Here is a 72,089-nt window from a genome sequence, read left to right on the forward strand (position 1 = left end):
TTTGTTCATTGTAGAATGTAGCAACAAAAGCAAGTTAAAGGAATACTGTCTAGGAAAACATGCATCAGTTAATTGAGCTTCTCCAGCAGAATTCTGCATTGAAATCCTTTTTTCAAAAACGCAAACAGATTAAAAACTGATAATAAAGCAGAGTACCGCCCACATAGGGACTTGTGCAAAAAACAAAAAAGTATTTATTGAAAGAGATCCGACGTTTCGAGCACCAACTGTGCTCTTCCTCAGGGACAAACCTGAGGAAGAGCACAGTTGGTGCTCGAAACGTCGGATCTCTTTCAATAAATACTTTTTTGTTTTTTGCACAAGTCCCTATGTGGGCGGTACTCTGCTTAATATTTATATATATATATATATATATAGATATAGATATAGATATAGATATAGAGAGAGAGAGAGAGAGAGAGAGAGAGAGAGAGAGAGAGAGAGAGACACAGAGAGAGAGACACACACAGAGAGAGACAAAAGTTTTATTGAAAGATATCCAACGTTTTGAGCACAAACAGTGCTCTTCTTCAGGGACAAACCAGAGACCCCTAAAGAAGAGCACTTTTTGTGCTCGAAATGTTGGATTTCTTTCAATAAAACTTTTGTTTTTTAAACAAAGTCCCAGTGAGTGTGGTACTCTCTCTCTATACATGTTTTTTTTACCTGAACCCAGGAAAAGACAGAACTTTGTCCATTAATTGGCTGATGTGACCTAACATGTATGTGTGCCCTTGGTTTGTTCATGTTTACCGTATCATCCCAGGAGTCGGCCTTTAGTACTTAAAATGGCAGTTTTATATTAAGGAGTACCCAATAGCACATACTACTAAAAAAAAGTATATTTTTATGAAAATGGTTTATTCAGATGAAGCAGGGTTTTACATATGAGCTTGTTTATGCAATATATTTTTATAGAGACCACATTGTTCGGGGGTATAGTTTTTCTTTAATGACTGACAACTGCTCTTGTTTTGCTTTCTTTATCACCATTATTATTCTCTGGCCAGGAAATACAAATGAATAATGTGCCACAGCCTGCTTAAATCTGAACTGGTCAACATAAAAAGGCAGATAGGCAGGTAGTAGGCCAATGAAACATTCTAATAAAAAAAGGTTTAAAAAAAAATCCATATCCCTTCTATCAGCATCAGTTTTATCTTTGGCATAAAAACCGATGCTGATAGGGGTTGATATAATTGCACTAAAAATAGGCATTTATATCATTAGAACTGAAAAGAGCATCAAACAGGGAAGTAGGAGGAAATGGCGAGCATCTGTTCTTATAGCAGGCATTTTATTTTCATTCCACTTTGAATGTCTATATATAAACTTACCCTGTGTGTTTAACTGGCAGGAATCTGTCCGATCAAAATACAGTTGTTCTTAGAAGTGGATTCTAAATTTGTACATTATTGTTATTATTAAAGTTTGTTTATAAAACACCGATGGCAATGAAGAACTGGGGAGAGTACAAATATCATGAAAGAAACAAAGTAGTTACAAACCATGGAAAAAACATGAGCCCTTGGCAGCTTACAAATCAGGGATTGGACACATAAAGTAGATGTTTGTTTCCTATATAGCTGTTTGTATTATATTTCAGCTTCCTGGTTGTAAAACTTAACCCCTGTAGTCTTTTTATTGGCATATAAGTTTAAGCCGTTTCGGTTATATTATTCCCACTAGGAGGCTCGTACGCAGGTCCACCTGCTTCCACACCCCCGCTCTGTAAACATGAAACAGGTGAAATGAGAAGGACAGTTAACTGAGATCAAAAGGCATTTTCAAAAGAACGGGTTAATCCATCTGGAATCCCTTAGAGCTGTCAATCACAGATACAAGACCCCTTGGAATTTTAAGTGGAATTTTTGTTTCCCTTCTTTTCATGTTGGAGGAAGTTCACATGAACACTTGGCTACCAGTTGGCACTTTTTTTGTTTTTAAAAGAGGGAACTTATCATTCAGATGGACTTGCTGTACTACAAGTGTTTAACTCATTTCAGATTCCTCTGGCACACTGAGGGTTATGGGTACTCCATGAAAATGTTTATGTTTTGAGTTTTATTTAGAGAAAGCAAATAGAATTTGTTGCTTGTTTTCCTTTATTGCTTCCTGCGACACATAACCACTACACCTTGTTCTTATAAAGCAAAAAATTCCCCTAAGGAAATTGATCTTGATTTCTAAAATATGCAACTATGCCTCCCGTGATTAGGATAAGGCACAGAACACTGCTGCTAAAGCCACAATCCTCTTTCATATTGTTGGACAGAACACTATTATTTTATTAGTCTATTATATCCTGGGTTGCCACCTCACCCCTACCATATATTGAATCCATATCCTGCATGGTTAATTACCAATTATTTGAGCTGCATGCTGCAGACTGAACTGATTTGAACTGCAGCCATGCATTAAATATGTGGCTGGTATTAAAGAGGTGAGGTGGCTGCCCTAATTGTATCTATTATCTATCACTCTCTCTTCTACATTGTACTAGGTATCTAAATCATAGGGCCAATGAGTATTGACTTCACAGAACTCCCCAATGAATCCCTAATTTTACAGAGGCTAATAATCAAAGAAGAGACATATAATGATGCAATCAAGTGATATGGGATATAAACAGGGCCATATTTCCTAAATTGGTACCCAAAGGCAGCAGCTTAAGAAGAAAAGTCCACAACAGACACTTGTGATAAATATGGCAGCAGGGCTAACAGGGAAAAGGAGGGTACCCCTGTCCTTATTGATCGGTGCATGTACAGACTGTACTGTACATGTGCTTCTGTATGTAAGCATGGGCGTCCACAGAAGGGGGCAAGAGGGGGCACTTGCCCCCCCCTGGAAAAGTAGCAAAAAAACCAAAAACCTTACTCCGTTTCTGCACTTTCCCCTCAAGCCCGTTTTTGCTGTGCTCCGATTGGATCTTTCTTCTTGTGGATTCACCAATCAGAGCACAGCTTCCTTGACAGACAGTAAAATTGACCAATCAGAGCACAGATGCACACAGGGATCGGGAGATTTTGCAAACTGGAAACAGAAATAAAGACTGAAAAGATGAATCTGCAGCTGTAACTTTACCTGAGAACCAACTCTCAACTTTTGCTGCAGTTTTCATCCCACAGGTACTATACAGTTCTAAAGAATCACTAGCTGACATTAAATTGTTTAATTTATAATCTATCCCCTACCCTAACACATGGAGGGTAAGTTAACTCTTTCCCTCTGAAAAAGCTCATTGTGTGTTTATATATGTGTTGTTGTTTTTTGCACTTACTATTTTTTTTTTTTTTTTTGTCATTGTTTTGTTCATTTATAGTAAGTTACAGTGGGGCCAATGTTGTGTATCAGTGCCAGTGTTATAGTGCCAGGGCCTGAATATCTGCCATCAGTACCCACTGCTCCTCATGGCATATAATGTGCTGGGTTTGTAAATACGGACTGCATCTCACTGTATATAATGGGGAGTCAGTACCCACTGCCTTTCTTGCTATAAAACTAACATAAACACATCTAAAGGGGTGGTTCACTTCCTTTAGTATGTTATAAAATGGCCTATTCCTAGCAACTTTGCAATTGGTCTTCCTAATTAATTTTTTTGAATAATTTGCCTTTCTCTTCTGCCTCTATACAGATTTCAAATGGGGGCCAAAAAATATTGCTCTGCGAGGCTACAATTTTATTATTATTATAATTTTGTATTACTTATTTTTCCAAGTAGGCCCCTTAACTATTCATATTCCCATCTCTTGTTTAAATCACTACCTGGTTGCTAGGGTAAATAAGACCCTAGCAACCAGATAGCTGCTGAAATACCAAATGGAGAGCTGCTGAACAAAAAGCTAAATAACTGAAAAACCATTAAAAATAAAAGTGAATTCGAATGCGAACTACCCCTTTAAGCTAACTGATCCCAAACACAAATGTTTGCAGATCCCCTAACAGAAGTGCGCGTATGAATACTTTTACTACTAATACTAAACATTTTAGGGTAAAAAAAAAAAGCACCCCCACCCGCACTTTTGTACAGTATCCCTGGGAGTCAGTGGGAACAGCAAGAGGTAGTTGGGAGGTTAACTTTTTACGTCAGCAGTGAATCCACTAAGTGTCACATTAGCTGTAGGTCAGTCTGTGTATGGGCCATATTTAGCCTCCCCTAGTATCATCCTGCAAAAAAAAAAAAAATATATATATATTTATCTGTTGCAGGATGATGCTAGCTTACTTGCCCCCCCTTGGAAAATTTTCTGCGGACGCCCATGTATGTAAGTACCTGTTTTTAAATCTCACATGTTTCTTTACTTTCATGTAGTTATTGATACTATAATGCCATTTTAGCAGCCATTGTTATTTTGTTATTTATTTCATTTTTGTTCCCATGGCTAACACAAATTCTAAACCCTGATTTTGCTTTAGCAATATATACTTTGTATTTAGCAACATAAATAACATACAATCAAACAGTGCATATTACTGTATGCATAAATAATCATCAAATATATTGAATATTGCAAAATGCAGTAACTATAATTGATCAAGCTTGGAGCAAATTGTAAAAAAAAAATTGGGTCCCCTTTTTTTATGTACCTTACATGTTGCCTTGCTGGTTGTACTTTGTAGTTCCTTTTCATGAATGGAGTGAAAAGTGCTGTACCTTGATACAAATACAGAACAGCATTCAGAGAGAGTGAGTGGCACTGGCACACCAACTGGCTTGCCATAATGTTGTGCCCAATTCATTCCTCTTTACACAACATTGGGATCAATATGGCCCCTGTAATGGGCCTGTTTTATTTTGTAGCTGCATTACTTTCCTGGAATCAAATAGATTTGTGTTTATATATACTGTAAACCAAATCTAACATTATATAATTGTAGGGATCTCCAAAAATTGGGCTCCCTAGGATGGTTCCCCTAGTACAGGCTCCCAAGGGTGGTTTGGGAGGTAATTAGTTAACAGGGAGTAGCCCTGCAGTTTGGGTTACAGCCACTGGGTGGTGCAAAAAGATATAAAAAGGGAAGGTTTCAGCAGGTTTTCTGCTTGGGACCTCCCTCGGTATAGGGGGAATAACAGGCCTGTGTTTAGACAGCAGTGTGGTAAGTGTGATATCACTCTAGGAGTGGTAGATAGGTTATTTAGTAAGGGCAGTCATCGCCCTGACAGGAGTCAGTGGGATTAAGATCCCCCAGAACTACATCGCTGGAGTCAGGGGGTATAGTGGTCAGTATTAGGAGATTCCTAATCCAGTGGGTGCTCGGGCGTGAGTACCGGGGTGAGGTCTGAAGGGGGTGTCCGCTTGGTGGGAGTACCGGGGAGAGCCCTAGAGAGAGTCTTCTGGTGTGAGTACCGGAGGGAACCCCAAAGGAGGATCACTTGGCGGGAATACTGCGAGTAGCCCCAGGGAGAGAGGTTCTCCAAAGAGAAGTGTGTACCCTGACTGCAAGTGTGCTTCTGGAATACCCTGCCTGTCTGTTCTGTCTACAATAAATAAGTTCTACTGGTTAAGAATCATACTAGTGTCCTGGTCTCTTCATACAAGGAGGATCATCACTACCTGGTAAGTGGCTACCCCAAAGGGAAGGGGCAAGGTACCGGGAGTGCAGGGAGTCCCTGACCAAGGATTTCAGTACAGTATCAAGTTCCCAGGGAGGGGAGTTATAGTTTTACCTATACCTACCCTGGGTGGAGGCACGCCATTCAGCAAAGTATACCTGTTCCCCCATAGTAAGCGGGGGCTCAGGGCTCCTGTTAGCGCAAAAGTAGCAGCAGTAGCAGCACTGTCAAAAAAGAGGGCTACATAATTATTATAGTTATTGTTTATATTTTATGGGTATTTGATAAGATAACAGAGCTCTGATACAATGATCTGAAGCCTAATTTGAACGAGGAGCAAGTAGAGATGAAGAAGTTCCTTGAATTATATCACCTTCCACAGGACATATTTGGGTCTCATGTCTTTTCCACCTGTTCAGTTTAAGAGACTGAAGTATTATTATAGGAAGTATTAAGATATATGGAAAAGTTCTGTAATAATTAGGTAATTAATAATGGAATAAGAAAAAGCCATAAAGCTTGATGACAGGAATAGGAGGCTCCTAATTTTTGTGAAGGCTTGCCAGCAATCTTAAATTGCTCACATTCCAGTAAAACATCAATGGGAAACTGCACTAGAAAAGAACTAGCTCATTTCAGGTGCACCTTACTTCAATGAGGAGCACATCATGGGCCCAGATGTGCCCCTGCTGGATGTAATCATAGGAGATGAGATTACATTCAAGGAACATTTCAGCCACTGTATAAAAATAACTCCACATCACTGACATAGTTTATGTATTACATTGGGGGGTTGCTTTTTGTAACCTGCCCTTCTTTAGCTGAGGAGTGATAGCAGGGCTCTCTGCTTCAGGTTAAAATGTGTGTTCAGAGCTAACAGCATAAACAGTTCTATCATAAATTTGTTTCTAAAATGAAATGGGCTATGGCTAGGCAAAACATATATTAACATGCATTAACATACAAACCTTAATACTAAAGTTTTACTCCTCAAAACATAAGCCAAAAAATATTTGTTTCGATGTACTGATTATTAGATAATATACATGCTACTTTTACAAATTACCTTGAAATTTGCACTCAGCACCAAGTCTGGAAATAATACTCTATATAACAAAAAAATTAAAGAAAACACTAAATTATATAAAGTATTACTTAAATACAATACATGGACATCTGACAAGTGATCTTATAGGCCAGTGCTGTCCAACTTATTACATGTAGTGGGACAATTATGGGTCATACAGCATGCTGGAGGTCTGGACTGAATTATGATGATGCCATCTATGGAGCCTCTAAACAGACTGGGGGCCATAAAAATCCTTTGGAGGGCTACATATGGCCCACGGGCCTCCAGCTGGATAGAACTGTTATAGGGCATTGTGCATTCCATGATACACATATGAGTAGCGAGTGCCATACTCAAGCCCATAAAATGATCATACTTAGAGAGCCTACAAGATGCCTACTGTTATCTGTCCATCCAAGACAGAAGGGCAGAAAGTAACCGTCGAACAGCTACAGTTTAACTTACCAGAAATTTGCCTCTTTTGGGGCAGACAGTGCAATTGCATTCTTATTTACATTGTTTATCTTACCATAGGTCTTCTACCTCAGGTGGACAGAAGCCTTCCTGTTGGCCACTGTTTCCCAATTTTTGTACAATTAAGATTTTTTTCTGTACTAGGTATGTCTACAAAGTGATCTTTCCATAGTTTCTAGCTTTAAATGAAGAAAAAAACACAGAAAACACATTTAACCATTTGCCTGCCATAGATTATAAATTCTACAGACCAGAATGTTTTCTGGTCATTCTTTGATCTATGCCACACGGCATGTTGTCAGGTAGGATAAAAGAGCCCTGCAAGGCAAGGGGTTAAACACTGAAAAAAGTAGCACAACTGTATTAATGCACATTAATGCATGTATTACTGCACAGTTGACATCCGTTACAAGGCATTATGTTATCATTACAGAGAAGAAGCCTAGAATAAAGAAGTGTTTATTAAAGCAATACACTGTGGATGACAGCCAGGGCTGGAACTAGGGGTAGGCAGAAGAGGCACCTGCCTAGGGCGCAACAGTGGGGGGTACATCTTCTTTCACCTGCTACTGGTTCTGGACCCTTTCCCCCCACTGTGGCCCGGTTCCCCTTTAAGAGAAGATGCATAGCAGTTTTTGTGTGCTGGAAACACATATTGCTTATAAACTGCTGACAGATATGTGACTGTGCTCTAGAATAGACCAACCTGTCTCCTTTCACTCACTACTGGTTTATAAGTGTCTTGCAGATTCGCTGCCCTTTCATATTTCCATATATTTTTTAGAATCCATCCTATGCTGTCACTAAGTAAGGTCCTAAAAAAATTAGACATTTCATTATATTGTAACCCTTTGTTGGCACACTCACTTCTGTGGGGCTGTTTATTTGTTTTAGCAGGAGAATTTGTTCTCTTTGAATTATAAAGATACTGGGAACTGGGATTTAGCACAGTGCCTCCACCTAGTGGACACTGAGGAACACACCTCAAGGGACTTTCCACTAGGAATAATCATACACAGTTGCAGCAATATCAAACTTTATATAACAACTTTAGGGATAACTGAATTTCCTGCCCTGAGGAACTTGTGTAGTCTATCCACTCCTGGCACAGTCTCTGTAGGTGCCCAGTCCCAATTTGTATCCAGATAGACCACAACCCTTTAATCAGTTCAGTCCCTTCTCCAAGAGCTCTTATGTCCCCCCAGGTAGCGCTACTTGCCCCAGAGTACCTTCCCCTATGGAAAGGTGGCTGCTCCCATGTAGCAGGCAAATAAGCAATACCTGTTCTCACCAGGGGACACACACTGAGATTCCACAGAGGACTTTGTAATCCCTGGCAGCCCTGCAGACTCTTTTCCTTTCAGTCTGAACTTACAGCATGTGGTACTGGCTGCTCACTCTGTATCTCTCTTCCAACACTGGCAAACAACAGCAGGGGCTGCCTTTATCAACTGCTGGGCCCGCCCCTTGATTTTTTGGCTCCAAACTTCAAGCACACTTCCTCCCAGAGGTACACTGCTGCATCCAGCCAATCGGGTCCCTCCCCAGTCTGTAGCTAGGCTGGATGATGTCACAGACTGAGAAACAGGGGACAGAGTTCTCTGATCCCCTACAACATCTTAATAAAATAGATCAAATTACCAAAGATTTGGGGCCCCAAATTGAATTTGCTGTGTGGCACAGTAACTGATCAATAGTCTGTGAGAGACAAGCCTTAAAACTTACCAGCCACTGTATAAAGTGGAGATGGTAAAGGCAGCCATATACAAAGATTTGTTGGTTGGGCAATAAGGCCAGTTATAACCTCACTGCCATACAGGTACCTTAGAATGTATACATACACACAAAAACACACAAATGCACACAAACACTTTTGGAGACACACCAAACAACATCCAGCTATTTTTTTGACCTTTTAGTAAATAAAGCCTCAGATGGCATATCACATTCTGGCTGAGCCACAATTGTACAGCAGATGGGGTATAATCATTCACACCAAGCCATTCCCAGACATTCCAGTTCAGAGGAACACAGGTGGAAATTATCTATGCAGAGAATAATCCCAGACCTCAAACTGAAAACAATACATGCAATTCTTATGGATCAAAGCAACTGATTATCTGAATGTCAACATTTATACAAAAGGTTATATGTTTCCAAGCATAGAAAGGTACTTCAAAGGCGCAGTCATTTCAAGAAATGCCCAGATTCCCAAAACAATTTTAATAAGGAGGAGCAGATGGGAAATATTTTCATTGAGCAAAGTTAAAAGTAGTTTAAGATCATTTGAAGCAATACTAATAGTGGCCTGGCAAAACTCAAATTGAAATCATTTTCAAAACTTTTAAAATTTTGCTTACACGGTCTTATATATGACCGTGAAATATGAACATTCATTAAAGCTTGGTGAAATCGCTGTTAAAATGACACTACAGTGACCTCTGGTGTTCAAAACTTGAAAGACAGTTTAGCAACAAAATAAAGAAACACAATTTTGTTTTTTAGGTGGCCAGAAAAAAAATAGAAAAAAACCTGGGAAAATGTAAAATCGGGAAAATTCATTATGCTTTATATATTGGTGGGACCTCATAAAAGTGTAAAATGCGGGCAAATGTAAAATCATGTAAACTTTAGGTTTCACTGTACATAAGTTGTAAGGAAACAAAATCATTCTTTCAGCAATGACCAACCACAGGGTGCCATAAAGAAATTGGCTCAGGTCACACCAATATCATTATACACTGATGTATAGTTTAAAAACCTGGATGCTCTAGCACAAGAGAGTATATAAAATGATAATTTGTATATCTGTAGTGATCAGATTGCTATTTTGAAGTCAGGAAGTAAGATTTTTCCTATATGAATCTGAATGATCAGCTGCTATGCTGGGGGGTTTTTGGTCATGTGTTGATTAATGACAGGAGGCCACCAGTGGGGTTAGATATATCGTGCCACGTGAATAAATAATTTCTAAATGGGTCATCAGCTGTTTCTAGAGAAATAGACAAAATAGAATATTAATGACATCAGAACTTTTAAGGAGCTTGTGCTCAAAATTTTATATAGGCTGGGTTGTAGAAATGGTACGTGTGAAGCGAAAATAGCAGTCTCTGTATCCCTTAGTTTATCTATCCATGTCACAAGGGATATCTTGAAATTGTGGTGCTGACCACCAGACATTGGGAGAGATTTTTTTATATAAACACACAAAGAAAGAAAGGAGCTAACTCTCTTCTTAAGGGTAGATGCCATGGCTGTACCTCCAAAATAGTCTGGCCTAAAACCCAAAGCCTTCTGGGCTAGTGGTCACAATGGCAGTAATATTGAGTGGCTTTTGTTTTTTTATTACCATGCATATCATAAAAATTGTTATAGTCATGGCATCAACTGCTGTGGCTTTCTGGTCTTTGTATCAGGTGGAGTAGGAGCGACTTAATGGTTAAGGCCATTAGATCTATTTAGGGGCCATACTCATCTGCTGGTAATCTGCAAAAATACTTAGCAATTCATTTTTAACTCTCCAGAGTCCAGTGTTTGGCAACCAAAGATCTGCCTCCTAATTAACTTGGCCTGGGATATACATGGTTGTAAGTTAGGGACAATCTGTTTGGCTCATAAAAGGATTTTGATGACTTCAGTTCAAGCTCCTTATGTGTGCCACCTTGGTGACTAATGTATGGAACACATACATAGGGAAACATATAAAGCATCTTTGCCAGAATACAGTGGCTTGCAAAAGTATTCGGCCCCCTTGAACTTTTCCACATTTTGTCACATTACAGCCACAAACATGAATCAATTTTATTGGAATTCCACGTGAAAGACCAATACAAAGTGGTGTACACGTGAGAAGTGGAACGAAAATCATACATGATTCCAAACATTTTTTACAAATAAATAACTGCAAAGTGGGGTGTGCGGAAATTATTCAGCCCCCTTTGGTCTGAGTGCAGTCAGTTGCCCATAGACATTGCCTGATGAGTGCTAATGACTAAATAGAGTGCACCTGTGTGTAATCTAATGTCAGTACAAATACAGCTGCTCTGTGACGGCCTCAGAGGTTGTCTAAGAGAATATTGGGAGCAACAACACCATGAAGTCCAAAGAACACACCAGACAGGTCAGGGATAAAGTTATTGAGAAATTTAAAGCAGGCTTAGGCTACAAAAAGATTTCCAAAGCCTTGAACATCCCACGGAGCACTGTTCAAGCGATCATTCAGAAATGGAAGGAGTATGGCACAACTGTAAACCTACCAAGACAAGGCCGTCCACCTAAACTCACAGGCCGAACAAGGAGAGCGCTGATCAGAAATGCAGCCAAGAGGCCCATGGTGACTCTGGGGGAGCTGCAGAGATCTACAGCTCAGGTGGGGGAATCTGTCCATAGGACAACTATTAGTCGTGCACTGCACAAAGTTGGCCTTTATGGAAGAGTGGCAAGAAGAAAGCCATTGTTAACAGAAAACCATAAGAAGTCCCGTTTGCAGTTTGCCACAAGCCATGTGGGGGACACAGCAAACATGTGGAAGAAGATGCTCTGGTCAGATGAGACCAAAGTGGAACTTTTTGGCCAAAATGCAAAACGCTATGTGTGGCGGAAAACTAACACTGCACATCACCCTGAACACACCATCCCCACTGTAAAATATGGTGGTGGCAGCATCATGCTCTGGGGGTGCTTCTCTTCAGCAGGGACAGGGAAGCTGGTCAGAGTTGATGGGAAGATGGATGGAGCCAAATACAGGGCAATCTTGGAAGAAAACCTCTTGGAGTCTGCAAAAGAGTTGAGACTGGGGCGGAGGTTCACCTTCCAGCAGGACAACGACCCTAAACATAACAATGGAATGGTTTGGAATGGTTTAAAACAAAACACATCCATGTGTTAGAATGGCCCAGTCAAAGTCCAGATCTAAATCCAATGGAGAATCTGTGGCAAGATCTGAAAACTGCTGTTCACAAACGCTGTCCATCTAATCTGACTGAGCTGGAGCTGTTTTGCAAAGAAGAATGGGCAAGGATTTCAGTCTCTAGATGTGCAAAGCTGGTAGAGACATACCCTAAAAGACTGGCAGCTGTAATTGCAGCAAAAGGTGGTTCTACAAAGTATTGACTCAGGGGGCTGAATAATTACGCACACCCCACTTTGCAGTTATTTATTTGTAAAAAAATGTTTGGAATCATGTATGATTTTCGTTCCACTTCTCATGTGTACACCACTTTGTATTGGTCTTTCACGTGGAATTCCAATAAAATTGATTCATGTTTGTGGCTGTAATGTGACAAAATGTGGAAAAGTTCAAGGGGGCCGAATACTTTTGCAAGCCACTGTATATGTTGAATTCTCTGTTGTAAGCAGCAGCACATGGCTTCTGAAGACTGAAAGAGCTGGATCCACATGCTGAGGCAATGACTTGTTTCAAGGCTGTAGTAAATGAAGCAAATATGTTCTAGAGGAGATGGTGCATTTTGAATCCATGGGGTCCCGAAAGGAACTACTTTATCCAATGGAATGCTAATCTGCATGAGAAAATGAAAAGGGCCCTAAAGTCTCATTTTATTCAAGTTGACGTGACTGAAGGTATTACTATCACAGGGGGCCCCATCAATAAAATCTCCCCCTTTGGTTTTATGTATTTGCGGAGTCTGTCTGACAGAGGGGTCTCAATGTACTAAGGCCCCCTCCACCCATTGAGCCTTGTGACAAGAGGCCCCCGGGGCGTGTTGGCCAACTGGGAACCTCTGCCTGTTCTTCTTTTAGAGATAAGAGAGCTAACAACTGATAAGAGTGTTTCAGAGCATTCTATATTATGAACATGAATTGTGACAATAGTCAGAGTATCATTTTGGAGACAGCTATGTCAGGCCTGTCTGTATACTCTTAGTACAAATAAATGTATCTAAAATCAAACTGGCCCGTCAAACAGCTTCACTATAACAGGAGGCACTGGTTGGTGACCAGGTCTAGACTGGGATTCAAAACAGGCCCAAGTACAGAGATCCAAATAGCCCCTGACCAGTCCAAAAATAGTGACTGTCTATGGCAGGGGTGGGCAAACTACGGCCCGCGGGCCACATCCGGCCCCTTGGCCTTTTTAATCCGGCCCGCCGACGACGCCAAGTCTCATCACGCGAGACTTGGTGTCATTGGCGGGCCGGAATTAAAGAGACTAAGGGGGTGTATCGCTGGCCTGGCCCTGCCCGCCCTGGTCCGGCCCGGCCCGGGGGTAAGTAAATGTGGCCCGTGAGCCAAAAAGTTTGCCCACCCCTGGTCTATGGCATCTTACAGCAGCCCCTTGGGCATTTGCCAGAATCCACAGCTTGTCAGTCTGGGCTTGGGGTGCCAGTTTAGAAATGGTTGCTTTAACAACTAGTTTGAGGCATTTTCTCAGTTGCTGATATTCTCTAGAGCACAGTGGATGCCTAAGTGTCCCATGGCAGTACTTTTTAGAAAACCAAACACCCATGTTAATAGTTCTATTTGCAGGCAAGTGTTATGAATTGAAACATGCCAAGAACAACCTGAGTTCCTTGGAACATGAATGAGGAACTAGTGCTGGTTTACTTCACCAATGCATTCCAGGCATATGGGGTTTAACAACGCTCATGCCTTCCCAGTGCCGACTTTATAACTGGTTCCTAAAAGTAGTAGTGATCTGGGCATGACTTACTTCCCTGTTCTACACCCATTGCCAGTCTATGGGGTGTTTTGTCATCTTTTAGAAACTTCATACTATATAGTGTGTTCTGTGGCTCTCTGTAGTAGTAGTGCAAGAGTTTCATGTATTTAAAATAACAGTTTTTGGAGTCTGTATTTATTCCCATAAGGAACTACAAAAGTCAATTGTTTAATCTATAGTTATCGTATCATGTTAATTTAATGCGGAGGGAAGGAAGGAGAGTTTTGATTTTGTGTGTAACATACTGTACATTAACCAGCTGTACAAGTTTAATCAGTTTTTTTTTCTTGTACTTTTCAGCTGGCATGACATTACTATTCTGAACATGCTTGCTAGGTTACAAGAGGATTAAACAGAACACCTGAAACAAAGATGCTTAGGTACTTTATTATCAATTAGTGCCTGCTTGATCAGGCCAGACAGACAAAAACATAAGCTGTACACAGATCACCATGTTTCCATCCTGTCATTTTAATGCTTTACAAAAACCATGCATTTTGGCACTGTGATGAGAGGATAAAGAAACGCTGTGGTAAAGACAGGTGATATTTTCCAGGGAATACAATTCCATCTACAAAAACGTTTGTAAGTGGGCACAGCCTCAAGATTACTAAGAACATCTTATCTGCGTTCTAGAAAAGCCTCTTTCCAATAATATGTCTGAACACAGAAGCACAAGATGCAAAATAATGCATGCATAACTGAGGCAATCATTCCCATACCTTCTGCTCCAGCAAAAAATAATTGCACCATCCCATCTCAGCAAGATTACAGACACATGATAATGCTCATGATGTCCCAGTGAACACATCTCAATATAAACTTCCAAGACTCATCAGTAGAAAATCCAAGGACATGTACATCCTAATTCAGTATCTGTATCACTGAAAATTAAATAGCATGTAATATAATAACGATAGGAATATTTTAATATATTCAATAAAGGTGCAATATTGTAATATTTTGTTACCTCTTCACTTGGGAAAATCCTCCAAAATACATGTTTGTAAAAATGTTCATTACATTCTATTTCTGTAATGGGCCCATAGTAGCACAGATACAGAAAATGAGATATGGCATATATGTATGTATATGTGTGTACAGTCCTACTAAATTGCTTGTTGACTGGTACCTTTATGTATGTCTCTGTGTTTTTAATAACTGAAAGGAGCACAAAACCAAACATATGCAGCAAGTTTGTGACAATGAGCATGATTTTCAGATATAACTGGTCAATTTCCCTTGTTTTAAAAGTAGAAAAGCCTTGCAGTGTTGCACATGCTGGGAGAATAAATAGCTTTCTGTTCGGTGAGGGTGTGTATAACAAAGCTGGATATGAATGACTGGACTAGTACTGATATTGTACTGACCAGAGGGGGGTGAAATTTTCAGGCCTCCAATGCCATACATTTTTGTGCTCTAACATGCGGTCTGATACAATAGCAAGCAGCAGCAGCAGTGTACCTATAGCATATGCACATAAATCTGAATGTGCTATTTGCAATGTTTTGTCCCATGTTAGAAAAAGCTATATAAAGTCTATTTCGAGGATAAACGTTGAAATGTGCTGTAAATAGTAGATGGGACTACCAAGAAAAATGCAATGTTCAACCCATAAATATGAATGGTACACAAAATTATTTTTCAAAAAAAATATCTTTAAAGTGATCCATGTTTCAACAATTATCGCAATATTTCCTTTAGAGATTTTCAGAGATGCAACCTATATTAAATATCACCCACGTCACATAGCCCATAGGTCGATTACAAAGAACCACAACTTTGCACCACTGCAAAAACACCAAACGTAGCCACGTTGCTGTGAAGTGGATGAAAGAACAAAGGCTTCAGGCCTAGGAAGAAAAAGAACAGTGTCTCTGATAAGCATAGAAAAGTAGCACCACGTTACCGCTTCTTGCTACCAGTGGTACCATTTGCAGCTTTGTTGAAGGTTTTGCTCATATGTGGGAAATTTACACTTGGCGTTCTACTGTTTGGCCCATACAAACCCAAATTTCTGGCTGTGGCAGATTTTTTAAGTGGTTTGACACTTGGGAAAGGGCTAAATACTTGCACTTTGGGAGATTTTTTGAAAGATTCACTTTCACTAGAGGAGCTATGGGAATCTGATTGTGACTCCTGGAATGTCTGACTCATTTCTAAGCTGACTTCTGTTTCAGCATCTGGGCTCAACTCCAGTGCCTCCAGCTTGCTCTGAACAACAGTTACATTTGCATTTTCATCCTGGTAAACAGGCTCTGGAGATCGGCCATCAACCTTCATAACAGTTCTGTCCAAGCTAGTTTCTTCCCCTGCCGAGGAGCATGGAGGCTGTGCAGTTTCCTCAGTTTCCTTTGAGGTATCGGGTTGATCTTTAGGTACCTCATTCTGCTCATCTATAAGTCCTATGGTATCCCCATGGCCAAGCTCTCCTTTAGCCCTTGCAATGTTTTTTCTATGAACTCTTATATGGGTACGCCAGGGAGAGTTTTGCTTAGCTTTGGTTTCTTCGTTGGCCAGAAGGGATGATTTGGATGCTGGCAAATGGAGAGCATTTTTAGACCGGTTGACTTGCTTCAGTTTCTTACCAAGTAATAAATGATTAATGACCGGAGAATTATTAACCTGAGATGGCAGAATACAGCTCACAGGACCTTTGTCTGAAATTAACAACAACAACAAAAAAACTCATTAGAACAATGTGATGTCTGCCCACATGGCACCAATCATGTGCATTCATGCTTGACACTTAACCCAACCCACAGAACTGATGGATTTCAAATGAATATTCCTTTTAGCAAACATTATTACCACATGTCCTTTTTCAATAATAACAAGAGAAATCAGAAACAATTGATTTATGCACTTGACAAGTATTAGATTTGTTAGAGGACTTTCATCCAAATTATCATCATCACCACCACCACCAAAATAACATTGATTGCTAATTTTATTAGCGACTACATGCTTGGTAATTCCTAGGAGGGGAAACAATTTTTAAACATACAAGTCTTAATATAGTTACTGAAGACTATTGAAGTTGTCTCCAGTGGAAAGTATAACTCAGCATGTTAGGAACAGACAGAGAGCCAAGACCCCGACATATACATAAACAGTAACAAAGTGAATACCAGTATTCTGCTGATCCCTGGGATCAAATGGGATCGCAGAGGCTTTTTCTTCTCCATGCCCTGATTAGATAAAGACAAGCATTAAAAATAAAACAGCTACATTTGTATTTTTGTGTGTTTCTGGAATTGACATTTTCCTCATCTGTTAGATATGTGCCTATTTGTCCTGTATGTACATATAGCTTATATGTGTTTCATTATGAACACATTCTGCTTGATGGAAGTAAAGGAAGGTGCACATTTATCACTTTCATTCTATATTGATGTTGGAATACAACTATTTACAGGTCACTCGGTAGCACATCTTGGTAAAGAGGTAACTGCTTTAATACAATGCTGAAAATAAATTTACTGGCTTGCCAGCTATTCTTGCTAACTTCCAGTGCTATACAGCAGTATATGAGTAGTGCATGGGTCCCATTCAGTACTTCATTGGCCTATAACTCTACAGACTTTTTTATAACATAAGCATTGTAATATAATTTGGCTCCAAAATGCAGATATCTAATGGCACAGCCAGGGGTGATTTTGGCCCCCATGCTACCTGGAGGTGGCCTTCCTGATGGTACTGCCCCATACTTACCGTTTGTGCGCTCCTACATGGGTGAAGAGGGTGCTCTCTGCACTTGAAAGCCAAATTTCAGGTTCCAAAAAAGCCAGTATTTAAAGGAGAAGAAAAGTAATTTTGGCATTTTACAGCCAATAGATTCACCACATTAGTGCCACCTAGAACACTATATTTATTCTGCAGAAAGCATTGCCATACTTGAGTTAAGAGCCCTAGAAGCTCTCTCCATTTGCTGAAGACAGCAGCTGCCATTTTAAAAAGCTTCCTGTTTGCAGCCTAGCCCTTATAGCTCAGATCACACATCCCTAAGGGGGGGGAGAGAGTTCTTAGTATTCTGATAGGAGGGAGGAGCAGAAGAGGGTGGAGAACTGCGCAGACTCTGGCCACGGGAATTAAGGATTGTTCTGAGAGAGGAAGTCAGAGACCCAAACAGCATGTTTACAAAAAAAGAGACACAAAATCCTGTGTTTCTTTTAATAGAGGACTCTTTTGATAAGAGTGCAGGGTTTCTGTGCGTGCTTATGGCTGTATTTACACAGACCTTTCTGATACAGTTTACTTCGTTTTTAACCTTTCCTTCTCCTTTAAGCTCTTAAAGTTATCAGGAGCAGCTTTTTGCTTCCCCTGGTAACCAGTGGGGCACTGCCACCTGGCAAAAGTTTTCCAACTCATAGCAGGAGTGCCCTTGAGCAGAGTTGGAATACCTGCCAGGAAAATAAATGTGTGTATTACCTGCTGCAATGTAAACTTGATTAATTTGCTGAAGTTGTCTTTTTTTAATCCTGGAGTACTGCTGCTTTAGGGCATTGATATCGGTGGTCATGCGTTCCATCATCATGCTATTAAACACTGCGTGATATTCACTTCGGCAGGAATCTATTGCACCCGGACTCAGTTCTGCAATATTGCTAGCTTTCAGGCTCTGCTCTTCCTTTTGATCTGAAAAAAGGTAATTAGGTAACACTAATAAAATAATACACTTACAGTACATAAAAAAAAAAAATTGGATCGGCAACTTCCAGAACTTTCAGGCCCCTCATTTCAAAGTAAAAGAAAAAAAAGGAGGATCATTTACACCCACAGATGCAGTGAGCAAAGTTCAATTTTAAGTGCTGTTGTCATGTTTTTTCTCCTCACAATATAGTATTTTTTTTCCAGAAAGCAAGTGTCCTTGCGGCCAAAAGTGCAGTCTTGCAGAATCGCATTCAATTCACCAAAATGCAACTGCATGTGTGCTTCACTGCATATCGGGCGTGTTATTTTAGAGGTCATTTTCACATGAGTGATGTCTGCGCTCAATGTTTTAGGTGCAAGTGTGCTGCGCCTATTGACACAGAGCAAAAAGGAAACCCTGGATCTACCATCTTGTCGGAAGGTGGCGGTAGCTCCAGGGTTTCCCTGCATCAATAGGCACATCAGTGCTCGATTTGGAATGGAAGGCAAGAAGGACTAAGTGGTGTGAGTAAAAACTAAATAGAAATGCAAAGAGCGCATTTTGATGCAAGTACCTTTAATGAAAGTGGTTTTACTTGCAACTCACTGGAGGGAAAAGAGCAAGTTGTCTGTGGACATAAATAAGCCTTAATGACACCAGAAATTGAACTATTTTTTTACTGTTTATAATTTTGCCTTTAAAAGTATTTGCTTTTATGTTCCCTGTTTAATCCCTCAAGTTCCTCTATGAGGGGGCTGCCATATTTGTGCAGCAGGAGTCCATTAGCATTTGAAGCTATAACTGACAGGCCGAGAAGGGACAGGGTTTGGAACTTCAATAGCAATTACTTGCCCTATCAGCAAAAAATCATCAACATGACCTATAAGGAACTTTTAATGTACATTATTTTGAAAAGTAGTTTTTTTAGTGTCAGTATCACTTAATGTCTTTTTTCAGTTGAGCAATATTACCTTTGATCTGCTTCTGGTATTTCTGTAGTTCTGGAGCCAGAAAACCACTGAATGGTCCAAGACAACCAACAGCATTAGCATTCACATCATCTTCATCGATTTCATTTTCTTCATCACTGTCTCGCATTTTGCTTGTGCGTCTGTATTTTAAAGGCAATTCCAACAAAAGAAGAAACAGACTTAACATATTTTCTCAAGTGACTAGCAAAAAGCAAAATGTAAGTCAATGCAAACTATTTAAAAAAATCATATTTTAACATTTCCTTCATAAATTAATTTCTTATTTGTTGGCATTGAGATAATGAACAATGTATAAACAAAATCACACCCCCTTTACTAAGCTGCAGCCTTTTTCGGCGATTTCGGGAAATCGCGCCGCCGCGTGTGCCATCCCGCCGGCGACTTACATGTTACATGTTCGCCGGTGGGATGGGGGGGTCATGGCAACTCGGGGAGATTAGTCGCCCGTGACAAGGGAGATTTGTCGCGGGCAACTAATCTCCCTGTGTGCCAGAGCCCTTAGGCTTTGAGATGAAGAAGAGCAGCTGATAATATAGAGGGCTTATCCATGGACTGGTAATTTGTTTCACTAATTACTCCTTCACAAACAGTGGAAAGTGACTCTTTTTCAGTGCAAGCAATCACATACACCATAGATATTTCTTAATTTAAATAGGTGAAAAGTATGTTCAGCAAAAGAGCTCATGATGAAAAGGGAGGTATATTGACACACAAAGTTTCCAGAATGAATTTATGAAATAACAAATTTAGTGTAATACAGTATTAAAAACTACACCAGAAAATTACAGTATCCCTTTAATTAGGGTAGTGTAAATCAACAAGCACTTAAAATACATTACAGAGTAAAAACCAATCACATAGGCAACGGAATTAAAAATAGTTTTGGGTGTTTTGCATTCCACATTTTGTCTTGCTAAAACATAGCGTTAAAATATTTCCCATGAGTTCCTACAGTTCTATTATGCTGTAATGTTTGCATGTATGTGCTGCAAAGATATTTTCATGGTACTTACCCAGAAAATGAAGCTGACTTAACAGGTGCTGGGAAAGGCGTTATATTATATGTGTATTTTTCTCTCAGTTCTGCCAACTGTGGGAAGGGAAACTGGGCCATGGAGTAAACAGTCTAAAGGAAATTATAGAATAAATTATATTGCAGACAGGAGAACACAATAGAAAAAACTAAGATTCTACCCTCTAGCTCCCAACTGAAAGAACGTTTAAATACAACAATTTGTTTCTATAAACAAATACATTGAACATTGCCTTAAAGTCTCTTGCTCTGCACATTATCACTGCCACTGAAATTATTTTTGTACATTGTTATATTTATTCTGAGAATAAATAAATAACTAAAACAGACTGTATTTATGTCAGTAACTGTATTGTTTTACTAGTGCAAATAGTACAATAGTAGAACAAACCCCAGGAGAGTCAGCAGTTTTACTGGAAGTTACTTAGCTGCACTAAAAAAATCTTTGTTGGGTCCCCTAAACCTATAGAAGTTCGGTTTTAGTCACACATATTATTAAATGATATCAGTCATGGCCCCTACTGGTCCCAACCTGTGACAGCAGCTGGGGATGCCGTTTCTATTGTACGCCATTGGTACCAATATATAACCGAGGTCATCCTCCATATTAAAAGAGTGATTAAGCATCACTGTCAGATATTAATATAGCTTTAGCAAATTATAACCATGTATTTACCTGCATCAGTTCATTGCTGTCTATGAGACTGTCTTCAAGCATCTCTTGAGTCAGTCTTCCCATTGTACTGTAAAAATCATCTGAATTCTGACAGCACTCAATCTGCCTAAAAGAATAAAAAAAATGAAAAGTTACCAGCCTCCTACAAAAAGTGCCTTTAAATGATTACATTTTAAAATAATGTGTCATATATCTTCTACCTTGAATTCATTGTATAATATTGGAAAGCAAGGGATGCATTACAACCATAATGTAAATAACTACTTATAATTACATTGTATTTCTGAATGAAAGCATTTCTGAACTTCTACTTTCCTTTTGTACATTTCTGATATCAGAGATGGGAAATAAGTACTGAAACAAAAGACCCCTCATTGAGGAGAAATACTTTTCTGCACTTACTCTCCTAATTTTGCCCAGATAGCAAGCGATACTCGTAAAAGGATCTCAGAACCTTCAAAGAACACAGAATCCCAAATTTTCAGAACAGTGTGGTTAGGAAGGCAAGTTGCAAACAGAGTCAAAAACCACTGCATGGTGAAGACATTTGTAAGAGGGGGCTCATAACCACCTGAAAAACAAAAGGTTACAGAAATGATATTTAGTTATCCATGAAAAGACCAGTATAACCAAGTGGCAAACATATTCATCATCAAATAAAAATTTGTTGTGGTTATCCCAGTACAGTGCCTTTTAGCAGAATCCTACTAAATGTAAATAAATATATACTGGCACATGGAATGGTAGTAATGAACCTGGCTTCAATATATGTTTGCAAGTATGGCAAATACTTAAAATATTTATTAATATAAATATGCATTTAACATAAAATAGATATACAATATTCATTCATACCCTGTATTGCTACTGCTGTAGATTATCTGGAAATCACCGGAAATTGGGCTCATTTACTAATGGTACCCAGTGCACGTTGTGTACACAAAACCCATCACAAAATGACATGTATTCCCTAGCATGCAGTATGTGTGTGTACCTATGTGAACAAGCACCATAAATTGCAAAGTTAAGCTGCTGTGCTGTGGTGGTTGGACCCTTTAAAAAACCAAGCTCTTAATCACAAACAGTGGCAAAGTATGTAAAACATACCTCCGCTTTCTTTGTTTGCAGTTCTCTGAAGCACATCCAAGTGCTGGGACAGTTCAGGCAGTTTCATTCTCACGAGATCCCGAAACACAGCCATATCCACAGATAATGCTCGCAGATTATTTGCAAAATAGCTATCTGGTAACACTTTGTCTATCAGATAAATCATTACCTGAAACAACAATCTCTAGGTTACAATTTAAATATTTGCCAACCTACATTATCATGTTAAAAATGTATGTGTTTTGTCATTCATACATTTTGTGAGTGTCAGGAGTTAGGTAGCCGGGACAAAATGTGAAAGGAATCCACCAGAGAGCTGGGACCAGCTTTCTGAAGGTAAAGCAGCCCATGGCATAATCACAACTCATGAGTGTAGTCTTTTAGGCAGTTTATTTTCACTTGGCACAAATATAACATATAAATATAAATAAAAATCCTTGCCACTTAATGGGCTCTAACTAACACAGGTCAGTTATCCTAACTAACCAAGAGCAGGCCTACACTGTCTCCCACACAGAGAAAAGAAAACAAAGTTCAAACCTTGTAGTGATTTCATGCCTCTCAGTGAGCTCACAAAGGCAGCTTTCCTGTGTCTTTCCCCCAGACTGGAGCTTTCTACTTTGGCCCAAGCTGCCTTTTAATTAGCCAGCAGAGATGCCTCAGGTACACACAAAATCAGGCCTGGATGAGCAGTCCCAGAATCACTCTGTTAGGAACCTGGGACATATACATGCTCTGTCCTGGACTTTCCCAGGTACCCTGATAGTGACCTTACCACATATGTTATATGTGAACTATTTCTACGCTTATACTTATTCAGTATGTGTCAAACACATTTGGTAAATAAATGTGAAGTAAAACTGAAACAATTTCTACAAATATAAATGATATGAATGAAAATGGTACTAAAAGCTCTGCCTGGGAAGCAAAGACTCCAAAGGGAAAAGTTACTTAGGAACCAGCGAAACACAAACTAAAATTAGTCCATGACATAACCATTTGGCAGGCTGGATTAAGTAAGTGCTTTCTGTTAATGTGGAAATTTGCAATTAAAGTAGTTTTGCACCAAGCACAGCATTAAGGCAGGGCAAAGGTTGCAGACAGCCTAGCATTTTAATGCATGACAGCATCTGTCATACTTTAATCTCTTTCTCACCTTATACTTTGGACATGTTTTCTATCCACTTCCCCTACATGTCCATAGTGAGTGCTTGTATATGTATTTAAAGTCCAGTATTTAAAATCCTGGACCCCCCGATTATTCAGCAGCAACAAGAGTAAAAAAAAAATGTGCCAACATGCCATTTATGATTGTCCTAATGGATGTCAAGACAGTGCTGATTGTCCAGTTCACAAGTCAGTATGGAAAACAATATGCTGTCTGGAAAAGGCAATTATCAAATTATTATGATGCAGATAATTTACCTACTGCATGGAAAATGCTGAAGAGCAAGATTAGTGCAGATACTGCCTCTCAGGTAAATATGTAGTGAAAAGGGGAAGAAGTTATCTTTGGTAGAAAAGCTCAAAAAATGTACAGCTACTGTACATGGGAGAATAAAAATTCCTTGTTTAAGAATTAAATATTTCTTAAACAAGAAAAGGAAATCACAACCTCCCCCTCACAGAAAAAATGTGAAAGCAGTATGAAATAATTCCCTAGACAAATATTTACATGCATATTGTTATACCTGACTACAATATTTGTCAGGAATACCATTATTGTAGGACTTAAAGCCACCTGTAGTTGCTATCACTATCTGGGGACAGATAAAATGATGCATGTCCAAATAACAATGTACACAAAATGAGCCATCTATAGGTGCATCCTGGTATTATAAAGGGGAAAAAAAGCAAACTCCTGGCACTTTTAACAAGAGGGGACACACCTTACAAATCCTGGGAAGGGCTAGAGAAAATTGTACACTTGTCACTACACAAAAACCTGTTTTAGACAATATTTTTACACACATACTACATCCCCTACAGGACCCCTGATAGTGCTTTCTGAGTATCTTGACAAGATTACAATTCCTGCTGTCCCCCGGAAGCTAGATATAATGAGATAATACAAGTCATTTTTTAAACCCCTCAGGCTACTTACATGGCCCAGAAAGTATACCCATCAAGTAAATCTTACTTTCCTGATTTAACAAAGTAACAGAGACATGCAAGCTTCCAGAATTGTGCTATTGGGCCCATTTAACACTAATGCACAAAAAGGGCAAACTCCTACAGAGATGTAATTAATGCAGGCCCTCTACAGTATCTAATGAATAACAATGTCAAAGTGCTTGCTACTGTCTTAACTAACAGACTTAAAGAGGTTATTGTGGGGTCGGGGGAGTGTACCCTGACCAAACTCATGCCCTCCAAGGGGACTTTTTAGCAACCTGCCAATACAAAATGATAATTTCACCCACAGAATGGTGGTGTTTTTAGAGACTGAGCATTTAATACACTGTAACGGAGGTATTCTTGGAGAGTATTGGGGAAGTTTTAGCCCTGTTCAATAAAGTGTCCGTGTCCAATCAAGGCACGGACACTATATGCATACCCCTTGCTAAGGTTCTGGTCTGGTTCTGGATGTATAGTCTTCAGCAGCTTCTGACTGAACCCATTGGGAGGCCAGATAAGCACCTTTATATGGAAACACTGTAAGAGCATTAATGAGATTTAATACAGTAAATGCAACAATGTTACATTGTGGCCTTTGCTACCCCTATGTTTGGTGGCTGCAAACTTTTCTTATAAGCAGGATGCTCAACCCTCATGTTGTATCATTCATGGTGTAAAGGTGGCCATACACGAGCAGATCCGCTCGCTTGGCGATGTCGCCAAGCGAGCGGATCTTCCCCCGATATCCCCACCTACGGGTGGGCGATATCGGGGACCATTTAGGTAAAAAAAAATAATAATCCGATCGTTTGGCCCTGGGGCCAGACGATCGGATTATGTGGGCGGCAATGGGGCAGTCGGATCGGGGACCGCATCAACGAGCCGATGCGGTCCCCGATCCGACCAGATTTTCTAACCTGGCCGATCGAGATCTGGCCAATTTCAGGCCAGATATCGGTCGGCCAGGCCGCTCTGCTCTCCCCATACACGGGCCGATTAGCTGCCGAATCGGTCCAAGGGACCGATATCGGCAGCTATAGTCGGCCCGTGTATGGCCACCTTTAGACGCATCTCATAATTATCCATTCAACAAAGCCTTCATTTTGTCAATCTGATCTTATCACATACCCAAAATATATCTGTGCTTTAGGATATACAGATGGTTTCTTGACTGATATTCTTGTATATTTTGTGGAATTATTTTTTTATTCCCCTATTATATATTTAGCCTTTTCATAATCCATATGTAAATAATGGTTGGGAGTTTATTTGGACTAATTTGAACTTAGTTATTGAGTATATTTAACAGAAGTAAAGCTGCTGCAGTAACAGGTCCCGTCCCTTTTATCATAGTCTGTAGAGGTAAGGTATCATAAAAATATTCCTACTTAGCACACAAATAGCCCTTTACTAATCCCAGTTCTAACGTTTTTGAGCAGTGTCTCCTTATGGTGTACTTGCAGACAGCTTGTATTATGTTGATTTTATGATTCACATAGCAATAATTTTGCACACCTTTAAAGCATCTCCTTCGTTCCCTTCCATAACCTCGAGTATAAGTGCTGCCAGTATATTGAATCCTTGGCAGTATCCAATGGTTTTGTTCCATCTAGCATAGGCAAGTAATACTCGTTTTAGCACCACTCGATCCTGCTCTGCCTCTTGTCCACAATAAGAGCTACAGCCTGTTCTGTGAAGATCCTGCAAAAAAAAATACATCGAAATGTTATATTATAAAACATAAATCAGAGTATACTAAATGCTTAATACTAATGCTATAAGCATTACAGAACTGATTGGTGTTATAATGGACATTTCCTTGGGCGTGGCTCGCTAATATTTTGCATTTCTACACCGACAATACAAGAGGCAAGATTTACCTTTACAATTTGTATTCCCATTGAATCATCATCTGGATTGCTCCGGTCATTAAATGTAAAGCGCATTGTTTTATCCCAGTCAATTGAAATGCTGTGCAAATAGTGATCAGCCAGAGTGAGCCATACCTAAAAATTATTATAATGTAGTGGGTTAAAGAACATAAGAAACCATTCATGTATATTTACACATTTTTATATAATGTACTGTGCAAAGGTTGGCACTTTAGATCGAAAATTTGTGTCCTAGATTTTTATTTCATGTTGTCTGCTTTATTGTATCAATGGAAAAAGCATATGTACCAAACATTCTTTCTACAGAAAAATGAATACAACAAGGTATTAAGAAAGAAATTTTAATCTACACTGTCATCATGTGAACTACAATTGTGCAATAAAGTCATGCTACTTTGGGATTTCACTAGGATTTTCACTAGGATTATCATTTTTAAATGAGAGCTTGGATAGGAATTTAAAAATTTCTGTGGAACCTACTCCAATGTACGCTATTTATATGTGTGAAAGGAATTTCTCCTTAGTCTTGAGAAATTTATTACTCTTTCTCAGGCCGGATGGCCAAGAATCAGCCCCTACACTGGCATCAGCTTACTTTCTTGCCTGCAACCAGGACCATTGCAGCAGGCCGGGTGTGATCCACAAGAGGTGGATATTAGCTCTGGAATGCAAACTCTGGCGCTGGCATTTCAGCACTGATATCTCGTGTTGTCTCGTGTGCCTGCACCCGGGATGATGTAATGGTTCCGGGTTCAGGCAAAGAAGAAGGCTGATGCCAGAGTAGGAGCTGATGAGGAAAAATGCAGGAAGAGAATCAGCAATGTGTGGCATCAGCCTTATTACCTGCAGCAAACCCCTACTGTGTAATATTTCCGGAACAAGTAGCCAGAAAGGAGACATGGAATGGCACATCAGTCAAGGGCATGCCCAGTTATTGTGGGTAATCAAACTGAACAAGACTCTAAATGGAAGTTTCCACAGTAAGGACAACACCTTAAGTTTTCTCACAGAAATAATGCAGAAATATACCACAACAGTTTTGAGTATTCTGCTGTAGTAAGTATTTAGCAGCCCTTTAACAGTGCTAGTTACCACAGAAGGCATATGGGCTTCCTTCAGTTTCTCTGCCCATTCAATTAGCCTTTGCTCTAGTTTCTGTGCAACATGCAGACACACACCCACTAGCACAGATGGCTGTGTTCTGCATAATATGGCTAATGTATTATCTATCTAATTACGGAAAACAGCTTCAGCCAATGTTACACCACTGATGAGTCTTACAGGAGTATATAAAAGAGCCTACAAAAATATTATATATATATATTACTTTTTGTTTGTTTCTCTCTTGAGAAAGGTCACGCAATGTGACCGAAATGTTGGGAATTTAAAATGAACCTTTCTTTATTTTTTCATAAGACCTGCAGTACCGATTCTTTCTATTTACTAAAATGTTATCAGCACCCAGGTCGTTAATTTTGTTTGTTATGAGTGAGAGACAGAGAGAGACACAGCGCACTCACCCAAAAAAAAAAGGTAAGAAAGGCCCAGGTGCCGCGGCAAAAAATAATATCTGCATGTAGAACACACAGCATGTAGAGTACTCATGAGTGCTCTATATATGTTTATAATCAAAATATCCAGTAAAAAAACTTACTCTTTTCCTCCATTCCTTTGGTATCCCAGTTGGCAATCTGGCCACAGCTTTAAGAGCATCGTACCACTGTAAGCAAAAAAACTGTTACAAACCAAAATTATAAATGTATTGAATTATAAATGTATTGAAACATGCTGGCTATATTAGTACTCTGCCAACTGAATTGTGCCATGAACCATAAGACAAGTACAAATGTTTAATAAATTCTAGTACAGATTCTCTATTCTATTAATGTTTGTATGTTAAGTGTAATTTGGTCTTTCAACCAAATAGTAGGCAGCCATACCATAAGTTAGACCTTTAGGTGTTAACTATGAACCTTTAATATCCAATGGTTTTTATAATGTGTTCTTACTAGTTTATGGCCAACTCTGCACTACATTAACTAGCCACTTCTCATCAACCCGGAAATAATAAGCAGAACAAATGCACTTTTACTTAAAGATATTCAGTGAGGTGTCCAAAGAATCATTTTATCTCTTAAAACTTTGAATTCATTTTTCAAAGCAGCCTTTCAGATTCATTCTTGGTTTTACCTGCGTGATGATGCACAGTTTGTTTTCCCACAAACAATTGAAATGGTTTCTTCCTCTAATCTATATTTAGAATCTCTCTCTACTACAGCAATACTCGTTAATCCTTTTACTTCATCTATCCCAAATAATGATTTCAATTGCTGTTGGTGCAATGCAAATGCATTTAAGGATGTAGCTGATAGGACTGAAGCCCACTGAAGGGGAATCTATCAACCCCCCATTACAAAACCACTAGCGGAGGCAAGGTTAAATACACCTTTCAACTATACTATTAGGGTTCTGGCACACGGGGAGATTAGTCGCCCGCGACAAATCTCCCTTGTCACGGGCAACTAATCTCCCCGAACTACCATCCCACCGGCGAAAATGTAAGTCGCCGGTGGGATGGCCGAAATTGCCTCGCGAGATTTGCCAAAACCGCCTGCGCAGCGTGTGCCATCCCACCGGTGACTTACATTTTCACCAGTGGGATGGTAGTTCGGGGAGATTAGTCGCCCGTGACAAGGGAGATTTGTCGCGGGCGACTAATCTCCCCGTGTGCCAGAGCCCTTATTGTGTTTTTTTGCAGACTTCATTTCTATGTTTTTTTTGTAATTTCACTGTATGTAATAAAGGAAAACACCCATGTTTCATTTTAATTATGTAGGCAATGCTACCCTACCCAAGCAAACAGTATTTTCTACTCCAGTGGTCTACAATGAGATGACTAGGATTAGATAAACAGAAAGCTTAACATACTGGCAATCAAATTACTTCTGAAAGCCAGGGGAAGAAAGATGCATAATGCGTCCCACTATAACAGAACTGAGCTATAATAGAACAGATAACCAAAAGCAAACATAGACCAGTGTTCACTGAAGGATAGCACTAGCTTTGCTACAGAAAGCTTAGTCGCCCGCGACAAAACTCCCTGTTCGTGGGCGACTAATCTCCCCGGATTGACATCCCACCGGCGAAAATGTATATCGCTGGTGGGATGGCAAACGCGGCGGCGCGATTTCAGTGAAATCGCGTAAGTTGCCTTGGAGAGGAAACTTGCGCGATTTCAGTGAAGTCGCGCCGCCGCGTATACCTTCCCACCAACAATTTACATTTTCACCGGTGGGATGGCATTTCAGGGAGATTAGTCGCCTGAGACACAGGAGATTTGTCGCGGGCGACTAATCTCCCCGTGTGCCAGAGCCCTTAAACACTGAGTGGGGGAAAAGCCTGAAAGTCAGATAGGGTGATGTTGCAGATTTATGTTTATTTAATGTTATGGATACTACTGGAATAACAGTAGGGTGACTGATAAGGCAATGCTTTCAAGAGGGAACCTGACCAAACACTGACTACAAAGGAGGGTGTAAAGAAACAAATTACAATTAAATCAAAGCAAAACACAAAAGTCTAACTATGCAATCTCTCTCTTTGCCTTCACAGTCTTTAACAAATCTCTCATATCCCTATAGTAACACACTATTATGGCTCTGGCACACGAGGAGATTAGTCGCCCGCGAACAGGGAGATTGGTCGCGGGCGACTAATCTCCCCGAATTGCCATCCCACCGGCGAAAATGTAAGTCGCCGGTGGGATGGCACACACTGCGCAGGCGATTTCGGCAAATCAGCAAAGTTGCCTCGCGAGGCATTTTCGTCGATTTGCTGAAATCGCGCCGCCGCATGTGCCATCCCACCGGCGACTTACATTTTCGCCGGTGGGATGGCAACTGATGGCAATTTGGGGAGATTAGTCGCCCGCGAACAGGAAGATTTGTCGGGGCCTAATCTCCCCGTGTGCCAGAGCCCTTATAAAACATTAAGCACATTCAAATTATTTCCACAGTTTTCTGAAGAGAACAGAAGAGCTGTACCTGCTGAAATCCATTCTGACCCAGAGATGGCTCAAGAGTAAACTTCAATTTGGTGTCCACTCCTGTAGGGGAGAGTTATTCTTTTAGAAAACTTTTTATTAAATACGTGAAATGTTACTAGACTAAGACAGAGCAGCATTATAAAAAGTGATGTCAAAAATGAATGAAATTACATTTAAAAAAAACCAAGAACAATAGAATAGGAAAATGACAAGACAACTTTTGCAAATAGTGGCTCAGAACTTGTTAGTGACCTGCAACTCCCAGAAGCCAACAATAAATGGCTGTAAGGTTGTGCTGGGAGATGTATATTAGACAAAAATGGGGGTTTAGCATTTCCAGATGTGAATTAGCCAAAGGTGAGGAAGTAGAGGATGCAGTTTACCATAGCAGTAGCAAATTATCATCAACTACACAAAGTAGGCACATTTTTTAAACATGAATGACATTTTGTCTGGGCTTTTATAATAGGCCTTTTATCCTACATCAGCCATCTATTCTGTGGCTCTGCTATTGATGAACTTCAACTTCCAGTGGTACCAACAACCTGTATTGTGAGTAATTATAGGATGTGCAACATAGGCAGGGTTACAGACTGTAAATCTCTGGCATTTAAACATGCAAAAACAGAATTAAAACAGCGGTTATATGGTCCATCAGACCGAAGACCTCATCAACAAGCAGATGAGCTCCCCGGTTTTGATGGGAAAATCAAACCTGCCTGATCTCTCTGGCCAATTTTAGGCCCAAGAAAAGATGCAGAATTGGTCTGAACGACCCAAATTGGCAGCTAAGGGCCCCACATCCTTAGACGTTTAGATCTCATTCCCAGCAGTTTTATTACAATAAGAAATGCACCTTCAGCTGTTACAGAATATAATGTAATTGTGTGACAGCTGAGGCCGGTCACCTCTTCACATGGGGGAACATGCTTTTTTGACATTATCAAATATCACATATCAGATGGTGGCCCGCTCAGTTGACCCTGAACAAAAACTGAAATCTCCAGCCATGGGTGCAGGCAGTTCTTTTTCAGTAAAGGCCGGAGGTCCAACACTTCATCTATTGGATAATTACAAGACAGCATATTTCTTCATGTGAGCAGGTGGCCTTCCAGCTGTGTGCCTGCACCTGGGCCAAAGCACATGGAAAGGATGTTTGGACCTGCATTTATTAGCAGGCTGAGATTAAGCCCTGTGTGGCCATAGCCTAAGGTTAAAGAGAGCTGTGGCTGACAGCAGGAGGAACAAAGCATATTATAAGAGCTACTCCTTTAACACAGCAAGACTGTTAAATTGACAATACCTTTGATATCACAAAGTATTAACCCCAGCCTGTATAATCCCTGTTGAAAATGGACAATAAGCATAACATTAACCCCAGACAAACCAGCAGCAGCGAGGCAGAAAGAGTTGAACAAAGAATAAACCCTATTCATGCCACTGATATCTTCATTTAGTTAAATGGACTGCTTCTGCTGGACTGCTCTAATTAAGAATATCAGAAAGGCAAAACAGGCAGGCATAATAGACTGCAGGAAACACCTAGCAGACCAGCACACACTGACAGCTCCTAACCCTGAGCATGGCCTGGGTCATGTGCCCCTTCTGCTGGCCATGTTAGCTTTCCCAAAGCTCAGCTAAAATTGTGTGTGTGTCAGATGGCTATTTAGTTGCTAATTGCAATTTAATAATTGCCGTCATCTCAAACAGACCCATCTCCAGTGTTATCTGTATCAATCTCCACATGGCATACAGTGGTATCACATTATGCCATGTGGAGATTGATACAGACAACACTGGGCATCATAGTTACATAGTTACATACATAGTTACATAGGGTTGAAAAAAGACCATTGTCCATCAAGTTCAACCCATCCGAGTAAACCCAGCACACAACCTATACTAACCAATCTATACACTCACATACATAAACTATATATATACAACCAGTAATACTAACTGTAGATATTAGTATCACAATAGCCTTGGATATTCTGCTTGTTCAAAAACTCATCCAGGCCCCTCTTAAAGGCATTAACAGAGTCTGCCATTACCACATCACTAGGAAGGGCATTCCACAGCCTCACTGCCCTCACCGTGAAAAACCACCTACGCTGCTTCAAATGGAAGCTCTGTTCCTCTAATCTATAGGGGTGACCTCTGGTGCGCTGATTGTTTTTATGGGAAAAAAGAACATCCCCCAACTGCCTATAATCCCCTCTAATGTACTTGTACAGAGTAATCATGTCCCCTCGCAAGCGCCTCTTTTCCAGAGAAAACAACCCCAACCTCGACAGTCTAACCTCATAGCTTAAATCTTCCATCCCCTTTACCAGTTTAGTTGCACGTCTCTGCACTCTCTCCAGCTCATTAATATCCTTCTTAAGGACTGGAGCCCAAAACTGCACTGCATACTCAAGGTGAGGCCTTACCAGGGACCTATAAAGCGGCAAAAATATGTTCTCATCCCTTGAGTCAATGCCCTTTTTTATACAAGACAGCACTTTATTTGCTGTAGTAGCCACAGAATGACACTGCCTGGAATTAGACAACTTGTGATCTACAAAAACCCCTAGATCCTTCTCCATTAAGGATGCCCCCAACACACTACCATTCAGTAGATAGTTTGCGTTTATATTATTCCTACCAAAGTGCATAACTTTGCACTTGTCAACATTGAACCTCATTTTCCAGTTTGCTGCCCAGTTTTCCAATTTTGTCAAATCGCTCTGCAAAGCGGCAGCATCCTGCATGGAACTTATAGTTTTGCACAATTTAGTGTCATCAGCAAAAATAGAAACAGTACTCTCTATGCCCCCCTCCAGGTCATTAATAAACAAGTTAAAAAGCAAAGGACCAAGGACTGACCCCTGCGGTACTCCACTAACCACACTGGCCCAATTAGAAAATGTTCCATTTACCACCACTCTTTGTACTCTATCCTTCAGCCAGTTTTCTATCCAATTACAAATATTATGTTCTAGGCCAATATTCCTCAATTTGATCATTAACCTTCTGTGAGGTACTGTATCAAATGCTTTAGCAAAATCTAAGTAGATGACATCAACTGCCATTCCAGCATCAAGGTTCCTGCTCACCTCCTCATAAAAGGCAACTAAATTAGTCTGGCAAGATCTGTTACGCATAAAACCATGCTGGCACAAACTAATAGTATTGTACTGCAATGTATTCAACTATCCTATCCCTTATTACCCCTTCCAGAAGCTTTCCTACTACTGATGTCAGACTAACAGGCCTATAGTTTTCAGGCTGAGAACGAGATCCCTTTTTAAATAACGGCACCACATTAGCAATCCGCCAGTCTCTCGGCACCATGCCAAACCTCAACGAATCCTGGAAAATTATGTGAAGAGGCTTGGCAATCACAGCGCTCAGCTCATTTAATACCCTGGGATGAATCCCATCCGGTCCTGGACCTTTGTTTACCTTTACATGTTCAAGCCTCTTTTGAATTTCCTCCTGAGTGACCCATGCGCCAGTAGCTAAATTACTAGCACTGTCTATATCTACTGTAGAATCTGATGAATGAGAAGCACAGGCAACAGTGTTTCACCTGGTTCCAGAGTGCAGAGCAAGCGGGGGGCAGTCCTCGAGATGCAGTTCCTCTTCTTCAGCACTTTGCTCAGGATGTTGCCCACTCCTGTATTCTTCCTTTTCAGGCACCTACCCCCGCTTCGGAGGGTGCAAGACAGTTTCTCCTGCCTCATCAGGGAGCACACAACTCACAACCTTAAGGCAATGGTACTACTGCTGATTCCTTTAAAATCTGGTATCCAGATTTAGTATGGTTTCCAAATGAAGCCCAGGCACACTAAGTTCTCCTCTGCAAAATCCACTGTCTATCAAGCCAGCTGCGACAGAGTCAGTAGGTGAGAGGATGGCTGCTAGAGAGCATCTGCACTGCAGAGGCAACCAAACAGCCTGCAAAAGCACCAACTGCCCCGCCTCCTTCCAATGATATCACCAGCCTGCACTGATCGCTCTACCCACATCCACACAGCAGTGGGAGACGTAGGGCTGTGCATTGTGTGAGGCTCCAGGGCCATTCACTATAAGACAGTTTCCAAGCAATGAAAATGATGTCAAACCTACGCTCAACCTCAGCAAACACAATGGCTTCATGTTTGAAAGAAACACTGGATATAAAAGCATAGATAAATTACATTTTATATATGCTTTTATATCCAGGTTGTGTATATGTGTGTATGTGTATATATATATATATATATGTATGTATGTATGTATGTATGTATGTATGTATGTATGTATGTATGTATGTATGTATGTATGTATATATTTATATACATATATATATATATATGCGCAACCATACACACATTTATTTTAATTATTAATTATATAGCGCCATCAATTTACACAGAGCTTAGAGGGGTACAAAAGACAGTACAGTTAACATGTACATATAAACAATTCACAAAAATGGTTTGCAGTAACATTGGATGAGGATTGGAGACACTAGGGGGAGGGCCCTGCTCGCAAGTGCTTATATACACACACACACACATTTCATTGTATTTATGGTTTATTTGATTTTAGTACAAATAGCACAAGGTGTATATATAGTTTATGTATGTGAGTGTATAGATTGGTTAGTATAGGTTGTGTGCTGGGTTTACTCGGATGGGTTGAACTTGATGGACAATGGTCTTTTTTCAACACTATGTAACTAAGGTTCATTCTACACTAATTTTGGAACAGGATATGTATATTACTGTAGTAGGACAATGGTAAGGGCAGAACCTTATACCAAGCTTGAAATTGTTCTTTGTGCAGTGACTAAAAGTGGAACCAAACCATTCCATTAAAAATGGCGTTGAATAACATGTGAAAGTAGGACTGTACCAGATAACAGTACTGCACTTGACTAAAGCTGTATAATATTTAATAATATAAATATTAAATATAATATATATAAGATAATCCACACAACAGCACCACACTCCAAAGATTGCTACCATGTAGCTGCCTCTGTGCACGGAATACCATATAGATACCGAATCAAACCCAACCAGCACCAAGGGTCTTGTGGTTCAAATAAATATTAGTGTATTATAATTGCATGTACAACCGACGTTTCGGTCCCTTTTGGGACTTGAAAAAGGTCCCAAAAGGGACCGAAACATCGGTTGTACATGCCATTATAATACACTAATATTTATTTGAACCACAAGACCCTTGGTGCTGGTTGGGTTTGATCCGATTATAATATATTGATTATAATATATATATATATATATATATATATATATATATATATATATATATATATATATATATAAATAAAAGTCCACACGACAGCACCACACTCCGAAAGTTGCTGCAATGTAGCTGCCCCTGTGCACGGAATACCAAATAGATACCAAATCAAACACAACCAGCACCAAGGGTCTTGTGGTTCAAACAAATATTAGTGTATTATAATTGCATGTACAACCGACGTTTCGGTCCCTTTTGAGACCTTTTTGAAGGTACAATTACATACAACAACTGTGTTTAAATAGCCTTCTCCCATGAATCCAGGGAGTACCAGTGACATCATATGCACATTAACCCCTAGTGACCATTAACCCCCGATATCATGTAAGTATTAATAATCAATGCTTTCCTGATACAAAAAAAGTTTTCCACATTAAATACATTGCATTTAAGTATCACACCATAATCCAACGTGCAACAATGTTAAAAATATCTCCACTACTGTGGACAGTTTGAAAGTGCAACATTGTAAAAAAAATCCTCCATCTCTGCGAGTGATCTAAAGTGCAATTTTGTTAAAACATTATAAAAAATTCTCCATCTCTGTGAGTGATCTAAAGTGCAATATTTTTGTTAAAACGATTGAGTTTAAAAACAAATTGTAACCATACATTATCTCTCATGTCAAAAATCTGAGGCCTCCTATAATGTCAACCCATAAGTTTCCAAGTGTCAAAAAAAAGTTTCTTTGTATATCAAAATACATTACATATCACTGCTAATAAATATAAATATATATATACATTATAAGATACCAATATACATCCTTATAGGCATCACTTTTCTGTGGGAAAACAGTTCAATTGCAGCGTGGTATTTAGTCACAGCCTCATTGCACCCCCGCCTAATGATTTACAATTTAGTTGGGGTGCCAGTGCAGGATATACAGAAGTTAAATAGCAGAGTGACGGCACTCACAGGATTTAGTATAACAAAAATCAAAAATAACGAAAGTAGTAGTCTTCAAAGCATGAGGTTTATTAACCCTACGTTTCGGTTCTCTACTGACGAATATATATATATCTGAGCTTTAGAGGACTCTGCCTCCTCAGATATTTAGCAGACTTCCATTCCCTTTATTTTTTCTTATATTCCCTCTCCCTTGCCAATACCTGATTTGTCAGATGTCCAGGAAGGGAAAGTCATCAGAAAAGGCAAAACTTACAGATACAAAGTCCAGAACACACACACACATTGCCCAAACCAGGCAATGAAGTTCTACATAACACGGGGCCAGCACTCAGTACCAGTACTGTTTTGCCTTTCTGCGGTTCTTGATTAGAGGAAAAGCACAGCATTTATCCATGGGTCTACATTCTGCAATTACCTTACTGGGAGGTGTGGGATTAGCTATGATTGTTGTCCATTTTTTTGCAGTGATCTCACTGGCATGTCTAGGGTTAATGCTTTGCTCATTATCCATTTCAACAGCGATTTCACAGGCTTGTGAGTGAGTTTACCAGAGTGCTCCTTGTCCATTTTCTGCAGTTCTCTTACGCGGGTTAATGCTGTGCTTAATATCAATCTTCTACAGTAATTTTACTTGAATGTCTGAGGTTAAAGCAATGTTCATAATTCATTTTCCATAGTGACTTTACTGACACGTTTGGGGATAATGGCTGAAATATTCAGTGTGGCACATATTTTTGGACCCCAATTATTGGGTTTGTTTTAGGCTACATATTTTGTTGAGAAAGCCCTACAACGTAAGTGCCTATAGGATATGCCTCTGTATATACTGTACATTCAGTACCCATGCCTATGGAGCCTAGGATGTATACTGTACCTTGCTTACACATGCTAGAAGCAAAAGGCCCTGCCAATATTCAGAACATTTATGGAAGCCGTGTTACCAACTTCTTACTCTGGAGACAAAAGGTTTGCAGCAAAAGAAAAGATTTGCCTTTGCAGCACAAAAAGGTAAGTGCAAAGAAATCCCTGACAGATGCAGAGGCGATTAGCTTTCGTGGATAATGAACACAGCATTAACTCCCAACATGCCAGTAAAAATGCTGCACAACATAGAGGAGAACTGAATTAGCCTCACACACCAGTCAGATTATTGCAGAAAGCAGAGCCATGGATATCCTTACTTATAATTAAACACACAGCTCCATCCTCTAGTTAAAAACAGCATAAAGGCAGAACACGCAGGCATAATGTAATGCAGCAGACCCTAAGTCACTTGGGCATACTGACTGCTCCTGCCCCCTGAGCGTGGCCTTGTGTTATGTGAAACGTCACCATGAGGTCAGGGGCAGTGTGTATCTTACAGGCTGGTCTCTGTGCCTGTAAGGTTTACCCTTCTCCTCTCACAACAGCTTTCTTTCCCCTGCCCTGGACATCAAACAGAGATCATAGAGCAGAAGGGAGGAGAGAAAAACGGATAGGTAAGAAAGGCAATAGAAAAAAGAAGAAGTTTTCTAAAAGGCTGGGGAGAAAAAGCCCTCTAAAGCTTAGGGCCTAAGGCATCTGTCTCGGTTGCTTTCCTTTCAGCAGACCCCATTAGCTTTTTCAGGGCTCAGCCACAAATTTAGCACCAGATGGCAATTAAACACAGCTAAGCACCACTCCCTGTCATTTGTACCAGGCAAGGAAAGCCACAAACAGGCCAATCTCCAATTTTATATGTATCAATCTCCACACAGCATATAGTGATACATTGGGCACACTAGGTTCTTCCTATGGCTAACACCAGACAGGTAGGTAGTGCACAGGTGATAGGGTTTTACCTGGTTCCAGAGTGCAGAGCAAGCGGGGGGCAGTCCTCGAGATGCAGTTCCTCTTCTTCAGCACATTGCTCAAGATGTTGCCCACTCCTCCTGTACTCTGCCTTTTCAGGCACCTACCCCCGCTTCGGAGGGTGCAAGACAGTTTCTCCTGCCTCATCAGGGAACACTTTTACCCACACAACATGTAATTTTCTGCTTTCTTAAGGCAATGGTGCTACTGCCGATCCCTTTAATGTCTGGCATCCACCTTTAGTGTGGTTTCCAAATGAAGCCCGGACACACTCAGCATGTCAGTAGGTGAGAGGATGGCTGCTAGAGAGAGCATCTGCACTGCAGAGGCAACCAAACAAGCCTGCAGAAGCAACACTGCTCCGCCTCCTTCCAATGATATCACCACAGCCTGCACTGATCACTGATCACCACCCACATCCACACAGCAGTGGGAGACAAAGGGCTGTGTGAGGCTCAAGGGCCATTCACTATAAGAAACGGTTTCCTAGCAATAAAAGGATGTAAAACCTACGCTCAGCCCATGCAAGCACAACAGACTTCAAGTTATGGCTTCACATTTGGAAGAAACACTGGCTATAGAAGCATATATATAGCGTTGTTCCCTATACTTACAAAAAGCTTTGGTTAATTTGAACAGTGAATGCTCTTTATACAAATCTTGTAACTGTTCTTTGAGCAGTTAATAAGTGGGACCAAATTGTTAATTTACAGAAAAAAAGATTTGGGGGTGCAAAATGATTTTAATGACTTACCTGATACCCTGGACCAGTGCAGTTTCCTGCTACCTGAAGCAATGACTAGAATTAGGTAAGTGGTTAAAATCACAGGGGGATGCACAGACTGCCACTGACTTGGTGGGGGTTATTCACATTGCATAGGGTCAAGTTTAGGGTTTAGGAGCAGTCAGTGCAGGCACTGGCTTCTGTATTAGGTATTTCATTATGCCTGTCTGTTGTGCCTTTCTGCTGTTCTTGATTAGAGGATGAAGCAGTGCATTTGACTAAATGATCATATATAAATGGTTCTCTCATGTCTTACTGTCATGAATAGGGTTAATGCCATATTCATTATCCATTTTCAGCAATAATATAAGTATATGATTTATGCTGTGATCACTATCCTGTCCTGCAGCTGAGCTTTACCTCCGGTTTGTGGATGTTCCAACTTTTCTAATCAGTGTTTTAGGGCTTAGTGCTCATCAGTCAACTTCGCTCACTCCATCTCAGAAAACAAATTCTATATGGAATTTGGAATGGGCATTATTGTAGTGAAACAGATGTTGCTACAGCAAATTACTCCTCTGCCACTGGTTGTGTTCCTTCTTTATGCACATGTATGGTCAAACTTCACATTAATGCACTTCTTGGTGTATAGTACAAATTATGTCCATCTTTGCAAATACAGCAGGAATGTCCTGTGCACCCCATCTCATGCTAAACAACAATTTGCAATGTCCTTAGAGAGAGTAAAGGTGGCCATACACGCTAAGATCCACTCACTTGGTGAGGTACAGATGCTCGTCAGTTCGGGGACTGCAACAACGAGCTTATGCGGTCCCCGTTCCAACAAAAAAATCAAATCTGCCTGATCGAGATCTGCCCGATTTCAGGCCAGATATCAGTTGGGCAGGCCCGTCATTAGTACCCATACACAGGCCGATAAGCTGCCAAACCGGTCTAAAGGACCGACATCGGCAGCTAGAATCAGCCTGTGTATTGGCTAGCCATTGTTTGTGCCACAGACACAATATGTACTTTGTATCTATGTCCATTGTCCAATATTTGAATGTCAAACAGAGCTACTGAGTCAAAAGCCTAGTATTAGCAGTATAAAACTAGGAAGACTACTTTTAAGGATCACTAAAAATAGAAAATAAGAGTAAAATGAAAGTGAGATTAAACTGTCACAGCATAAATGACAACAAATGACAAAAAAGTGACAACAAATGATTTGACATTGAAAACACTGTTTACGCTCTGAATGTTGAAAAAATAAATAAATAAATTTTTTAAAAAAAAAATAGCAAATGAATACACCCAATATTGCTTCATAGATAATTGATGTGTGTATTGTGGGGTGTAGCGACTGATATCAGTAAAAGCCTTGGATATCGGCCTTCTTGTCGATCGGGCAGGTCTGAAAATTTTAATCGGGCCCCTTTGAAGGTACCCTAACATCATAAATGTTAATGCTGAATCATCAGATTCAGCGTAAGAATTCCTTTGTTTTTACCTGCAAATCAGACGTTTCAGCTTTTAACATTAGTAGAGTGGACAAATGATCTTTCCTACGACCAATGGTCGTGGGAAAGACTGTAATTGTAGTGTGTATTTCAGAGTGTGTATTTTAGACGACAACTCTCTGAATACATTTATAATCAACTATTTTTTGGGGTCTAAATCCCCCATTAAATGATGTGGATTGCAGGGGGAAAAAGTTGGGAAGGGAAAACTACATTTGAAAAAGATATCAGGGGCTTAAGTCCATTTTAATAAGGTACCGTAACTACGGTTTATACGGAGTTCAGTTTTTTCACCAAACCTTTTATAAGCAATTTACCCTAATCCAGTTAAATTATGGTATAGTTTAAACTGGTTGAAGGTACGTTAGGCCTGCATTAGGCTGCGCTAGATTTAAAGAAAGTTGGGGGGGGGGGGCAGCACCTAAGTGTCCCCTTCCTGCCCTCAACTTGCACGCACAAGTTAGGGAGCGAAGGGCCCTGTACTTACTGGGCTAACACAGGGCTGGACTGTGTCTCCTGACTCTGCTCTCTGCACTCCATGCACAGACAACAACTCTAGGGGATGGGAGTGCTCTTCCACTCCTCGGGCTTGTAAATAAGCCCTTATGTAGCAAAAGCCAGCTTATAACAGACCTGTTTTGGCTGAAAGAGAACTGACTTATGTTACATTAAATCAGAACCAGTTAGAATCAGGAATTCAGAAAGACAGAGAGACAAATACTGCTTTTAATTTCCAATTACTTTAAAATGATTGCTTTTCTTTTTTCTTTGATTACACAAAATGTTATCTTTTTGTTCACCTTCCTTTTTAAAGTGGAAAACTTGAGGAAGTACTTGTAGTATGCCATGCATAATGAAATGCAAACCAGAAGTTTCTGAAGCTATTAGAAAAATTCACCTGCAATTAAGGTGTATAATTGCAAGCATTTAAATTACAAATGTGCATAAAAATCAATTCTTGTAACTCTAAATCACACTGAGAGCTTTGTTTTCCACATGTAAAGTTGTCAGCTATAGCTTCTCCACTGTGAAGTTAGAGATAGCTTGTACTTTACTTGAGCCTACTCATTGAGGTAGATTTATTAAGATTCGAACACTCAGAGTGTATTTTCCCTGAATTTTTCATGTCTTGCGTGAAAAAATCTGAAATGGTTTCGCTCTGTTTACAACCGTTGGTACGAAAATTTTGTGACTTTCGAATCGCCAATACTATATTATCATGACTAATACGATTTTTTCGTAAGCATTTTCGTGATATTTGCGATCTTCAGAAATTTTCGTATCCAATTCGAATTTGTCCCATTTGGGGTTCAAACTCGCGTTTTCATGAATGTGCCCCAAAGTCTAGACAGGGTCACAGATTTCTGCAAGCATAAATGCAAGCAATCAAGTGCAACAAGGGGCAGAAAGGCATAATAAGGTTTAAATGATAAATCTAAGCTTGCACCACAGAGCTCTTAAATATGTGTTTCTATTTTAGTCAGTTATTCTTTTGTGAATATTTATTGCATAAATGGTATCTGTGTTCCATGCACAGACACAGATAATTGGTTTCTTTACTTGTCAGGACTTCTTAAGGCACAGTTGAGGAGCAGCAGCCCTTGTAAATCATTGGGTTGGGTTTTATATATCAAATAAAAAATGGTATGTCCAATTTTATTTTATTACTTAACGATTTATTAACACATTATTAACGCAAGGCTAAGGCAGGGTACTATGAAAAACTTCCCCCAGTTTGCTGTAAATAAAAGTGAACACTAAAGTAGTGCTGGAGTAGTGTTTTAAATATGGCTGGTAAAAGAGTTCAATAGCAGCTAAGCAATACAGAGTTAGATGCTTGGCTGCAACTGATCTTATTTTGTACATTATCACTTCCATTAATCACTACTTCCTTTTTATGTCCATTAAATAACCGCAGCAGTGCACTTTAGCAAGACATCAGAAGCATTAGGCCTTTTCTGTGGATATGCTGCAGCATCAGGTAAAGTGGCTGCTATGGAAACACCTGCTTAAGGCAATAATTGAATAACTGCTCCTGTAATTTTGGAAGCCAGACACTTAAGAGTGCTAAAATATGGAGAGTGATACTAACAATTGGGGATTTATTTGATATGAGAAACAGTAGCTGTCATTTACAATGCAAAACACTGTGTGCAAAGTGCAAAAAAGCCACAAAGTCACAATTGGCTGGGGTTTTTTTTTTGCACATTGCACACTGCATGGTGTAAATTTCTGCAGGCTCCTGTGCTCAGAGACCTGTTGCTCATCCCCAGAATACAGAGCTGACTGCATTGTTCAGTGCTGTATTAGCAAGGGGCAGACAGTACCTAGGCACCCCCCTTTCAGACCTGAAAGTTAGGATGCTGTACCTCCTGCAGCTCCCTGATGCTGCAGTCTGCTTCTTGAACCAGATTTTCAAACCAGCATGAGAAGCAAATCCTAGCTTTCCCAGGGGTATAAGTGCTTTCTAAGTGAGCACTAAGGGGCATGCCCTTGCACACCTTAACACTCGAACACTTGTGCCCAGGGAATAGAAAATGCCCCCCACATAACTTTTTAAAAGCTAACTAAAGTCTATAATAAATCTTTCTTTGAAATTAGATTAATGGCTGGGTTTGCTGTGTAGGTTCCCTTAACAAGCAGCTATATCCTGTATAAGGAAGAGCCCCTGCTAAATATCTTCCTAAAGTTGGCCATACATGGGCAGATTGAAGATGCCACTCTGGCCCCATCAGACCTAGTCAGTAGCTTATCTGTCGATGTATTGAGCCCACCAATGGACTGCCCAGGCTATATCTGGACAATCCAACCATCAGATCAGCCATACATTCAGGACCATGCCTACAATCCACCCTAGTCATGGCTTATTATTTTAAACCATGCCCACGATCCACCCACACGTCATGCAATCCTTTTTTCATAACCCAGAAATCACACTTTTACCTCATTTGGCGTCCCTGACTGCAGTACCCCCTCTACCCAGTTAATGGTGGGTTAATATGCCCATCAGAACAATTCTTAACCGTGGTCTTAACCCCAACAGTGTAAAATTGTTTGGCATATTTCTAGAAGTTCAGTCAGTGTTATGAGCACACTTCATCTTGCTACACATGGCAAGATCTAAGAATTCAATATTAATTCACCCTGATTCACTGGACACTCACAAACATAACACTTAAAGTCATGCTTTCTGTAGAATTTTTACTGTACCTTACATAACTTTCTGCAAGGGTGCATGGCAACAGAAGAAATAGAGGAATGTTAGTGGTGTCAGTTTATGAATCTGCTTTCTTTCTACAACCTCAGCCTATAAAGCTGAATAACTTCTCAGCATTAAAAAAAAAATGGCCAATTAAAGCTTCAGAAATTATTTTTTTTTAAACTGTCATCTTGGTGTAAAATCTGCACATTACTCTTCTTAAATTAATTTACTGAAAAATTATCCCTCCTATGCTGGGCCATTCTCTTACCGAGCAATGGTTTATCGGCGGTGTAGATCTGTACATGCTTTACTATACTGAACAACACATACCACATTACTTTGCTTAGGCATTGGGTCTTTTGGATCTACCAGATTCTGTCTAAAGGTGTCGTTTAAATTGAAATACACAGGAATACAATGTTTGTTCAAAAAAAGCGTACAGGTTTTAAAATCCATGAAGTTATGGGCAGATAAGCAATAGGCCATCTGAGATCAGAAATCCAACCAGTGCCCCCCCCATGAATTTAATTCAAGCAACATTTCCTTGATGTTTGCAACTGGGTGTAAATAGGATTACTTATCTGCAAGAAGTGTGGGGGTTACATTGTGTTTATTTTGTTTTATTATTAACTTATTACTGTAATGTCATTCATTCCATAATGTTTGTGAAGAGCAACCCTGTGAAGAAGTTTGTTCTTATGTCAAATCTGCACCCCAATTTTTAGTTAGTTTTAAGATTGACGAAGAAGTGTCTAGAATAAAAACTATGAGGAAGTGGCAGGCCTTGGCTCTGACGAAACTCTTTGAGCAAAACTTTTTTTAGGCACTTTTTGTTGTAAATGAAAGCTTCCCCCATGTTTCACCTCCATTTGCATTTATTTCTGACTGTGTTTAAAGGATTTTGTAAGCGGACATAGGAAACTTTTTTCTATTGGGTGCAGCAAACGCTTTGAAAAATAGTGGGATTCTTACTGTCAGTAAGGAAGAACAAGGTTCTTCTAATTACAAGCAGTTAAATAGGGAAAAAGGCATGCTGCGGTTGGATTTTTTCTTTCAGCGACTTATTTATCTGCTTGAGGGATTTTTCTAACCTTTATTAGTGTGATTATGTTTGTCAGTTTTGTATATAGCATTTTGTTGCCATTGTTGATAAACTTACTATGTGAGATCTCTTGCTAAATGTACGGGAATTATTAATGTTAGACTCTTTTTAAAATAGTGCAATTAAAGTAATTCATACTCTGGTACTTATGAGGGAATTTGGGAGGTGCCATGGTCACTATTTAAGGGTCGTTTGGTTCAAACTTCTTTTTCATAACCTTTGCCCTATCAATACATGACAAGGTAATACTTACGGCGTTTTTGTGAAACAGCTTGAAGACATGCAGTAACAATGTCACAATTCTTTTGCACTTTGTGCTGAAGTCTATCCTTTTGCTTCACTTGTCGCAGCAGTTTAGCAGACTGTATTGCAATGCGTCGATTAAGTTCATCCTTTATGGCTTTTAGCTCACTGCAATCTGAAAATGACAAAGCAAGGGTATGTAATTCTGCAAACCAAAAGACTAATGTAATAGGTCACAATACAAATATCAGGAAGCAGACTATAAGTCTATAACTTGCCCCAGACAAATATAACCATGATACACTAATTGCTTCTGGTAAGGACTTTTGTACCAGCACTTCATGAAATTAATTTCATAATATGAGATATTGCCAACAGTGGTGTAACTTGGTCATGCTGGGCCCCCCTGCAAACAAATCTTCTAAGGTAGGAGAGTGGTGGGGGGAGAAGGGAGTGCAATATAGCTAGTTCTGTCAACGGCTTCTGAACTGCTTTTTTCATGCTCTTATATCTAAGATTTCGGTTCCTGTCTGGGCCAGGGGACTGCAGAAAATCTGTGGGGGTCCGGAATGGATAATGAAGGAAAGTAACCAGGGCAGAGTTGAATGTTAAGAAAGGAACACTGAAGTGACATCAGTGGAGTCCAGAGACAATGTAGAGGCCAAACTTAATACTATGCAGAATGGATACCTGAGAGAAACCTCAGAAGAGTAAGGACAATAGCAGGCTACCAACAGGTATGTAAGGCGATGGAGATGCACTAAGAGGGAGGGTTAGGAGATGTTTTATTATTTAGTACTGTTGGATAATTGTCTTGAATGAAATATAAATGTGAAATTAAAATACTTTCTATTTGCAACAAAAAATATTTGTAAAAAAGACAAAACAGTATATGAAGCCTTACTAAGGGCCCTGACACACAGGGTTCTTTATTGCCAGTGGGAAAATCTCCTCTCCTGCAGGTGACAAAGCACCCAACAGTAACTGGTCCTTCACATTTATTGGAATCACAGCATGTAAAATACAGGGTAACACAGGGCACTTTTCAGAGACTAGCCAGGAGAAGGGAGATTTTCCACCAGTGATTAAGCACTCGTGTGTCAGGCCCTTATGTTGAACAAGCAAATATATTGCCCTTTGAGGGCAGGAGCACACTGAACAGATTATCTGGTTTCCTCTGTCTGCATTTTGTACACAGGCACAGAAAAGCAGATCCACTGTCATCCGCTCTTTGTGTAGCCCCATTGTTGGGCATGGCATCAGCCTGTGTGGAGCTGCACTGAGCAGATTTTGGCACGAAAATGTAAAGTTTTGAGTTTTCTCACACATATTCTCTTAGTGTAGCTCCACACAGACTGATGCCATGCCTGTCAATGGGGCTTCATAAAAGAGAAAATGGCAACACATCGGCTTTTTTCCACTGCATACAAAACACAGTCGGAGGAAAGCAGATGATCGCTCAGTGTGCTCCTTCCCTTAGTGCTTAATCGTTATAAGTGGGACTTTGAGGAGTGTAATAGTATGGTAGCTAGGCCACACTGGTGAAGAAAAAAGACTAGAATATTTGACGCAGTTAAAGGGTCTGGAACTGTTGTAAAATGTCCTTCTGCAGTAAAGGCATCAGAAGCTTTCCAGGTTCCAGTTATGTCACATGTAAGTCATAAAGCAAACACAATTTGTCTAAGTGCGTATCAAACAGATAAATCAGTGGTTTTAGGTAACATATGGTGACCTTCTCCATGTCTTTTGATGTCATGGTTACAGGAACATTATTCTCAGAAAAATATATTTAACATGACATGAGTATTTATCAATTGTGAAATGATAATTTCCTGACCTTCTAACATAGCACCTTGTAAGAACTGTCGGCTTTCTTTTATAAATTGATTTTACAGTGTAGACAGAGCATTACTTAAAACAAAACCAAAATATTTTATACTAGTTTCAGAAGAATGTACAGGGGAAGAAACAATGAAGCAGAAAAAGGAGAAAGACTTCTAAAAATAATGAAAGGACACTTGAAGGACCTTAATTGTATCCTGTCTGGATTTTAGGTGGACGGCACTATACAACACCAATATGTGGGCCTAGTGTTCAGATAGTTGAGATGGTGTTTGAAAATAATTTGATACCTATACCAAATACATTTTACACTTTTTATTGTGCACTGTGCCCCAGAGACACACTGTATTAAAGTACATACTAAAAAATGTTAAACATGTTGTATTAGATTAAATTTGTGGTATAATTGCATACCAACAGTATTATATAGACCAGTGATCCCCAACCAGTGGCTCGTGAGCAACATGTTGCTAACCAACCCCTTGGATGTTGCTCTCAGTGCCCCCAAAGCAGATGCTTATTTTTGAATTCCTGACTTGGTGGCAAGTTTTGGTTGAATAAAAACAAGATTTACTACCAAATAAAACCTCCTGTAAGCTGATAGTGTGCATAGTGGCACCTCCATGAACTTTAATGATGCTTGTGTTGCTCTTCAAGTCTTTTTACATTTGACTGTTGCTCATGAGTAAGAAAGATAGGGGACCCCTGATATAGACCATCAAGAAAAGACTTGAGATTCTTTACAGAATCAGCATTCATTGATTTTAATGTTTTCCATGAGCTGGCATGAGTTGCTTCCTAAACGATCAATTATCACCTTCATATACATATGTACACACTCACTTAGGCTATGCATCACAAAGATCACTCAGCTGTACAACCTGCAAGTTAAAATTCATACATGACTGAATCTGAAAAATATTTTGTCCTCTTCCTTCTCAAAATTCCCTTGCTCTTTCAATTAGCTATCTTCCCATCTCTGCCAAGTCTGTGGTTAGTGTACAGTAGTACAGGAAGAATAACAGATTAAATAAAAGGTAGACAAAACAGGAGGCTAGAGGCAAGAATATAAAACATAAAGGGAAATACAGTATAAAAATCCATGACATGCATGTATAAAGAGAATGACACTAACTAGTATTCACAGTTTAGATCTTAGTGTCTTTTTGGATATATCTAAGGACAGAGGGCTTGTACCGGGATCCACCAACATCTTGTGCCACCCCTTTGTGTTACCAGCCTCCCCAACACTGCCTGATTTTGGGATAGAAGAGACTGATAAAGACAGAGCATGTAAGAGTAATATCAGACCTGTGCCAGACTTGGAGTTATGTTGTATATAAACATAAGAAATACTATACCAACAGTATGTAAGGGAACATAAATATTTGCCAGGCCAAGAAATCAGTCATGAAAAACCAGAAAACTGAAAGCTGTACTGTTCAATATTATCTGTAGAATTATGGAATCTGACCCATCACAGACCAATCTGGAATGATTTATTTCTCCCTGCATGCAATACGCATTAAAGGAACAGTAACACCAAAAAATTAAAGTGTATAAAAGTAATGACAATATAATGTACTGTTGCCCTGCATTGCTACAACTGGTGTGTTTACCTCAGAAAGACTACTATAGTTTATATAAGTAAGCTGCTGTGTAGCCATGGGGGCAGCCATTCAAAGGAGAAAAGGCACAGGTTACTTAGCAGATAACAGATAAACCCCCATTATATGGGGCTTATCTACTAGTTATCTGCTATGTAACCTGTGCCTTTTCTCCTTTTTTCCAGCTTGAATGGCTGCCCCCATGGCTACACAGCAGCTTATTTTTATAGTAGATTTTCTGTAGCAAAAACACCAGTTTTTTGCAGAGCAACAGCACATTATATTTTAATTACTTTAAAACACTTTCATTTTTTGATGTTACTGTTCCTTTAAGGAGTAAGGACTCAGAGATGAGCACTTCCAATGCCACCCCAAAGCAGTCAAAATAACACAATATCAGAATAGATAAATCTGGCAATTCCTTGGTAGGTTTAAAAAAAAAAAAAAAAAAAAAAAAAGATGGTTATTTGCATCTAAAAAATGCACTTTGCACTTGCCTCTGTGTTTATAATGAGTCATGTTTGTAGGACTGCAGACTATTTAAATTAAGCTGTGCAGGAAGGGATTTGCGATCCATCCTGGTGAGGATTCAAGTTCCAGAAAGCTTATTCGATTTAAAGGGTGGTTTATGTAATATGTGTCTTTTATTCCATCTTCAATATATAAATGTTATTGGTGCGGTTGCATTTGCATAAAACTGAACAAGTGCTGCTGGTTTTGCAGAATGCCAGAGAGGTCAAACTGCAAACTGCGATGGTCCACATGCCCCACCATAATCAAAGGCTCACTGTATATTAGCAGCATAGGTTAGACAGGTATGGGACTTGTTATCCAGAATGCTTAGAGCCTGGGGTTTTCCGGATAAGGGATCTTTCCATAATTCGACTCTCCGTACCTGTCTGCTAAAAAAAATGTTTAAACAGTAATTAAACCCAAAAGGATTGTTTTGGCTCCAAAATGGATTTATTTTATCTTAGTTAGGATCAAGTACAAGGTACGGTCTTATTAAAGAGAAAAAGGAAATCATTTTTAAAAATGTGATTTATTTGATTAAAACTGAGAGTCTATGGGACTTTCCAAGGACAGTTCGACCACACAGCGGCTTTCCAACAGAAAATGTGCAGTCTATGGCAGACACTTCTGCAGCTAGGTACATAGCTTGCTGAACCACAAATCATCATTTCCATGCAATTCCTGGGGTAGATATTTCAGCCACAGATAGCAATTTTCCCATTTAACACACAAATTATGGTTTGATAAAGCATGCATTATTTTCTCAACTGCATTTCAGCCAATGAAGGAGCATGTGAAACCACCCAAGCCATCTCTTATTCTATTGAATGGGAAATGCCGAAAACACCAGTACTGGTACTTTTCACCCAAAAATTGTTGCATTTATTTTGCACTGAAAAGCACCAGCACTGGCCAGCTACATTAAGGTAACATATTGAACACTGTAAATAGGAGAGGGTGTATAATTAAAAAAGATATAAATAAAGAGATTGTCAATTAAATTAATTTTGTTGTTTTTATTGAAGTATGTCTAAACAGGCATTCATGTGTGTATTAGATGTGATACAACCCCTTGAAGCATTGCCATTACAGCACATGCATAAAATGTAAGACCTGGATAAGTAAGATATATTAAAAATGGGGAGCTGAACTCTGGACCATACTGACTGGTCAGGAGGCGACATAACACACCATAAAAAACAAAGCAGGAAGTATAAAATGTAAAGATACTCTACACGGTTTATTACAGAGAAAAAAGGAATAATTTGACAAATGGCCTTCATGTAATTTGTACATATTTTTATGGATTACAGATTCCATACTTGTTTATGTCTTTATTTAAAAGCAGATTGAACATCTTTAAAGAGAGATGCCAAAGTCACAGCTTTATAGGTCAGCAAACTATAATTCCTTGTGAAGCAGGAAGTATTTTTCCCTACATCTTAAACAATACAAATCTTTATTTTTCCACTAGCTTGGAAACTTGCTGTTTGGAGTTGCATTATGTGCCTTTTCATGTTTGGCCTTGACATCCTGGTAAAAGTACGTATGTTCTGTCCCTTCATTGCTACATTTAGCAGTGGGGAGTGTCTGGCTCCCAGCTACATTCAAACGAAAGATGGGGCCTGCAGTCTAAGGGCTCTGGTACATGGGGAGATTAGTCGCCCGCGACAAATCTCCCTTGTTGCAGGCGTCTAAACTCCCCAATCACCGGTGGGATGGCATATGCGGCGATTTACATTTTCGCCGGTGGGATGTCATATCGGGGAGTTTAGTCGCCCGCAAGAAGGGAGATTTGTCGCGGGCAACTAAACTCCCTCGTGTACCAGAGCCCTAACTGTTGCTGCTGCTAAATGGAATAAGCAAAACTGGTTGCCTATCTTGCATTTAGCAGCTCAAGGAATGCATAAGAGAGAGACAACAAAGCCTCTATATTCTCATCAGTGTCATGACCCCCCAAATCAGGGATCCCCAAACTTTTCTTTACTTGTGAGGCTATCTGGTAGCCCCATTCAGACGGTTAGTCTGCAGAAGGCTCTGCTTGGTTTAAAACTGGGTCTCTGTGCTTTTTAAAACTTGCCTCCAAGCCACAAATTTAAAAATGGGCACCTACCTTGAGGCCACTGAAAGCAACATCAAAGGTGGTGGTGAACAACATGTTGCTAACAAGCCAATGGTTGGGGATCGCTACTCTTAAAGTTATTCCTCCATGCAGACCTTAGAAATCCTAGGCATTATAGGGCTTTATTTGAATCTGACCGTAAAACACTAGCACTGCAGCTTAGTGATGTCATGACAATGATTATAGTGACAACCTTACAGTTTGCCAATTGTAGGCATATAAAAGCCTACTCAGAAAACATGGACTACTAAACAATAACATTTAAGTTTACTTTTTACTTTCATCTTACCTTTTATGGACTTAATGTAACTAAGTTTAATGATAGAATTTATATACTTAAGCCCAACTAGCACCTGGTGGTAAAGCTAAATCACAGTGGTAAATTTGCACACTCAAATCTGCCAAGCTAAATCTAACCAGTATTTCTAATGTTAAACCCTTCTGTGAGCTTGAAAAATCATTTTTATTGATAGAGCGTTCAATTTTGCTTTAGCTTGGTTTCCTGCACCATACTATACGGGCACCAATACTATTCTGGCATTAAAATCCTAACAGTTTGAAGACTTATAACTCAAAATAAAATTATAAATTGCAACTTTTCGGAAGATGGTAGGTTATGTAAACATACTTCATTGATATTTGGTTTGTGTATTATGGGATGATGCAAAGACTTACAACTATGTCATAAATATTCTGTAAATGTCTGAATTGTGTGTCCATGTGTTTTGTAATTGAATAATAAAGAGAAGGTGCTTAGGTAAGGTAATATATTACTCCACCGCTAAGATGTCAGAACAGGAAAGTCCCCCTCACTTTTCTGGACAGATGGTGTGGATTAAGTTTATCATCCCAATGCAGTAACTTAGATCTAAGGTGCAAGCCCCAGCCTTTTTATAAGAATTATTAATAATACTGCTGGAAGAAACTTATTTTGACTTGTATAGGTCATACTTTTATTTGCAAAGAGTTGAGAGGGAAAGGACAATCTACAATTGACAAACTGTAAGGTTGTAACGATAATCATTGTCATGACATCACTACGCTGCAATGCTAGTGTTTCAAATAAAGCCCTTCTAGACTGTCACATCGTAAAGTCTGTATAAATGCAGGCCAAGAAAATGCCATTCTGCTCTTCTCTGTCTCCACTGACAGGAGACCCACATTTTTCTATGCCAAAATCCACTATGTGTCTTAACGCTGCCCAACACAGAAGCTAGTGAAGAAGAGTGGCTGTTTCTCAGCCCGCATTTATATACAAAGTGTGATCATGGCCTGAGTACACGGATTCAGTGTGACTGTTCTCAACTATGCTCAACTGTTAATAAATAAAGGAGATAAACAGAGATCATGCACACCAGTGTACATTCTTTAGCATCCTTGCCTTCTGAACAATGTTGACAACTCCATATGCAAATCTTCATGCTAATGACACATGCAGCAGATTGAGGCTCACAATACACAAGATGTAAATGGATATCATAGTTCTCTGTTGTGCTCAGTCATTAGTATTAATGAAAATCACTTTTTCCAGTAATTCATTAAGGGGGTTCAAATGTGTTGGTACACCACAACAGTAATAATCCCTTACCATAGACCCTTGGCAGGGCCCCCCATTCAATGAAAATTGCACCAGCCTTAACTGATATACTTCATCCAGTATATAAACTGTAATATGGTTGGACTCAATTACCCAAAAAATACGGAAGCAGTTTAGAAGTTAAAATGAAAGATACCTATAGTTGTTTTTGGGTGCCATTACCTTACAGAAACACATATGTCAAGTTTGCTGTGCTCAGAACTTTTTCAGGTCTGCTCCTATAAATGTTTAAGTACCACGCTTCTGCCTGCTTGCAAGAAACTGATATTCTAGGCCTGAGAGTTGCAGAACAAATGAAGTATTTATTTATTTTAAATTGAAGGGAAACTCCACCCAAAACACAGCTTGAGCTTTTTGAAGAGTAAACATAATATCAAGCAACTTTGCAATGTACATGGTTTGGAACAATTACCTAAGTCTAGCCCCCTGTTCTCCTGCTAACCTGGGTGACTACTTTGAGACTCGAAAAAAATGTAACAGTAGTTGACTGTCCTCAGCATGCCTTCAGGCTGCATCCTACAAATCCCACAATTCTCTGCACACACAATGTCAATAAGGAAAGGAACATCACAGCACAGCATTTTGGGTTATGTAGTTCCTGCAAGCTGACTGTAAACTGTGGTACAATTCGTAACAACGTTTTAGTCCCTTCAACCCTGCAGAAAGAGAAGTATTTTGCAGCTGTTTTTCAGCATCTAAAAATGGTATTTACTCATACAGTGATTGCAGTGATAGGTATAATAGGGGCTTGTGTGCAACTCTTTAGCAAATCTTGGTTTGAAATCCAGAGGTCCCCTTTAATTGGGAACCATCTTACATGGAGATTAGTCGCCGGACGACTAATCTCCCTGAAATGCCATCCCACCGGTGAGAATGTAAATCGACGGTGTGATGGCATGCGTGGCGTGGCGATTTACCGACATCGCGAAGCTGCCTTGAAAGGAAACCTCGGCGATGCGTATGCCATCCCACCAACGATTTACATTCTGGCTGGTGGGATGGCATTTCGGGGAGATTAGTCGCCCGCAACGAGGGAGGTTTGTTGCGCGCCCACTAATCTCCCTGTCTGTCACAGCCCCAAGAATGCTACATAACAGTTAATGTTAAAGTAAACTAACTTTTTAAAGCTTTCCACCTATGGCTTTGTGACTTTATTTGCCCAATAAGGCTTTGATTACTAATAATATCTTCATATTAAAAAAATGTCCATCTTTCTGCCTATCTATAAGCAATTCTGTAGTGGGGTAATACGTCAGGCATTTCCTTTAGGGCACTATAGACTGTATATCTGCAGCATATAGCATAAATTTTTAAAGATATCAGTATATTGTATTTATTATTATCCTTATAGTTTTAAATAGACAATGGAAAGCATAACCTCCCAAAAATAATTCAAGGGACAGTTTAGCTTTAGGACATGTGTTCACGTCTACAAAAAAAAATAACTACTAAAAAACAATTACTTTTTACCCCCTTGAAAATTACTTTTTTCTGCACCATCTTTAAAATAAAGTTTACAATATCATATTTGTTTTGTATTCTAGTGCTTATCTTTTTATGCCCTAGAAACAGTGCATGCCATTCTATATATTTGCTTGTTTTATGATTATCAGAATGCTTGTGTCTGTAGAAAAGGATATCCAACCTGTAGCCCTCCAACTCTTTTAAACTTCAGCTTCTGGCTTGTTCTGCCAGTTAAAACTTTAAAAAGGTTTTGGGAGTTATGGTTCAACAAGAGCTGGAGGGTTGAAAATTGTAATTTCTTGCTGTAGGATTTTATTGTCGTTTATTAAAATATAAATTTATATAGCTCACACACTTACCTTTCTGCTTCAAGTACAGCATCTGGTGCCTGCTGCTTTGCCTTTCACTAAGTTCTTGCAGGAAACCAGACTCGGGGTTGCTCCTGCTCAGGAAGGCATCAGATCCAGATGCTTCAGTTGAGCTGTCCACACTATCCTGTTGGCGAAAATAGTAACAGCCTGCCCCACCACGATAAGTATCATAGAGCTCCGTAAGTAGTCCATTTACTAGTGATGATGTGCGACTGCGGCCTTGCTGCTGGGAATCACAGAGGGAGACATCAATTTCATCTCCGCCACTTTTATTCCCATTGTCTTGTGTTTCACTTGCCAAATCTTGATGATTAGTAAGTGGCCAAGCAACCTGAAATGCACCAGGCCAGGCACTGAAGTTTTGCTGGAAACCAGTACCTCCATGGCTCTCATTGACAAATGCATCACTCTCCACATCTCTGAATAAATCCTCGGCTTGCACATCCATCGTTCCTTTTAGAGTTATCTGTGCAGACATAATTCCAGAGTGCTGCCCTGGCAAATGTTACCAACATGTCATCCAGTGAGACGCAAACATGGAGCAGTGACACACACCACCCATGCCTGACCTGCTCCTTCCTTTTCCACTCCACAAGCAGCTCCCAACTTTCTGACTCTGATAGCAGTTCCTGGAGCGTACTAAACAAAGCAACAGGGGGAGCTGACACTTCCAAAACCCTCCTCTTGCTATAATGCTCCTTTATTTCCTTTCCCTCTTCTCCCTCTGACAAAGTGGTGCAAACCAGTCTGGTAACTTTTCCAGATACTTGTCTAACAGGTGAATAAGAAGCAGTGACGTGTGCACTCATTCCACCTGCAGCAGCTCGGAGGTATGCCTGTGGCTTGCCTGTCAGTCTGCCTACACAGGATAAGAAGGAAGGAAGGAAACACAGTTATAACAGGGGCAACAAACATTTCTAGATAATTCCAGATAAGACTTCAATTAATGTGTTGTTATTATTTTTATTGCCCTGAGCCCTTTTTTCCTATTTTAGTTCATTATTTTACAAAAAAAAATTTCAGCAAAGTCCCGTTTTTAGCAGAGATACAGGCATAGTTGTGGGCACCCCATAAAAAAGTATATCCTAACTGTTAAAGTTTAGGGATTTTAGGAAATTCCTGTAATCGTGCCGCACATCCTCCTTCCTTCCCAAAGACATGGCATAGAAAATGCCGATGATAAGCTTGCGCTTGTGCAGCCCAATCAGATATTCACACACACACATATAATAACCGTGTCACTTACTGGTGTCCAGTGACCCGATAAATAAGTGCGAAATTGCGTCCAACTAAGAGCAAGTTACTGCGCACTAAAGAGCCGGGCGCTCTGTGGGAGGGGCTAGGGACTGAAGCGGCGAGGGTTAGGGGTAAAGGGTTAAAATCGGAGACCCGGACTCAGGAGTAACGGGGGGTTGCGGTAAGGATTGTACCGCAATGTACATAGTAAATATCTACAAAAAGCTGTTCGAATGGAACTCTAGCAAGGCACTAGCCTGGGGGCTCAGCTACATTGTATCGTGTGCTACAAGGATATTCAAATCGTCTGCAAACAAAGCTGCACCTCTCTGCATGTGACCGGGTTAAAGGGAACGTTTATATTTAAATAGCAGTAATCATTACTTTGTTTTACATTGTTTGCATTATTAAACATGATTTCTACTACCAGGTCCTAGTATGTGGGTGCTATTTTTTTTCCATACAGGGATTATTATTAACATTTATTTAGAAAGCGCCTACATATTCCGCAATTGAAAAAATTCACCACAACAAAAATTTGCCAAGTGAGGAAAAAGTGGCAGTTGTGTCAAAAAAGTTGCGTTCATGCCAAAAAAAGTTGTACGGTAGCCACATTTTGCCAATTTTTCGGCAAAGCGAAACAGGACAGATTCGCTCATCACTAAAGAATTCTGGAGCAGGAACTTGTAGTTATATAGTTATGTTCTATTATATAACTTCCTATCTCTTCTATTAATTTATTATTAAATAGAGGAAACAGACCCCACAGCTGTGTGTGTGAGGGTCTGCTTCTTTTGTATAGTGACCCCCTGGGTCACCCATGACTTTTTGTACTGTTGGTGACCTGTGAGGGGCAGGAGCTGGGCTCATAAATTGTTTTTTTATGGGGGGGGGCAGGATCCCAACATTACACCACTGGTCTTAAGGCTGAAGATTCACTTACATCAGACATGTTTTATGATGAGCTGTTGTACAAAATATTATTAGAAGAATGAATTATTTTTCAAATATCACACTATCTTGGCAATGGCAACTACATTTAAAATGTAAAATTGTAAATATATTATATGTCAATATATATATGTCAGTAAATATATTATATGTCAATATATATATGTCAGTAAATATATTATATGTCAATATATATATATATGTCAGTAAATATATTATATTTCAATATATATATGTCAGTATATTAAAGAGGTCCCAAAAAAGAAGGACTAATGTATGTCCTGCTTGAGGTAACACAGGACACGAAGGAAAGAGTGCTCAAAAAGCAGGACTGTCCTTCCTAAAGTAGGATGTCTGGCCACCCTAATCCTAGTAGCACTATATAACTAAAGTTAGACATACATACAATATATACTACAATGAATATCAGCCTGGTGCAGTACTCCCTGTCATGTGCTAAAATCAATTATACTTCCTAATTCCAATATAGCATTTTCTATTATGATAGAGACCCAATTTATTAACTAATAGAGAACAAGCAGACAATGAGAGTTGTTTTCTGGTTAAAATACTTCTGCACAGTTTTAAACATGTTGGTAACTCATATTTAGGCTGCATAAAAACATGGTGATCAAAAACATCCAAATTCTTTCTCTGAGAAGGATTCAAAAGCATACCTTGTTGGCACAGGGCATTACATTTTTTTGCATATCTGATAAGGGAAGAGGAACTTTGCAGCATTTTTTCTTCATTTTCATAAAAGCAGCTTAAAAATATATATTAATACAATATTTTCAGTGGTTTTAGAGTTATTTGTAAATATATTTGCCATTGACAGTATTTCACTTTCTCTTATACAGTGATCCCCAACCATTGGCTCTTGAGCAACATGCTCACCAACCCATTGGATTTTTCTCCCAGTGGCCTTAAAGCAGGTGCTTATTTTTTAATTCCTGGCTTAGGCAAGTTTTGGTTGCATAAAAACCAGATGTACTGCCAAACTGAGCCTCCTGTAGGCTGCCAGTCAAGATAGGGGCTACCAGATAGTAAATAACAGTCCTTATTTGGCACCCCAGGAACATGTTTTATGCTTGTGTTGCTCCCCAATTCTTTTTACATTTGAATGTGGCTCAGAGGTAAAAAAGGTTGGGGATCCCTGCTCTAATATATGTACTTCTGGTTCTGATTCTGGAAATAGTGTAGCACGAGCCAGATCATCTATGTAGAAGCATTTAAGGCATTGTAGAGAGAGTTGTGGCTGACTTTTGTTGCATTGTTTCAAAAGTAAAAACAGCAGTGCAGAAAGTAGCAGCTACTAGAATGCTGATCATTTACTGATAATAGCAGAGGCAATTCTCAGTATTGTCTATGGCAGGGTATTTTCTAGGGTTTAGTAGCTGTGACAAGTAGCTGCTACTAAGTAGCTCCATGTGTCTTCACCCTTATACAATGTGAAAAATCAAAGAAATTTAGCCCTTGGTAAATAAGCAGCCCATTGGCTACCTTGTTAACCACTAGAGAAAAGTGTTGCCAGCTTCTAGCAAGAGTATGGGATCATACATTAATGTATATTGAGAAATGCCTTATTTTAACTTTAGGTCCCCTTTAATATTCATGAGCTTAAATATGTTTGAAAAACCTACACTGCTATCCTTGATTAAAATATAATTTTAATTTCATTACATCCCTATGGACACACTATTCCTGTACTTGCTAAACTCTAGTATTTTCTTCTTGGAAGATGGAATACTTAAAAATATAAATTATAGAAGTGAGAATACCAACCTGCAGCCCCCATCTGTCTTGTAGGATTAACGGTATGTGTTTGTGAGCTGCAGAAATTGCTAAGTAGATCAGGGAGGAGGAGAGGAAAATTATTGGGTAGGAAGTGAAGAACTGGTGGCAAACAGGGTGAGATTTTGAAAGACTTGGGTGTGGGTATACAGGAGCAAGATGTTGATGGACTGAAGGTGGCAGGTCTTGTTCGAAATAGAATACCTGGTCTGATAGATCCTTCTGGCCCACATCAAATCCTAAACATTAAGCTGTTGCAATACAAATCCAGCTGTGAGCCTAGCACAGCAATTTAAGAAAAATCTAGAGGATGTCCATTTTTATGAATGGATATTGAAATCACTTATGGAAGATTTGTTCAGTCTGTTTGTATGGCTTTTGTGCTAATATAGCATTATTTTCACCCTGCAAGCAACAAAAAAACAAAATAATAATAATAACACTACAGATTTTAATATGACACCTTTGTTTCATTGAAATCTGTGCCGGCCCTGGGGTTCAGGACAACCAAGACAAGCACCCTTCAGGAGCACAACTCCTGGTGTATGTGCCGACACACTTTGTGATGGCTGGAACTAGGGAAAGGCAGGGAGAAGAGGTATGTGCCCAGCACTAGACACATGCCTCTTGTGTCTACCCCTAGTTCTGATCCAGCTACATCTAATCTATGTTTAGTCCAATGCCACCCTCTTGAATATATCACTGCCTTCATTCAGAAATGCTTTATTCATGAGGGGTGGGTGGATGAATGCACGTTGGTGGTATTGACAGGGCTCACTCACAGGGTGAGTTTCTGCTCCTGCTCTAGCAGTGGGGGCAGTAATAAATGAGTCCCTGTGTATTTAAAGGCTGTAATATTTCCAACAAATACAAAAAATATATTGCAACAAAACAGCAATATAAAACAGGGCTCCAAACGTATGGTTCTAATTAATATTTCTCCAACACTTGCCTATGCTGCATATTTAGCAACAGGTACATTCATGCCTATGGCAGAGATGCTGCAGAACACAGCAGATGGGTGGTTGGTACTATCCACAGCCATGGGCCCAATCTGAATTTAAGTATGGTTTCCAATATTCTTAGTATGCACAACTAAAGCTGCATATCGGAAACAAAGTGTTAAAAATCATAGCGTTTACTGTTCAGTGTTCAGTAATCCGATTTCCTAGAATATATAAGAAAAACAGCAGGACACATACACGTAACACTTGTTTTTTTTTCCATACATGGAACATCTTGACTTACAAGTCTTCACTACTTCAGCAATGAAATGCTCTCTTACTGAATCACAAGGTAATTGTAATCTTGTTCAAATAATTACCTAGGTTGTGTGTGGCTCCTACTGTTAGCGCAATAAAATCATAAATCTTGTCTCTGGCAGCTGTTACATGAAAACTTTGTCTAGTGCAGCCGTGAAAGTGAAATAATGAGTATCCAAACAGTACCTGTGAGACCGGACATGCTTTTATATTCATACACACACACACATCTGCAAGAAAATGTTTTGTAATACTTTGTAATGATGAATGGATTGTGTTTTTTGGGGAAGTCATAATTAATTAAGAGATATATAGTACTGACTGTAGAATTGCTGTGCTGTCTGATTCAGCAAAGTTCTGTCCAGTTTTCAAAAGTCAAAGAAATAAAGTGTAAGGTGGTAATTCAGAAGTGTGTGTCAAATGTTATGTTTAATTTATTTTTGGACATGTGCACATAATTTATCTTTGTGTGTAAAAACTGCGTGTGCAGAGTAGATCTTAATAATGCCAAACATTTTTTTTCTTATAATATTGTGCGCCACAATTTGATGTGTGGCCACAAAATCTGTGTCTGTGCACATATAAACTGGAACATCAACTGTAGGATTGTAACAGCATGCCACCTGGGCCCAACAAAAACAAATGCTATAACCCCTCAGAAATGCCTACCTGGTTTATTACAAATCAGGTGTGTCTTGGACACACCCACAGTCCCATTCTGCCTAAAGACAAGTCCTAATTCCACCCAGGCCACCCCACCAACCACACTCCCTCATGCCTCCCAACTGTACCGATTTTAGCGGAACAGTCCCTCCTTTAAAGGAACAGTAACACCAAAAAATGAAAGAGCTTTAAAGTATTAAAAATAGAATGCACTGTTGCCCTGCACTGGTAAAACTGGTGCATTTGCTTCAGTAACACTACCATAATTGATATAATAAGCTGCTGTGTAGCCACGGGGCAGCCATTCAAGCTGGAAAAATGGAGAAAAGGCACAGGTTACATAGCAGATAACAGACAAGTTCTGTAGAATACAATAGTGTTTTATCTGTTATCTGCTATGTGCCTGTGCCTTTTCTCCTTTGAATGGCTGCCTCCATGGCTACATAGCAGCTTATTTATATAAATTATAGTAGACTTTCTGAAGTAAACACACAACTTTTACCAGTGCAGGGCAGCTGCACATTATATTTTAGTTACTTTTATACACTTTAATTTTTTGGTGTTACTGTTCCTTTAACAGCTCAGCCCGCAGTCCCGGATTCTTACTAAAAAGTCCCTCTCCTGCAATGAACGTTACAAAAGATACAAACTTAATTAAAAAGTAGCTTTTGCCATTTCTTTTTGTCCCTCTTTCCATTTTTCCAATTTTGGGAGGTATGCTCCCTGCTCTGCTCTAACAGCAGGTGACTGGGTAAAAGAGCAGCAAATCAGGGTAACTTCCAAAAATGGAGAGTGAGTTGACATGTCTGGCCTCTTCATCCATGCACTTGCTTTCCTTCATCACATAACACTAACATCTTTATGCCACTGGCACTGCTTCCATCTGGGGCCACCCATGGCTACAGGGTCTGCTCTCCTGGTAGTTACACCACTGATCCACTGATTCCTTGTGGTAGTACTGTTTTTTTGTGAGCTCTGTACTTTTTGGGGCATGAGGTGGTGCTATATTATTGAGCACCAAAAAGTTGTGTGTTGCTTAAATACACAGATCTTAGTGCTATGTACTAAAATGGGAGCAATCCCAGTGTACATAATAAATAATTATGAAAAAAATCACCATAATAGTATAAGGTTTCCAAAAACTTTCTTTTACAAAAAGTGTTGTTGGGTTAATAAATTAAAACATGAAAATGTGATGTACCATAGACATTACCGCAAGAAGGTGCTACCTTGAATGCCCAAAAAGCTAGTTCTGGTCTGTTATTCTTCTGCATATTTGTATTCTTATTAGTAGGAGCTGCCGTATTAATCCTCATTCTAGAAGCCAGTAAAATCCAACCTACTGGCTGCTGTGTTAACAAAAAAAGCCCAAAATCTAGAATCTACAGTACTTGGCAGTCAGGTACTTGACAAACAGCTCTATAAGTCCTACAGGAGTCAGCTGGTTCTTGTTTTGCAAAAGATGACTTCAAACTGATATAAATGAGAATGGGCATCAAGTGTAGTTTTCACCCTAGCCCCAAGGCTAATAAATGGAAATATACTCATAAATACATACTAATATAAGCAAAGAAAAAATTGCTGCAAAGCACTTTTTCTTATAGTGTCAGTAAAAAGCTGAATATACAGCATAAACCTATTTCTGTTTGGGAGTATGGTCATGTGTCCCAACAGCAGCAAAATCATTGCCCTGAAATCCTGATATACATAAACATGTGTTGCCCACAACGTTCTATAACTTAACTTCCATTATTTATGTAATGATTACATTTATAAACACAATATCAAAGGAAATGCATAAAAATACAGATAAGATGTCAATAATTGTCTAATTTAGCAGAAAGGCCATCAGGGCAAGAAACAGCCCCTCTGCTCTCAGCAGAAAATTCAGCGTCAAATCCACAGTGTGTCTGCATCCAGGCCAATGCAGTGCCTTTGGGTACACACACAGAAGAGTGTGAATGCCAAGCCTGGACTGGCAACCTGTGGATTCTGCCAAATGCTAAAGGGGGGGCTATAAGATGCTATAAACACTATCTATTGGGCCAGTGGATGGCTTTTTGGGCCTCTGTGTATTTAAAATGCCAAGATCTATTTGCAATCCCAGTCTGGGTTTGGTGGATGTGAGAGGAAGGGCTGTTTCTTAGCCTGCAAGAAAGAGCCCCGTGTGGCAGTACCCTAAAAATAACTATTGTAGGAGTGACTCAGCAAAAATGCCCAAATGCATTGGCAAGTAGAGAAGTTCATGGCTACATATGAAGAGCTGTGAAGATTTGGAAAAGATTATGCAGTGGAGCACCAATGAAGATGCCCCCACACATGCGCAAATGCTGCATTGAAGCCGAAAATTGTTCTCCCTTCGGATGACGTCACCAAATGCTTACTGCGCATGCGTGCCTGGAATTTAACGAGCAATACAGAGATTGAGCAAAAATCAGGAGAATCGTATTGGGTGACAGGAAACAGTGGAAGACAAGCTAAAATAGGGGGGTTGACAGCTCTGCATTTGTCCAGGTTTTTTTTTAATGCACCTGGAACAGTGGTCTTTTATTTTTTTGATTGTTGGGCAGAGGTTGGGCGCAGTAAGGTCTGTAGACATTATGGATTGCACCGAACCCAGTTTTTCAGCTTCGGCCGAACCCCTCAATCCATAGTAAGGGATTTGGCCGATACCGAACCAAATCCTAATTAGCATACATTCATTCAGATTCAGTTTGGCCAGGACTGTGGATTCAGACGAATCTGAACCATGCCGAAAAAGGCCATATCCTGCCTGAATACTGAACCGAATCCTGGATTCGGTGCATCCCTAGTAGACATGCAAATTTAAAATGCATTTAGATCCATTGTGCAAAGAAGGAAAGAATGTGTGACACACTGTGGCCAGGTGTGCTAGTGAATGACCAGTTCGGGTGGCACAGGGTCGGACTGGGCCGCCGGGACACCGGGAAAAATCCCGGTGGGCCCCGGCCCTAGTGGGCCCCAGCGGCCCAGTCCGACCTTTGCCGGCGCTCCCCGCTACTGACTGTTCCTCCCCGACGCGTTCAATTTATACGCGCTCGGGGAGGACGTCAGGCGGGGGCCCTTCGGGGGGGGGTTAGGGGGGCCCTTGGGGGGGTTAGGGGACGCGGCTGGGGCACCTGCAGGGCCCCTGGGGCGGGAGCCCCGGTGGGCCCTGCACCCCCCAGTCCGACCCTGGGGTGGCAAGAATATATGTTTTTGCCACCAATATAGATGAGCAAATGCTTACAGCAGAACAACATCATGTGGCCATATGCCCACATGATGGGGCACATAAAAAAATCCACTTTATGTTAATTAATCTTGCAACTGCCATGCATAAAATAAAGATTGATGCTTATTAAGAAAATACACTAATGGGTAAATCATGATTGCATTAAGCTGCATTAATATATTTTGATATTTGCAAACTGTAGTTTTAAAGGGGACCTGTCACCCTAAGAAATAACTCAGAATGATTTTCTATATTGTTAGTTGAGCAAAATAAACTTTACTTACTCTATATAAATAATATAAATCTTGTTTCCTTCCATCTTGGAATTACTCAATCACAGCAAGCAGGCAGGCACCATTTTGTGGACACTGTTATTAAGGCAAGCTTTATATCATGCCAAAATCTTGTTTATGTGCCAGAATGGGGGACCAGATGCCCATGCATTGGCTATACAATTAGATGGTGAGGAGGGAGGGGAAAAGTATGATGTGCAGTGATATCTAGGAAGTGCTGAATGGAAAGCTAAAGTTATTGTCTGCCCCGCCTCTGGCAGGGCAAGCAATATATGATTGACAGCTGGGATTTTTAAATGTCTTTATAATGGGGTTGGATGTGTTAATATAAAAATGAATTTGGGTTTTATGTTTAATTTGAAAAGGACTTTTATTATACAGTTTTTTATGTCTGGGTGACAAGTCCTCTCTAAGTCATTTGAGACATAGCAATTTTCATTTTGATCCTAGTTATGCCACTAAAAAGACTAGCAGAAACACTCTAACTTCAGCTTTAAAGAACAATTTTAAAACTTAGTTTTGGATTTTACATGAGTAAACTTTGCTATTGATCCTAAGCACACAGGTCAGATTCAGCCACAAACTGAACTGTTATGCCCCATGTGGCCGACTAACAGGTTCCAGAGATGCAATGGAAGAAGTTGTGTTCTGGCTATTATTTTTCCATTTTACATTGCATATCTATTTATTCAGTTCTGTTTTTACACTGAACATTTCCTTCAAAGCTACAAAGATTTCAGAGCTTCCCCAGCATCTGCTGTTGTCTGTTCCTTCTGCTTTCTGTTCTGCTTCCTCCCTGTTTATCTAACCTGTTATTTTCCCGCCTAATTTGGATTTACTCGCACGGCTCAAAACGTATTAAGAGAAGCGCACAATCCGAGTCAGACGTTTAGCGAGTTCGTTCCTCCGGGGCTCCGAGTTTAACCAAATGATTAGCAATAACAGAGCCGCTTCTCCTTTAATGCTGAAGAGCCTTCTCCTGCACCCCGCCCATTCTCTGCTTCTCACCCCTCCTCCCTTCCTGCTTGCAGTGAGCATGTGATCGCTGTGTAACCAAACAGCTGACCTGAAGCCAAACTTCCTCTTGTAGGGGTACAGAGACCATACCCTGGGTATTGGGGAAGGGCACAAGGCGATGAGATAAAGCGAGGACCGGCTGCACTTCACTGCGCACCATGCTTCATTCAGGCACCGAAGGGGTGTGCCTGCTCCTCCTGGGGCTCCTGGGGTCTTTACCTGTCTCGGTGGAGGGGAGATCGCGGAAGCCTAATGTTGTTCTGATTCTGACAGATGATCAGGATGTGTCTCTGGGAGGCATGGTAACTAATGTGTGCTTGGGGCTGGTTTGAGGGGGGCACTGGTTAATGGAATACGTGGGCTTATTTATCACATGGCGCAGTTTATATTATGCTAGGTGTGAAGTGAGGGGCTGCTGTAAGCAAACGATCAGCTGGTCTGAAACCTTGCTGCTCTCTGTGTCAAAGAATTTTTCTGCTGTCTATTGTAAACAATCCTAAAGTATCAGAGGGACATGGCCACCATGTGACATCCTAAAATTGTGCTCTGGGTGAGGGCTGCAATAGAATATAGGGCTGCTATTGAATATAGACCTGCCATAGAATATAGACCTGCCATAGAATATAGACCTGCCATAGAATATAGGGCTGCCATAGAATGGAGCTGCCATAGATAGCTTATTTTAGTCCCGGTCTTGCATTAATTACCGGCCAGTTAGTGGTTGTCAGCAAAACTCAGTTGTTCTGCTGGAGCTAAGTGTCACATTTAGGGCCCCTGTTCCTTAGGTTTCCAAGACCTCCGCCAAGACTGGTGGACCCCCCTACCTACATTGGAACCTCTTATACCCCATACTCCTCCTGGTGCCAGGTCGCCCTATCTGTGACATAGATGGCTCTCCCCAGAGCTAAAATATAAATTTCCTAGTGAAGTCAGGTTTCCAGTCCAGATTGTGTGTGTGTGTGTGTGTGTGTGTATTTCCAAGGGTTGGTGTGATTTGCGTTCATACGTCTGTAGTGAACTGTACATAATATGCCTAATATAAGATTAAATAGATATTTATTAGTTATACTTGCTACAACTTATAGTTCCCCATCTACCAGAAAACCCAGTTCTTTTACTGGTTGAAATCAGTGCTGTTACTGCAGTTTCCTCTCAAGGCAACTTCCGTGACTTCCGTGAAATCGCGGTGCCGCTTGGAGGCAAGTTTTGGTTGCATAAAACCAGTATATTTATACTGCCAAACAGAACCCACCTGTAGGCTGTCAGTTCACATAGGGGGTACCAAATAGCCAATCAGAGCACTTATTTTGCACCCTGCTCTAGTTACCCTGAGCAGGGTGGTTTGCTAAACTGTATTTTTCTATCAAAGTTAATTGGGACAGTTTAACTTAAATTATTATAGGTGCTTTTTATGTATTGTGTGTATTTATATTAGTGGGAGTTGTCATACTGCATCTCTGCTATCATAAATCTAAATATCATCCATTAGCTATTGCAAAGCAGTTCCCTAGCAACCAAATTGTCTTGAACGTTGTGGGATGCATGCTTGTGTTTATCCAGCCAGGACCTACCTTTGATGAAATCAACAACATAAATTGTTGTTTGATTGGAATACAAATTACATGGTAAAATGCAGCTTAAAGCTGGAGGTCTGGTCCATTTTGTAAGAAACAGACGTAGTGGTTTGGAGAAAGAAAAGCAGTCATGATATAAATTCCACATTTATGATCTCATTCTTGAACACTTTTCCAGTAAGTTAATTACATATATTTACATATAATGCATTACTTATTAAGTAAATAAATAACTTATCTTAGGTACTTTTGCAATGGGAATTCTCCAAGTGGGAGTTGTGTAACAGAACAAAGTGAAGTTTTTTATTTATCTTTTTTTTCAAATACCTGAGCCCTGTAGTTTATTTAGAGAAAATGAAATTTGTTCTTGTTGCCTAACCCATTTAGGTTTGTATTGCAATGAAAGCCTGATATGCCAGTAAGCCTTAATTACCAAAAAGCACTACCTAAAGCAGTGCTAACCTCCTTAGGCTTCTCTACAATGTAGTAAACAGCAATTCATTTTATATTCTGAGCATTTTAGTGTTATTAGAAGATTTGTAAAGAAAATAAAAAAGGTTAATTGAGCTCAGATCCTGGTCTATCTGTGTATGTGTCACTCCAGGACAAGAAACATGGAAATCCTCCATATACATTTATACATCAACTGTATAAATTTTTTTAGTGCTGTGGTCCTTTAGGTCTCCCCACAGTTCATCCACTGTCTTCAAGAGGTTCATATGTTCTTACAGTTTCTGTGTACCATGCTTCAAATACATAAAAGTAAGTTAATTGGTTCTTGATGATACTGACCTTAGTTGTCTGAATATAGGGGCCTTGGCTTGAAAGCTGAATACACTCTAAATTGCTGCATAGCAGCTTTATATAGGGATAATAATATTCCTTTAGCAAGCAACTGCACAAACTCACTGGCTCCGAAGAAAAATATTTTTTCGAACAATTGGCTAGGAATATTAGTATGTAGTTTATCACCTTTCTATTGTTATATTACCAGTTCTTTAATTAATATAGTTATTGCTGTATATTAGAAGTGTTTGGTTATACAAGGCTTGCATATTCCAGTTTTATTGCTCTGAAAACAAAGCCAAGCACAAACCAAATCTCACTGACTGATTCACTGTATTATTGCCCAAGTTTTTGGAACCCAACTGCTTTATTACATTGCTTCAGCAGAACATACAGGCATGATGATGGATATACTCTATGACTAGAACTGCATTTGACATTAAACCTTTGTATTTTGCTGCAGACACTGTGACTATTCTTATACAAAGCATAACTGTACTCTGAATGAGTTGAATAATCAAATATCACAGGAGTCAAAATCTAGTGCCTCGCATGTAAGACTAGCATGTAAGATTGATTAATGATTTGGCCACTCTTTGATACTTACGGGCATTTAGTGCATCTTATCTTTATCTAGTGTGACCTTGAATCCCACTGTAATATGTCTGTGCTTTTCTTTACTGTAGACCCCACTGAAGAAGACCAAGGAGTTAATTGCAGATCATGGAATGATGTTTTCAAATGCTGTAAGTTTTTGAATTTTTTCAATTTGTAATTTATCTTGATATAGTAAAAGCATATTCTGCAACACTGTACAATAGGGTTAACTCCTGAAAAAAGCTCTGCATGTAGACAGGGTAGACTTAGTCTTGATGATTTGGGGATTTCAGTGGTGCACATACAGGTATAGGACCCATTATCCAGAATGCTGGGGATCAAGGGTATTCCGGATAAGGGGTCTTTCCGTAATTTGGATCTCCATACCTTAAGTCTGCTAAAAAATCAATAAAACATTAATCAACCCCAATAGGATTGTTTTGCATCCAATAAGGATTATTTATATCTTAGTTGGGATCAATTACAAGGTACTGTTTTATTATTACAGAGAAAAAGAAAATCAGTTTTAAAATTCTGAATTATGTGATTAAAATGGAGTCTATGGGAGACAGGCTTTCCGTAATTCGGAGCTTTCTGGATAACGGGTTTCCGGATAAGGGGTCCGATACCTGTACTAGTGTTTTTAGTTATGAAGAGTATAGGTTCATGTGTTGCCTTGCAAGTAATACAGTTTCTTCCACTTTTAGTCTAGTGCCATGCAGGCCAAGAAACAGCCCCTCCACTTGCATTCCGGGAGTAGCATCACTATGTCGGCCTGGTTTCAGACACGTGGAGTGGATTTTGGTCCGAAAATGTATATTCATGTGTTTCGTCACAAAATCCACTCCGGCGTGTCTGTAGCCAGGCCATTGTATTGTCTCTGAGTGCAGACACAGGAGAGTGAGAATCAGCCCTGTGTGACATTAGTCTTAAATAATACTTTTTCAAAAAAGGTTGGGACACTATGTAAAACATAAAAATATAAATTTAAACAATGCAATGATTGGCAAATCATCAGAACCCCATATTTAACTGAAAATAGTACAAAGACAACATACCAAATGTTGAAACTGAGAGGTTATTGAATTTGATGCCAGCAACACATTTCAAAAAAGTTGAGAGAGGGTTCGGTAAAGACTGGGAAAGTTGTTAAAATGCTAAATACAGGATTTAAATGATTTCAAATCATACTATTCTCTTCATATTTAAATTTTACACAGTGTCTCAACTTTTTTGGAAATGGGGTTGTATGTGCAAACAGTATGTAGCACTTTGTATAAATGGTTTTGGTGGAGAAATGTAAATAATATATATATTTTTTTTTTTTTTATAGTATGTTGCCAGTGCCTTGTGCTGCCCAAGCAGATCCAGCATTCTGACTGGGCGATATCCACATAATCACCATGTGGTCAACAACACTGTAGAGGGAAACTGCAGCAGCAAAGCTTGGCAGAAGACTCAGGAGCCATACACTTTCCCTGCACTCCTTTTCTCTATCGGCTACCAGACTTTCTTCGCTGGGAAGTATCTGAATCAGGTGATCACTAATATTATTTCTGCTTTTAGTGAGGCATCATGGTTACATAGTTACATAGGGTTGAAAAAAGACCAGAGTCCATCAAGTTCAACCCAACCAAGTAAACCGAGCACACACAACCCACGCCTACCAATCTATACACTCACATACATAAACTATATATACAACAACTAATACTAACTGTAGATATTAGTATCACAATAGCCTTGGATATTTTGATTGTTCAATAACTCATCTAGGCCCATCTTAAAGGCATTAAAGGAACAGTAACACTAAAAAATGAAAGATTTAAAATAATAAAAATATAATGCACTGTTGCCCTGCACTGGTAAAACTGGTGTGTTTGCTACAGTAACACTACTATAATTTATATAATAAGCTGCTGTGTAGCCCCGGGGGCAGCCATTCAAGATGGAAAAAAGGAGAAAAGGCACAGGTTACATAGCAGATAACAGATAAGTTCTGTAGAATACAATAGTGCTTTATCTGTTATCTGCTATGTGCCTGTGCCTTTTCTCCTTTGAATGGCTGCCTCCATGGCTACATAGCAGCTTATTTATATAAATTATAGTAGACTTTCTGAAGTAAACACACAGCTTTTACCAGTGCAGGGCAGCAGTACATTATATTTTAGTTACTTTTATCCACTTTAATTTTTTGGTGTTACTGTTCCTTTAACAGAATCTGCCATTACCACATCTCTAGGAAGGGCAAAACCACCTACGCTGCTTAAAATGGAAGCTCCGTTCCTCTAATCTAATGGTTTCATCTCTGTACCACTTTGTACAGATCACTTTGGCTAGAGCATCACTGCGACTGGACAACTGAGTCCTGCCAGATTTATTTTTTTTAAGAAACTAAATTAGGGAGGACCTCCATAATTATTTTATTTTCTAGACTTAAGAGCCAAAGCTATAGGCCTCCTTCTACCTTTATTTCTAAAGCAGTGACCAATACACCCTGTTCTTATTATCAACATATTCTGTTACTGTGTGCCTGTGTGCAGCTACACTGAGCAGAGCCAATGCCGTCAACACAGCTACAGGGGAATGTGTATTAGAGTGGATCTTCTTCTCTCCGCCCGACTAAAAACTGTAGATGGAAAAAAGCAGAGCAAACGCTTTGTGTGACTGGGGCCTAATAGGCCTTTATAATAGGGAAAGAAAACCCTCTCTCATGTCTCGCATATATTTTTATATTTTATATTTTCAGTATGGCTCAGAGGAAGCTGGAGGGATAAACCACGTGCCCCCTGGCTGGAGTTACTGGTTTGCACTGGTAAGTGCCATCCTTCCCACAAGATCTATTTCCTGTCAGGTGTTGCGGTAAGATTTTAGATAACATTTGTGACAAAATGAAGTAACATGCAAGAAATGCTGGTTGTAGTCAATATTGATTTTAGTATTTCTGTTATACAAATTATTTCTTGGAAAACAACCATGACTATTAAGTTGTTTGTTTTTGTATTTTACGATTTATGATTTTTAAGCAGATTCCCCATAAGAGATAATATACATGCTGACTGCTGTTTCTGTACCTGCCCTCTATCATTTATATTTTGTTCATTTCTTGTTCTTGCTATATGTTGTCACGTTGTGTTATTTCTCTTTGCAGCTTTTTCTTGAATTTAAATAAAAACACAATTTTGTCTTGTATTTTTAAGGGGTAGTTCACATTTAAGATCATTTTTATTATGGTATTGAATGTCCTATTCTTAGAAAATTTTCAATCACTCCTCATGTTTTATTTATTTATTTTTCTAGTTTTTGTATTATTTGATTGCTCTGCGAGACTGCAATTTTATTATTATTTTTGCTCATTTTTACTACTGAACTTTTGTTCAGGCCCTCTCCTTTACATCTTCCAGTCTCATATTCAAACCACTGCCTGGGTAAATAGTACCCTAGCAACCAGATAACTGCAGATATTCCACTTTGGGGAGCTACTAAACAAAAATCTAAATAATTAAGAAAACTTTTTTTTAAAAAATAGGACCAACTGTAAATTGATTTAGCTTAGCACTATCTACATCATACTAATAGTTAATTTAAAGGTGAACTACCCCTTTAAAATATGCTGGTCCTAAGTGTCTGTAAGTTTGCTGTAGCCCCTTGTGTAATACTTAGATGTGCAGGTGGAATGCAATTATGGGCAAATACTTTGGAGTGTTTTTCTAATGCACTCTTGTGTTTGAGAGGTGAATAAGAAGTTGTCCATTGAAATGGACTATTGACAACAAAGACACAGTGTTCTTATTGTGGTCTACTGCTCCTTCTGTATTTGTAATTTAGCCTAATATTAACATTTACTAGCAGTGGATATGAATTTTTAGTATGTCAAGTCCAGTTGCTTCAAATTTATTTTGTTGCTTGTAATTTAGCCTAATATTAACATTTACTAGCAGTGGATATGAATTTTTAGTATGTCAAGTCCAGTTGCTTCAAATTTATTTATACTAGATATACCATGACCTGGATGAATGAAAATCTTCATAGACATATGTCAAGTTGTTTTTTTAC

General features: G+C 39.6%; 2 protein-coding genes across 9 annotated transcripts in view; one reads left to right on the forward strand and one right to left on the reverse strand.

Moving 5' to 3' along the window:
• Positions 1-14,149: 14,149 nt before the first annotated feature.
• Positions 14,150-55,972, reverse strand: tbc1d30 (TBC1 domain family member 30). Of its 8 annotated transcripts, none has more exons than XM_012959192.3 (15): positions 55,872-55,972; positions 54,614-55,484; positions 45,120-45,284; positions 30,277-30,338; positions 27,888-27,953; positions 26,222-26,347; positions 25,857-26,042; positions 22,224-22,392; positions 21,519-21,687; positions 21,117-21,222; positions 20,421-20,533; positions 19,387-19,526; positions 18,214-18,420; positions 16,914-16,973; positions 14,150-16,442 (listed from the first exon to the last, which is right to left on the reverse strand). In XM_012959192.3, exons 2-15 carry the CDS (start codon positions 55,101-55,103, stop codon positions 15,688-15,690), a joined length of 2,814 nt encoding a protein of 937 aa, XP_012814646.1. In that variant the 5' UTR covers positions 55,104-55,484; positions 55,872-55,972; the 3' UTR covers positions 14,150-15,687. The 8 variants fall into 8 exon arrangements, with proteins under 8 accessions (XP_012814646.1, XP_017947631.1, XP_012814649.1 ...); XM_018092142.2 differs by having other exon boundaries at positions 27,888-27,968; positions 55,872-55,970; XM_012959195.3 differs by lacking the exon at positions 16,914-16,973 and having other exon boundaries at positions 55,872-55,971.
• Positions 55,973-65,155: 9,183 nt separating this feature from the next.
• Positions 65,156-72,089, forward strand: part of gns (glucosamine (N-acetyl)-6-sulfatase) — a 24,023-nt gene continuing 17,089 nt past the window's right edge. The window contains 4 exon segments of the mRNA NM_001113842.1: positions 65,156-65,378; positions 68,123-68,182; positions 69,367-69,570; positions 70,783-70,848. Coding sequence (NP_001107314.1) covers positions 65,235-65,378; positions 68,123-68,182; positions 69,367-69,570; positions 70,783-70,848 — 474 coding nt within the window. The 5' untranslated portion in view covers positions 65,156-65,234.

This window comes from Xenopus tropicalis, chromosome 3, assembly GCF_000004195.4.
Source record: "Xenopus tropicalis strain Nigerian chromosome 3, UCB_Xtro_10.0, whole genome shotgun sequence".
Lineage (NCBI taxonomy): Eukaryota > Metazoa > Chordata > Amphibia > Anura > Pipidae > Xenopus > Xenopus tropicalis.

Bases quoted from the DNA above. Each gene is read 5' to 3' on its own strand.
- tbc1d30 (XM_018092142.2), bottom strand. From the start codon at position 55,103: ATGTCTGCACAGATAACTCTAAAAGGAACGATGGATGTGCAAGCCGAG. The intron at 27,969-30,276 runs GTACAGCTCTTC...GGTTTGTAACAG, and splicing joins GTCAGAATGGATTTCAGCAG to TTTTTTTGCTTACAGTGGTA. The intron at 18,421-19,386 runs GTAATATTGCTC...ACCTTTTTTCAG, and splicing joins ATACCAGAAGCAGATCAAAG to ATCAAAAGGAAGAGCAGAGC.